This window comes from Sapajus apella, unplaced genomic scaffold (genome assembly GCF_009761245.1).
Source record: "Sapajus apella isolate SASKATOON/1434 unplaced genomic scaffold, GSC_monkey_1.0 scaffold12, whole genome shotgun sequence".
Classification (NCBI taxonomy): domain Eukaryota; kingdom Metazoa; phylum Chordata; class Mammalia; order Primates; family Cebidae; genus Sapajus; species Sapajus apella.
The window spans coordinates 3,541,703-3,612,297 of NW_022436952.1; the positions used below are offsets into that span (position 1 = coordinate 3,541,703).

Sequence of the window (70,595 nt, forward strand, 5' to 3'; positions counted from 1 at the left end):
CATTATCTCAGTTAACCCTCACAGTACTTCTACAAGGGAGCTATTTTAAAGTCCCTGTTTTATAGATGAGAAAACTGAGGCTTAGAAAGGTTAAGTAACTTGGCCAAAGTAACCCAAGTAATAAACTGCATTCTGACTGGAACCAGAGTGCCCCACCACTGACTGTGAGCTTGGTACATGTCTGATATCCTCCCCAGACTATTGTCACTGGGAAGATCGGAGTGGAAGAAAGATCGCACCTTTCCCTCCTGCAGAAACAAGAGTCTGATCTGCACTAGATTTTTTGTTTTGCTTTGTTTTGTTTTTTCGAGATGGAGTCTCACTCTGTCACCCAGGCTGGAGTGCCATGGCACGATCTTGACTCACTGCAAACTCCACCTCCCAGATTCAGGCGATTCTCCTGCCTCAGCTTCCCGAGTAGCCTGGATTACAGGCATCTGCCCCTGTGCTAACTAATTTTTGTATTTTTGGTAGAGATGGAACCATGTATTTTTAGTAGAGACATGGTGAACCATGTTGACCAGGCTGGTCTTGAACTCCTGACCTTAAGTGATCCACCCGCCTTAGCCTCCCAAAGTGCTGGGATTACAGGCATGAGCCACACCACACTAGATATTTTGTAATATCATTACTTTTCAGCTCTCATTTTCCGAGAGCCTGCTAGGTCCTACAGAGAGACAGTGGAGGGGGGGCACTTCACATACAGCAACTGCAATCGTCATGGGAGCCCTGCCAGGTGGGTATGTACTCTGCTGAGCTAGAAGCAGGCTCTGGGAAGCTCAATGACCTCCCCAAAGTGACCTGCCTGAGTGGCCAAGCATAAAAGAAACTGGATCTGCTGGGCTCTCACCTCCCCTCTGCCTCCACACTCCACCCCTCCCTTGTCAGGCCACTCTGATCTAGGAGGCAGCTGGAGGATTCCAGCAGAGCAGGGGTGGGGAATGGAGGGAGAAAGAGAGAGACTCTGTGTGTGTGTGTGTGTGTGTGTGTGTGTGTGTGTGTGTGTGTGTGTATAAGTGTGTTTGCCCTACGTGTGTATATCAATGTTTCACTGCTTCTATCCCTCAGTCTGGTTTTCATTTCTTTAGGGAAGAGGATGCGGCATGAAAGACAAGTGAAAGAAAAGAGAATTCCTCAGGCTGAGGGAATAAAAGGTCAGAAAACATCAAAGTTGATGGAAACTGTGGGTTTCATAGCCAAAACCCTTGGCTTAGTCCAGGAGGAAACGCCAGCCCAAAAAAAAAAAAAAGGATTTGCTCAAGGAGTTGGGGTTAGAGCCTGCACTTCCAAAACCCCACCAATGCTTTTTGTACCAAGCCCTCTGCCCAAAAGCCAGGAGAGGATAGGTCACTCACAGTTCATATCTCAGCTCAGAGGTCACCCCCTCCAGGCAGCCTTCCTCCCCTCTCCACAGCAGCTCTGCCACTCCTCTGTACTCAGTGGTTTACTCACCTGTCTGCCTCCCCCACTGGATTGTGAGAGGTTGGAAACAGATTCTGTCTTGGTCACTGTAGCCTCCCCAGACCTCAGGAGACCTGGCACATAGTAAGTACTCAATAAACAACTGTGGGACTGAATGTCCAAATGAGTGAAAGGATGAACCAAATGGTTCTACGCGCCATTCTACATAACAATGGCCTCGCGTGCGCGCAGGGCTTTCATTTTTCAAATCACATTAATCACATTGTCTCAGTAGGACCCAGTGAGAGGCCCCAGTGACAAGGAGAATGGTATCAAGTGTACACACACTTACACATGCAGCTCCCCTCCGTGTTTATGTACGGGTAAGAGACCATACACCCATCCCTCCCCAGCCAGCAAGAAAGATGCCATGACGTGCTATTTCCTGTTTTGTCTGCAAACACTGAGGCGTCCCACACTTTTTCCCCACCCCGACACACACACACACACACACACACACACACACACTTGTGCAGGGCCGGTTTTCCTTCTTCTTTGAAAGAGAGTAAACGAGAGCCAGCCGTCCACAAGGGGGCATTCAAAGACCATCAAACACAGTGTCTCAACGCCATGACTGCTGCCTAACCGGTCTCAGAGAAAAGAAGATCCCAGGGAAAACTGAAGAGACAGGGTGGGGTCTCCCATGGAAACCCAGAAGAGGGAGTGGTCAGCCACTGGAAAAGCAGGGCTGATGGAGATGGAGGCTCCGTCTGAATAATAGAAACGGTAATAACACTCACTCTTCATAGTCACTAAATATTTACCAAGCGCTAGTGCTTGGTCTGAGCACTTCACATGTCATGACTGGTTTAATCTTCCTCTCACCTCTGCAAGGTTCAATGTTGCTATCATTCCTGCTTTATAGATGAAAAAACAAATGAATCAGAAAAACTGAGTAACTTGCCCAGGGTCCCTCAGTGGTGAAGTGAGAATTCAAACCGAGGATCTGTTGACCATAGGTCATACTGTTAACTGTTCACTCTGCTGCCTCCAGGCTGGACTTTCAGACATCCTACTTCTCAGCCCAGGATTCTCTGTGCTGGACTCCACTTCTCACAGCTCCAGGCCCTTTTGGGTGGTTGTCGAAGGACCTAGAAGCTGATTTCCTAAGAGTGAATAACGGTGCCCTGAAGCTGACCCCTCATCCGCTATAAACTGTTGATGCTGGGTTGGTGTAGTGCCTTTGGAAAGCAATAAAGCAATTATTAGCAAAAGGCCTAAAGCTCTTCCTTCCCCGTTGACCCTATAATCTCATTCCTGGGAAATTCTTCCAAGGAAATTATCCAAACGGAAGCCAAGTGTTATCTGCATACATGCGTGCACTGAAGTCTTTCTTTAAAGGTCAAAAACTGGGAATGACAATAAGGAAGTAGTTTAATACACTGGGGTATCATTACAATGGACAATCCAGCCTGGAAAACCACAGTTGCATTAACTGTCACGGGAATGGGGACACGGAGGATGCGTCTGCCACACAGTGTATCACCACCACACTCCCACCTAACTAGCCAATTCAACAAATCACACTTGTCAAGGAGAGAGAAGTCCCTCTGTTCATGCTCAAAATAAAGTCAGCCTCTGATGCACCAAAGGAACAGAAGAGCTTAAATGCAATAAAAACAACAACGTCAATAATTCTTGGCTTTTGAGTTTCCAAGGCCCCAGTTCCTGATGATGTATGCCATTTTCTGAGAGTGATTTTGATGATTGGTTATTGATGATTTTCACCTTTCACGCTGTTCTTGTGACTAAGCTATCTAATTCTTCATATTAAATTGTGTCAGTGTATCTGGTGTGGTTTCTGGTTTCTGAGCAGACCCTGATACATACATAGATCATGGACCCTAAAGATACTTTTTTCTTTCTTTTCTTTTTTTTTTTTTTTTTTTTTTTTTTGTTGCCCGGGGCTGCCTCAGCCTCCCAAACAGCTGGGATTACAGGCATGTGCCACCACACCTGGCTAATTTTGTATTTTTAGTAGAGACGGGGTTTCTCCGTGTTGGTCAGGTTGGTCTCTAACTCCCAACCTCAGGTGATCTGCCCGCCTCAGCCTCCCAAAGTGCTGGGATTACAGGTGTGAGCCACTGCGCCTGGTGATATGTGATTTTTTTTTTAAAGTGCACAAAATTAGTGCACTCATCATGATTTCAACGTATGCAAATATGTACTTTAGGATGGTACAGGTATGGCTGGTCTTCTCCAAATTATACTTTGTACTAGTTACCTCTTGCTGCGTAATAAAGTACCCTAAAGCTCAGTGTCTGCAAACAACAACTTTTATCACCTCACAGTTTCTGTGGTTATGGATCCAGGTGCAGCTTAGCTGAGCCCTCCACTTCAGCACCTCTGCAAGGCTCAACTGGGGACCCAACACCAAGATCACTGGAGCGGCTGCTGCAGGATTTGGTGGACCCTTGGACTCAAGGCCCCGATGCCCGTCCCTGCCTGTGCCCTCTGTTCCTCAGCACGTTGGCCTTTCCCTGGGGCAGCCCCCAACATGGCAGCTGCTTCATCAGAACAAATAAGAAAGACGTCTTGAAGAGTGCGAGCAGTAGGGGAGTCCCAGTTTTGTAGAGTCTAACCTCAAAAGTGACATTCCTCCACTTTTACCATATTGTGTTCATTAGAAGCAAGTCGCCAGGTCCAGCCTACACTCAGGGGAGGGGATTACACAAAGACACGTGGTAGGCATACCACATACTTGAACGTTTATAGCATCTTCTCAATAACAAAAAGGATTTTCTCAAGTTAATTGTCTGATGTGGAAACTTTCTAAATCTATTGGTGAGTGCGCATGCCCATTTCTCACGAGCAACAGCCCCCTCGTCCCCCACCTCCATCAGGCTTTAGTGGGAAGTCCCTGCTGGGTGAGTGAGTGGCTCTTTGCCAGATTGGAGGTGGGATAGGGGGTGGGATGTGGGCAACAAGGGCCAAACGTCGGGACTCGCCTTTGAAAAAGTTTCAGTTGGTGCCCACCCTGGGACATTACCATTGCTTTAGGCTGAATTCCTTTTTTTTTTTTGAGCTTACTCTGTTGCCCAGGCTGGAGTGCAGTGGCCCGATCTCTGCTCAGTATAACCTCCACCTCCCAGGTTCAAGCAATTCTCCTGCCTCAGCCTCCCGAGTAGCTGGGACTACAGGCGCACGCCACCACACCCAGCTAATTTTTGTATTTTTAGTAGAGATGGAGTTTCACCGTGTTGGCCAGGAGGGTCTCTATCTCTTGACCTCGTGATCCGCCCACCTCGGCCTCCCAAAGTGCTGGGATTGCAGGCGTGAGCCACTGCACCATGTCTTTAGACAATTCTTAACCAGCCCAACAAGGCCTGGCCAGATGTGGCTTCACCTACTTTCTCTAAGATCAACTAGCCTTTCTGTTAGCTCTCCACACTCTAACCACAGTGGCCTCATCTCTGGCCTCAGACAGGCCAGGCTCTTCTTCTCCCATTAAGGCATTTGCTACGCTCTTTCCTGGATCCCCGCCCTGCCCCACAAAGCCTCACTTGCCTGACTCCTGATGAGCCTTCAGACCCCAGCTTGGACAGCACTTCCTTGCAGGGACCTCCCCAGAGCCTACAGACTCAGCCAGGTCCCTGAGCTACAGTGATTCCCTCCCAGGAGATCTCTGATTCCAACCAGGAATAGCATTTCCAACCTGCTCTTAGGCAATTTTTAAAATAGGGCAAGTTTGGGAGGCACTGCTCACTGTCTTCACAAGCTCACATGGTACCCTTCCCTCACCGGTCCCACTCCGCACACCTAGAGCTGATGAGTTGGTTCTGCCCTCTGGAACCCTTGCGGGCCAAGCCTACATCTGTCTTGCCTGAGCCCCATAGGGATGAGTAGACAGCGGGAGAGCAGGCTGGAGGGAGATGAACAGGCACTGCTAGGGCAAAGGCGGGGTGCAGCCAATGAGCACACTGCTGCTGAGATGGGTGGAAGAGAGGCTTGGCTGGGCACTGCTGGGGAGGCAGGTGCTGCAGGACATCCAGGTCCCACCAAGAACACTCAGGATGCTAAGAGATAGTCAGAGATCCAGGACAAGGAGAGACCTTCCGGAGCTCCCACAGTCACCAGGCAGAAAACCAGGCACCTCAGGCTCTTCCTGGGATAGTGTAGGCTGCTCACAGCAACGCTCAGGATTACAGTGGCGGAGACTGGGGTTTAGGGTTGTCAAATTTACCAAAGAAAAATACAGAAGCCCCATTAAACTGGAATTTCAAACAACAAATGATTGTGTAATATAAGCATGTCCCAAATGTGACTCAGGTGTCCTTTATCTTAGCTGGCAACGCTGCCAAAGTTATGAGCTGACGCTAAGGCCCAAAGGCTAGGGTCTGTGATTACTCCAAGGGTTTCCTGGAGACAAGAATAAACTCAGGGCCAGGCACAATGACTCACACCTATAATCCCAGTACTTGGGGAGGCTAAGGTGGAAGGATCACCTGAGGCTAGGAGTTCGAAACCAGCCTGACAACATGGCAAAACCCTGTCTTTACAAGAAAATATATATCTAAATTAGCCAGGCATGCTGGTATGCACGTGTGGTCCTAGTTACTCAGGAGGCTAAGCTGGAAGGAATCCTTGAGCCAGGGAGGTTGAGGCTGCAGTGAGTCCTGATCACACCACTGCACCCAGGCCTGGGCAACAGAGAGAGACCCAGTCTCAAAAAAAAAAAAAAGGTTGGACACAGTGGCTCATGCCTGTAATCCCAGCACTTTGGGAGGCTGGGGCAGGCAGATCACTTGAGGTCATGAATTTATAGACGAGCTGGGCCAACATGGCAAAACCTCATCTCTACTAAACATACAAAAATTAGCCGGGCGTAGTGGCACATGCCTGTTAGTTCCCGCTACTGAGGTGGCTAAGGCCATCTGGGAGGCAGGGGTTGCAGTGAGCCAAGATCATGCCACTGCATTCCAGCCTGGGCAGCCGAGTGAGACCCTTTCTCAAAAGAATAAAAATTCAAAAATTAAATTTAAAAACCTAGGGCTCCCCTCTCCAAACAGTCCACGGAAGCAGTTTTCATTGCTGCGATACCTTAACACCGGAAGCAACTGAAATACACCTGAAGAGGCGGGGCTTCCTTTCCTAGGGTTGCTGTAATAAAGTGCCGCAAACAGGGCTTAAAACAACAGAAGTGGATTGTCTTGCATTCTGGAGGCCACAAGTCCCAAATCAAGGTGTCAGCAGGGTCCTGGTCCCTCCAAGGCTCTGTGGCATGGTGGTTGGCTTCACCCATCAACCTGTCACCTAGGTTTTAAACCCCATATGCATTTGTCCTAATGCTCTCCCTCCCCTTGCCCTTCAACCCCTGTCAGGCCCCGGTGTGTGATGTTCCCCTCTCTGTGTCCACGTGTTCTCATTGTTCAACTTCCACTTATGAGTTGGAACATGCCGTGTTTGGTTTTCTGTACCAAGAAAGTCGAAAGTTCCTGTGTTAGTTTGCTGAGAATGATGGCTTCCGGCTTCATCCACGTCCCTGCAAAGGCCATGAACTCATTCTTTTTTATGGCTGCAATCTCTGTCTCTTTTTATAAGGGCACCAGCCATATTGGATTAGGACCCACACTAATTGAGTATGGCGTCATCTTAACTTGATCACATCTGCAAGTACCCTATTTCCAAATCAGGTCACATTCATAGGTACCAGGGATTAGGATTTTGTTGTTGTTGTTGGAGACAAGATCTTGCTCTCTCGCCAGGCTGGAATTCAGTGGCACGATCTCAGCTTACTGGTTCAAGCAATTCTCCTGCCTCAGCCTCCCGAGTAGTTGGGATTACAGGCATCTACCACCATGCCCAGCTATTTTTTGCATTTTTAGTAGAAATGCAGTTTCACCATGTTGGTCAGGCTGATCTCAAACTCTTGACCTCAGGTGATCCACCTGCCTCAGCCTCCCGGGGTGCTGGGATGACGCACGTGAGCCACCGCACCTGACCCAGGATTAGGACTTCAGTGCAGCTTTTGAGGGTGATACAATTCAACCCATCTTAAGGGGAATGGATAAATTAGGAACCAATACATGAAAAGATTCCATGACAGATTTTTGAGTGAAAAAAAAAAAAAAAACAAGGAAGGTGTAAGAAAAAAACATATGTAGCATGATTCCCTTTTTAATCTTTAAAACAAAACTATCTATGAGCCCTTATGTGTGATTACTATGTGTGTATAACTCAATCAGCAAATATTTCCTGGGCAGCCTCCAGGGATACAGCCATGAGTAATGCAGATGCCATCCCTGCCCTCCTGGAGCCTGCAGTTAAGTATCCAGCTCGATGGAAGGACACACATCTATCCATTATTTCTATTTCCAAGTGAGCTTGGAGGGGACAAGGGAAAGATTCTTTCCTTTCAATATTTTTTTTCTTTATTGCTTAAATTTTTATAACAAACATGTTACTCATTTGTGACTTTTAAAAAAATGCTTAACATTTTTTTAAATCCGAAAGGCCAGCCCTTTGGAAGCCTCTTGGTTGTCTTCCCGAGTGCGATGGCTGGGACACAGCCGCAGGAGTGGCACTGCCATGTGTGACTCTTGGACCCTGCTAGGTTTGCCTTGAGTGTGGATAACTGAGAACAAGTGGGAATCTTCACAATCCAAATGACCACTTATTAACATTTTAGTGGCTAAGCAAGTGAAATACTTGTAACTGTCCACTTACTTGTGGTATGTTTGATGTCTGTCTCTCCTACCAGACTGTAAACCCCAAGACAGCAGGGCCAGGTTTGTTTTGAACATCATGGAGCCAGCCGCAAGCACACACTCAACACATCCTCAATAAAAAGGGGTTGAATGAATGAAAGAACATCGAAGCTTGGGATGGCCCTGATGGATCATCTAGTCTAACCTCCTCATTGTATATCATTGATAACGTTGAAGCCCAGGGAAGTCCAGGCACAGAGTAAGTGATCGGTAGCCAAGACTTGGAAGAGCCTTATCTCTCTCCATCCAGCCTCCAACCTTCAAAAGAAAAGAAAAAAAACCCACATGATACACATTTTGTAGTAAAATCAAAAGACGTACAAACAAGGATAGAGGAGTATTATCTAATAATGACCAGAATTTTGAACCAGTGTTTTCATCTGACTTTGGCTTTTCCCACTGGGGCTAAATAGTCAACAGATGTTGGGGTTTGCGGGTGCTAGTTAACCACATCCCTCACTTCTCTGAGGTCTGATCCAATTGAGAAATAGTCACAGGAGACAAGTAGGGATTAAAATGTCAGCTTTATTGCTAGTCCAGATGGACTGGAGGATGTGGCTAAGACCCAAGGCCCAAATGAGCTTTCTGTGTCTTCTCCCCTGACTTGAACTCACTCACCCACCCTCGGCGGAGCAGCTGGGCTGTTGAAGTCCCCCCAAGCAGGGGTCGGACCCGCCCTGGTGCTCATTGTCTGGAGGAGGCAGCAGCAGAGAGAGAACATGCTGCTTTCGTTCAGGTCAGTCCCAGAGAAAGAACCAGGAACAGGCTGAGCCATGCACACCTGATACCCTTCCCCAACTACACCAACCCAAGGGGTCCCTCCTCCTCTCACAGAGAGGAACCCGTGATGATTGTACCAAGAAAGTCGAAAAGTTTCTTCCCAGTTCATCCAAGAGGCTGTCCGTTCCTGTTTTATGGGCTGATAGGAGAATGGGGAGGGGAGAGAGTCGCCCCCTTAATAGACCCTTCAATTCACTCAATACCTTTTCAGAATCGGAAAACTTCTGTGTTATAGAAAGCAGCTCTAAGATGAAAGATTGTAGCAATTGGAAGCGAATTTGCTGCAAATAACAGAAACTTGAGATCAGTAAGTTAAACTAAAAACGGACATAGTTTTCTAATGCAACAGGAAATTCAGAGGGGAGCCGATCTGGGCTGGGTCATGCTCCATGATGGCGCAAGGGAGCACGACTCCTGCCTTTCTGCTCCACCGTCCTTAGAAAGTGGCTTTTGTCTTCACTCTTATAAGATTTCTCCTCCGCATCTAGGCATCCTGTCTACATTCCAGACAAGGCAGGGAGGGCAAAGGAACAGCTAAGTCTGTCCCATTTTATCAGGAAAAGGATAGCTTTTCCAGTAACTCTATTCAGTAAATGTGTGTTTTCATCTCATGGGCCAAAACTGTGTCACTTGCCCCCCTCTCTGAAAAAGAGTCCATGAAATTCAATTTTGAACTTGGCAAAACTGGATTCTTTTCAATAAAGGAAGAAGAATGAACATTGGGTAGCAGAATGATCTGCCACAAAGGGCATAAAATGATGAAAGAAAATAGAAAATATTGCCCAAAAAGTACTTTTTTAAAAAGATGTAGACGATCTCCTAAAGAAGGCAATTATTCCCTGTGCAAACGCTTTCAGAGAATAAAAAGGTGGAAAACTTAGTTCATCTTACAAAGCTAGCATAACCCTGATACCTAAATCTAATAAGAGAAAAGACACAAACACACACTAAATAATTAATTTAAACTACATATCAAGCTAATTTATAAGCTGACAAAAATCCCATATTTTTCTCATTCTTGGCTTCTCCTTTGTTTTGCTGCTGAATATTCTCTATTCCTGTTTTATTCCAGCAGCACTACTATAAGAAGTCTATAGGAAGTAAACTTTCTTAGTCCTCAGGTGTCTTAAAGTGTCTTTGATTTGCCCTCTTAACCAATAGACAGTTTAGCTGGGTATTGAATTCTAAGTTGAAAATCAGTCTCTCTCAGAACTTGGAAGAGATTGCGCCATTGTCTTTTGGCATCCAGTGCTGCTGGTGAGAAGTCTGGTACCTTTCTGATTTTCATTCCTTTATAGGTGACTTTTTTCTTACTGGAAACTTTTAGCATCTTTTTGTCTTCCTAAGTATTCTGAAATTTTTCAAAATCTTGTGTGTTCTTTATGCTGGGGGCTTGCTGAGCCCTGTTATTCTGAAGACTGGAGTGTTTTGTGTCTAAAAAATTCTGTTCAGTCATTTACTTGAAAATTCTCTCCCTTGATTTCTCTTTTCTCTCTGAAATCCTTATAAATCAAACATGGACCTCCCTGTATTGATTTTTTAATGTCTCATATATTCTCTAATAAAATTCTGTTTCTTTACCCTTTTGCTTTATTTTCTGAGAGATTACCTTGACCTTAACTTTTAACATTTCCAATGAATTTTCGTTACATTTTTCTATGTCTGGGGCTTTTGTGTCCTCTCATTGTTTCTTTTTTCATATCACTAGTCATGTTTTATAGATTCAGTGTCTTCTTGAATTCTTTTTTTAAGTTCTGTTCTACGTATGAATTGTCTTTGTTTCTCAGAGGTCTTATTTTCACTTTGTTTATCTTAGTCTTTCTATTTCATATTTCAGCCTTCCTCAAATAGCTTCTGGATTATGGTTGTCCATTCATATTTAAGAATGAAGCAGTAGAAAAGTCTCCTGGAAGCTCTGTGTACATGGATAAGAGGAGATGAATGGCAGGCTTTGTTTCCGAGTATAACTAATCTTTATGCCTTGAGATTTCTAAATGTCAGCCTACAATGTGCTTTGCTCTCAGATGCCACATTAAAACCCAGCTTCCTCAGGCAGTTTAATTTCTTCAAAGAAGAAATTAGGGGAAGGAGCAAAATGGGAGACAGAGCAAACATCTGCTGGCTGAACAGTGTGCATGCAAGGGTCAGGGAAGTTAATTGTTCCATTTATAGACTTCCAATTAAGCTCCCCGTTTTCAGCCACACATCCCTTTCCCACCCTCCATTGCACCTAGCACATCCAAGTCCTGAGCTTCTCTGGGCTTCTGCAGGTGGGTCAGCTCCCTCTTTGGCTGCAAACCCAGCCATGTGCATTCCAGGCTGCAGCTTCCTCTGCCCTGCTTACTCAGTCATCATTCCCGATTAAACCACTCCTCCAGAAATTTTTTGAGACTTCTCTTGTCCACAGGTGCCCCCTCCCAATTCAAATTCTCCTTTGGAAGCATTGACATATTTATTATTTATTACTAAGACATTTCTGGAAGAGGTAAAGATAAGGCCATGTGCATTTAGTTAACCCTCTTGGATTGGAAGTCCCACCGACCTTGTAATGAAGGCTGGTGGGCATGTGTGTGTGCTTTGACATGGACAGACCTGGGCAGACTGTGTAGTCCTTTTAATCAATGACACATTTACAAGAAACTCAAAAATATGCACAGAGATGGAAGGAAAGCTTTTTTTGTTACATAACACATTTCAGTGTCTGTTGATTATGATATATTTTAAATATGAAACTAAAATTATATATGTCCCTAAAGCACCTCCTCAGAACCCTAAAAATTTTGTAGAATATACTGGGAAAACCACTGGCATGGTATAAAAAAAAAAAAAAAGAGCATGGAGTCTGGAGTCAAACAAACCTGATTCAAATTCTGGTTCAACCATCTGTTCTCTCCAAATGTTAGTTCCCTCATCAGTACCTACCTTCTCAGATTGCTGTGAGGATAAAATGAGATAATATATAGGCAGAGCACCTAGCACAGAACCCAGCGATTAGTAGGTGCTCAATCCATGCTCATTGCTGTTGTTCCTTCCCACTCCATACTGGACTACTGGACTACTCACCATGCTCCACCTCATTCGTGCTATTTCCACCTCCCCTCTTCTGTACCTCTTGAGTTTCTACTTATTCTTTAAGGTTCAGATCAAACATCCCCACGTTCACAAAGTTTTCTCCAACCTTCCAGAAGATGAACTGTTCTGTCTTCTGCATCCCCCTGATACCTGTTCACACCTCTATTGTAGTTCCAATCTCTCTGCAACAAAGAGAGCTGTGCACACACCTGTCCCTCCGGTAGGGAGGGGTTCCTTAAAGGCAGTGTCCTGATCTGATTCCTCATATTTCCCCTGCGCCCAGTCCTACAGCTAGCACACAGTGGGCAATCAATACGTGATTGGAGTCTAACTGAGCTGCAGCAAACTGAACTGGATTATGAAGAGCCCAAACCCACTGCCAGGCTGATACATGAAAGTCAAGCTATAACGGCCCAGCACAGTGGCTCACGCCTGTAATCCCAGCACTCTTGGAGGTTGAGGCAGGTGGAGGTCAGGAGTTCAAGACCAGCCTGGGCAACGTGGTGAAACCCCAACTCTACTAAAAATACAAAAATTAGCTGGGTATGATGGCGTGTACCTGTAAATCCCAGCTACTAAGGAGGCTGAGGCAGGAGAATCACCTGAGCCCAGGAAGGGGAGGTTGCAATGAGCCAAGATTGCACCACTGCACTCCAGCCTGGGTGACAGAGTAAGACCCTGTCTCAAAAAAAAAAGAGAAAGAGAAGGAAAGAGGGAGGGAGGGAAGGAAGGAAGGAAGGAAGGAAGGAAGGAAGGAGGGAGGGAGGGAGGGAGGGAGGGATGGAGGGAAGGAAGGAGGGAAGGAAGGAAGAGGAAGGGAAGGAAGGAGGGAAGGAAGGAAAAGGGAGGAAGGGAGGAAGCCAAGCTATGACCCAAACAGACAGATTCTAACTTGTCCATAAGGCAAACACTTTGTTTCTTTCTTGCAGGAGCTTCTGAGCTGTTGTCATGACCTCCGTAGCCAACCCTTCCACTTTGCCAAACACAAGTAAACACGTTCCACTCCACGAGACAGATCCTTGGTTTGGCTTGGCCCTTGTCCCACCCCATGAGGCAGAGTCAGAGGAAGAAAGGCAGTTAGACCAGACAGATCTCACCTGGAATTCTGAGAACCCACTGGGTGGGGATGGAATTTTCCATTCTCTAGAATGACACGCTTCGCTCTGGGGCAGGGAGGTGGCTGGATGCTTTCTCTGTTCCTCTCTACCGCCTTGGGCAGCACATGTCAGAAGAAAACACCTTAGGCCTTGAGCTTTCCCTTCTTCCTCCCTCTACCTTTGCCTCCCACCCAGGCAGAGTTAGGCCCATTAGTCAGACAAACACGGAGCTAAGACACAATCTGTGAGTAGGATCCCGTTCTCGAGCCTCGGCCAGAGGCAAAGGGAGGAAGGGCACCACCCACACTGGGAGTCGCAGGTCTAAGGAAGAATGCAAAGGCCCCGTCCTCAAGGGACCTCTCATCTAATATGGCAGGGAGTGGGGCAGGGAAACAAACTAGAGTCCCAGCCTCAAGTCGCTCCCAGGCTGATGTGATCCCACCCACACTCAGGAAACACCCAGTCCAATATGGGAGACAGTACGTGTGCACACAGCATCATCCAAATGGAGAGGATACAGCACAGCACCAGTTACTGTGCCTTACCGGTCCCTACTGTGTGCTAAGCATGCTATGTAGGTATCACTTATAAGGCCGTCATGCACGTGGTCCAGTCGCAAAGCTGTATTATCATCAAGGATGGCAACCAGGCTGGGTGCAGTAGCTCATGCCTGTAATCCCAGCACTTTGGGAAGCTAAGGCAGGAGGATCACTTGAGGCCATGAGTTTGAGACCACCCCGGCCAATATAACAAGATCTTTTCGCTACAAAAAAATTTTTTTTAATTAGCTGGTTGTGGTGGTTACATGTCTGTAGTCCCAGCTACCCAGGAGGCTGAGGCTGGAAGATCTGAAGATGACTTGAGCCCAGGAGTTTGAGGCTGCAACAAGCTACGATCTTACCACGGCATCACTCCAGCCTAGGCGACAGAGCAAGATCCTATCTCTAAAAGAGAGAGAGAGAGAGAACAGCAACAAAAAATCATAATTCACAATAACTCTGTTTACTTGAGTTTCTTAAGCTTGACTACCGAGATTCATGGATCACAGCGATGCGTCTCGAACCTCCTTTCCCCCATCCACTCTCTTCCCTCACCCACCACAGCTGCTCAAACCTCCCTCCTCCCTCAGTCTTGCTCCTGATCCTTCTTCCCTCTGTCTCTCTCCTCCTGGTTCTACATCTCCTATGCTTAAAGACTATTCCAATAAATCAGCACAGAGGGCAAGAGAGGTGCACACACGCGCGCGCGCGCACACACACACACACACACACACACACACAATCAAATAAGCCAAGCCAGGATTTTCTCTGATGAGCAGAGAGAAGGGAGAGACTGGGATGGACATTCACCCCTCATGGCTTCCTCCTGCCACACACACCTTATCTCATTTGACCCTCACAACCACCATATAAGGTCGATGCTATTGTCCCTATTCTACCTATGATAAAACTGAAATCAGCAAGTAACGCTTGACCCAGGCCATGCCATTAGCTAGCAGTGGAACAGGGGCTTGAACTCATGTCTGCCAAAAGGACAAATAACCTTGCCCCTAGCAGGGTGTCCAGAGTGAAGGAGTTGGGTGAGTCAGGGCTTGGAGGGAGTGCTTTGTGGAAAGCAATCTTGGGGTGTGGTGAATTCTTCTTCAGTACCTCAGGATATGTATGTGCTTGTGTCTGTGGGCGTCTGGGGACGGGGGTGACCTGGCCACAGGGAGCTCCTCTCAGCCATGCTGCACTTCCTACAGAGCGGGAGGACATTCCCTGTGGGGCCACTCATCCTGAGGCGGCTGAGGGAGGACAGCGACGGCACCCGCCACACGGGGGAGGACGCCTGGGATCCTCCCTGGGGATCAGAGTGGAGCAGGGAGACTCTGGGAGCCCTAAGGGAGGAGACTGCTGAGGGCCAGGCGGAGAGTATGATTCACTCGTGGCATCTTGTTACAGAACAGGAAGCTTCTGTCTCCTTAGAGCCTCCCTTCGGCAACGCAAAGCTGGAAGGGCAGAGAGTGGCCCCATTTTCCAAGTGAGAAAACTGAGGCCCAAAGCAGTTCCTCCACTATAGAGGAGACAGGGCTAGGGACTTCTCTCTTCCCCTAAACTCTACTGCCGGCTTTAAAGCTCTACAGTTCCATGCTACACCATCTAAAGTCCGAGAGTGCTGGGTGCAGGGGGCAGGTGGTGGGAGCAGACGTCCTATTCTCCCAAGCACCCGTGATGGGATCTGAGAGGTTGGGTGGACACCAAAGTGTAGTGAGATCAGAGCAAAGAAGGGCGCCTGCTTCAGGCCCCAGCTCACACTGGAGAGGGTCCTCCCCTTGGCGGGAAGGCAGGGGGCTGGATCAGGTGACTTTGAGTTCCCAGCCCTGGGGACCAACCACGGGGCTGCCCCAGATGCCCTGGTGCTGGTCAGCAGAGTCTCTTTCCGTCTGACTTCTGCTGGCTAGAAGGCAGCTCTTACCCTCTGTGTGCTACTGGTCTATAAAGTGGACCCAGGAGGCCAGGTAGGGGGCAGAGGAGGGAGCCAGATGCCAGGGAGTAGGCACCGCTGTCAGCGCCCCGAGGTGCCAGGAAAGCCAGGCTAGAGAGCACAGGCTGACCTCCACGGGCCCCCAGCAGCCTCTTAAAGCCCGGCCCCATGTCCAGTCACAGCAGGGATCGCGCCCTGGGTCTCCTTGGATGAAACGGACAGAGTGGGCTCTGATGGGGAAGCACCCTCAGGGGCTGTCTGTGCTCCCCACAGCCGGGGTGGGAAGCCCTCTAGACAGTCTTCAGCAGCAGGAAAATAGGTGGGGAGGCAGCTGGAGTGCCGAAAACCCACCCCACAACCTGCCACTCCATGTAACAGGAGGATCCCTCAGAGTGCTTTGAGGGGCAGAGGGGTGGTGGGAAGGTGGCCGGCAACATGCCTGTGGGTGAGAAACCCTCCTCAAGGCCTTGTAGGAGCCCCAGTTGCCAAGCAAAGAAATCCCTGCCCTGCCCTCAGGGAGATCCCACTCCAACGGGAAGACCCAGGCCCTACTTGGGGATGGGGATGGGGTGGGGGTGCAGGCTTGCTCACTGAGACACCTGAGGGAAGGGTGCAGGCCTGATGGGGAGGGTGGAGACTCCATGAGTAAGCAGGTTTACACAGGAATGTACTTCCAAGGAAAATGAGTCAGAGGCAGGAAGAGGAGAGTGAGAATCCAGTCTGCGCCCTCACTTGACCTACAGGCTCGGCTGCCCCAGGGACTTGGGAAGAACCCTGTTCCCTCTCTCTCAGCCCTTCTGCAGACCCCAGTGGAATGCAGGGAAGATCCTTGTAGCCAAAAGTCCTATAAATGATGATGGGGAGTCACAGAGGAGACCCTGATGAATCCCCTCCCGGGTCCCCGTTTCCTCTCCTGCCTGGAACTCAAACAGTATTTGCAGGAAAGCACCCGCGGAAGGTGCTCCTTCTTCCTCTGGGCGTGCGCTCAGGACACGTGCTTGCTGTCTGAAGCTCCCTGAGAACTTTGCACTTTCAGCCTGGCCAATCCACCTCCAACTTGTACTCCCAGAAAGACTGAGAGCTGCCTCAAGGCAGAGCCCAGTCTGGCTCTCGGCCCTTACAGTCATGGTGTTTAAAAGTGTTGAATGTCAGCCGGGTGTGGTGGCACATGCCTGTAATCCCAGCTACCCGGGAGGCAGGAGAATCACTTGAACCTGGGAGGCGGAGGTTTTGGTGAGCATTGCACTCCAGCCTGGGCAACAAGAGTGAAACTCCATCTCAAAAATAAATAAATAAATAAATAATAAAAGTGTTGGATGGACCAATTCAGCCCAACTGTACTGTACCTACTGAGTACCGTATTTCTCAAAGCCAGTCATGTGCCTGTATCTCTGCCACCACCACCGTAGACTCCTGCCCTCCAGACCCTTTAGCCATAACACAGCCAAAGGATCTTTCAAAACACAGTGTCTTGGCAGGATTGCTCAAGCCCAGGAGGTCGAAGCTGCAGTGAGCGATGATGGCGCCCCTGCACTCCACTCCAGCCTGGGCAACAGAGCAAGACCTTGTCTCAAAAATATACCAAAACAAACAAACAACAGCAAACAGAATGTCATCACACTTCTAGAAATGTTCTGTTGCTTCCCACCGTTCTCGAGATAAATCCAAAACCCCTAAGCCAGTGCCCTGGCACTGGCCCCAGCTGCCTCTCCGTCCTCCTTGTTGTAAGTCCTTCCTTCTTGGTCCACCAGCTGTGCTGAGTTTTCTTCAGTTCCTCAAGAGGACGGCTCTCACTCACTCCTACCCCAGGACCTTTGCACCTGCAGTCTCTTCCAGCTGCAAGTTCTTTCTCTCTCCTTTGCCCTCTTTGCCTGGCTAACTTCGATGGTATTCAATCTCGTATTAACTGGGGAAGCTCTCCCTGGTCCCCTACAAGCTTGTCCCTTGTTATACCTTCTCAAGGCAACCTTGACTTTTCCTTCATAGCCTCCTTCACGGTCCGTAATTGGACATTTGCATGGTTATTTCATCAATGTCTACCCTCCATCCTCACCCCCGTCCTGTCCCAAAGACCATCAGCAGGATGTGGACCAATGCCCAGGCCCAGTCCTAGCACCTGCCCCCCAGGAGGCTGGAGCCAGAAGGACACACCTGACCCAGAAAGTCCCCACACCCCAGGAGTCCGAGATCTGGGAAGTACTTGACCCAAAAGGGCAGCCCCACCCTGTGTCGCCAAAGTTGCAAGAGGAAGAACTGGGGACGCTGGGTATACTCACCTGAAAAGTGAAAGCTGAAAGCTAACGAATGCTTGGAGAGAGCGATAAGACGGCCAGAAGGCAGGAAATGAGCTGCAGATAGCTGTTGGCTGGGTCAGGGCAGTTTAGAATTAAGGCTGCAGATCAAAGCCACAGGAAGTGGGCTGGTATTTTTCAGTAACAGAAAAATCTGATCGAAGCCACACTTTCCTGTCTGGGTGGGGCAGGCAATTCATTCACTCATTCATACGTATTTGTTCCTATCATACAGTCATTCAACAAATATTGATTGGGCACCTTTCTAGGTGCCAGGCACTGTGCTGTGCCCTGGGGGACAGCAGTGAGTACAAGTGAATTAAGTCCCTACTCTCCTAAGTTTGCAGGCATGTACCTTGTTGTCTAGACCTTTTTTCCGACTGCCAGCCTATAGACCATTTAGTGAGTCACAGCCCGCATGTTTTCAAATGCAAAACAGAATGGAACAGAAAACATCAGTGTAGCTCATGCAATAAGGATAAGCATTCAGTTGTACATGTATTATGTGAGCTGGGTCCTGGCATCAAATGTATTTCTTCCTGTGGTTCATAATCGGAAAAGTTTGAGAAACATCAGTTTAAGCATTATTTAAATAATTCCAAGGCGGGGCCTGGTGGCTCATGCCTGTAATCCCAGCACTTTAGGAAGCTGAGACGGGTGGATCACCTGAGATCAGGAGTTCAAGACAAGCCTGGTCAACAGGGTGAAACCCTGTCTCTACTAAAAATACACAAAAAATTAGCCGGGCGTGGTGGCGGGTGCCTGTAATCCCAGCTACTTGGGAGACTGAGGCAGGAGAATCGCTTGAACCCGGGAGGCGGAGGCTGCAGTGAGCTGAGATTGCACCACCACACTCCAGCCTGGGCAACAAGAGTGGAACTCTGTCTCAGAAAAAGAAAAAAAAAATCATAACCAAAGTAATGATAGGGAGCATGAAGAAATACACAGAGTGCTATGGGAGGTTAGAACAGTAGGACCCCATCGGGTCCGGGCTGGAGAGGGTGGTCAGGGACATCTTTCCTGGGGAGAGGATGCCTGAGCGGAAGCAGGTAGGGAGGGGGAAATGGAGGAGTGCAAAGGGAGGGATGGGGGAGGACGTGTGAACTAGTCCTGTGTCAGGAGGCTGGCTTGGAGAAGGAGTGGGCAGGCAGAGACTGGCATGGGCCTCACGCGCCATCGAGGAGGGAAGCACATGGAAAATTTCAGAGGAAGAGGAGGAGAGGCCTGAGTGACTGCAGTTCAGAGGGTAGAGGGAAGGCTGGCGTGATGTGGGGGTGGAGAGGTGGGAAGGAGCCTTGTGGAGCTTATTGAACAGTTGGGTTTCGATCCTAAAAGCAGTAAGAAGCTTCTGGTGGGTTTATTCATTCATATATCCAACAGCTGCCTGCTGAGGAATCCCTTCCCCTGGAATCCTGGTGCTGCAGACACAGAGATAAAAACACCCTGAAGCCACTTCCAGGCCAGTTGAGAGTCAAGACTTGCTTGAAGCATGCAGGAGCAATCCAGACAGGAAGCAGTCAAGGCAGACGCTCACCTACCTACTGAAGGAAACCAGAGTTTTGAATGGGCTCCCCAGAAGCAGACTCTGAGACAAGGCTGAGCATGTGATTCATTGACTTGGCAGGTGGTCCCAGGAAGCACTATAGGGAAATGGAACAGTGACACAGAAAAGGGGAGGAAGCCAGTGGAGGAGGACTGACAGGCACCTGTGGGCAGCTGGGGACTTAAACGCAATCCCTCTGGCAGCCTCTGGGAGACTGCTGAACACATAGAGGGGAAGACGGAGTTTCATCATCCACTTCTCATCTGTCACTGGCTGAAGGCTGTTCCTGGGGTCGTCAAGTCCACGGCACTCCTAGCCTGTCCCTACACAGGACAGACAGTCTGCTGCTGCTCCTGCTGCAGAGAAGGCCCCTGACAGAGCTGCAGGGTTGCAGGCAGAAGCTTCAGTATGTAGGAAAATGGCAAAGGCCAACAGTGGATGCACGGGGTGCACCAGAGTCATCCTGTGCAGCTTCCCTTAACTCATCTGCATTCGATGGAGGGTGATGACACCCAGCACTCCAGCTCTAACTTTTTTTCTGGCCTCCAGATCTTTATATCAACCAACTGTCACCCAGACATCTCACTTTGGATGTCCCATGAACACCTTGAATCATCAGGTCCCCAAGTTTAATGCATATGAATCTCCATCCTCACCGTTAAACCGACACACCTCCCATTTTCCTGTTGGGATGGATGGTGCTCCAATTACTCAGTCACTCAAGCCAAAAACCAACTCCCTTCGCCCCAGGCCCCCGCACCAGCTAAGCACAATCCCTCAATCCTGTTAATTCTCTCACTGCCCAGCCTTAGGGTGCCTCCACTACCCCACCCCATCTCACCCAGATCATGGATCAGCTTTCTGGCTGTCCTCCCCACCCCTGTCATGCCCTCCCTGGGGCAGTCCAAGAAGGCTTTCCAAAACACAGATCTGACTGTGTCCATCCCCTGCTTGAAATCCTTCATGTCTCCCAACACCTCTGAGGATGAAATGCAAACACCTGTGCATGGTGCATAAAGACTTTCACATCCGGCATCGCTCCCTCGCCAGCCTAACACTCCTGCACCATCATTGCCACCATGCCGCTTTCTATTATCCAACATTTCCAAGTTATTCCACATTTCCCTGCCACATGTTCATTCATTTGCACTTGCTGAGTCTGCTGTTGTTTGTTTGTTTGTTTCTTTTTTGAGACAGAATCTAGCTCTGTCACCAGGCTGGAGTGCAAGGGTGCAATTTTGGCTCACTGCCACCTCTGTCTCCCGGGTTCAAGCAATTCTCCTGCCTCAGCCTCCTGAGTAGCTGGGACTACAGGCACGCACCACCACATCCAGCTAATTTTTGTTTTTTAGTAGAGACGAGGTTTCACCATGTTGGTCAGGCTGGTCTTGAACTCCTGACCTCGTGATCCACCCCCTCAGCCTCCCAAAGTGCTGGGATTACAGGTGTGAGCCACCGCGCCCGGCCTGTTTGTTTGTTGTTTTTTGAGACAGGGTCTCACTCTGTCACCCAGGCTTGAGTGCAGTAGCACCATCATAGCTCATTGCAGCTTCAAACTCCTGGGCTCAAGCAGTCCTCCTGCCTCAGCCTCCCAAGTAGCTAGGACTACAGATGTGCACCACCGCATCCAACCTGAACCCACTTTCTAAACTCGATGACACCTGCTTTTGTCCATCTGGCAAATAACCTTTCGCATTGTGTCTCAGCCCTGCCTCCTGTAGCAAACCAGTCCTGATTCCCTCCGAGCTCCCACTGTGCTGCTCACCCCTTCCTCTGCAGAGCAAGGACATCATGAAATAGTCACCATTAAACTGCAGATCTGCCTTCTCCACTAGTCTGTGAGCTCCTTGAGAACAGGGGCATTATTTTATTTTTGTTTCCCCAGCACCTTAGCACAAAGCCTGCTCCCAGGAAACCCTCCATGTATGAAGTGACTAGGCTGGCCAGGCACAGTGGCTCATGCCTATAATCCCAGCACTTTGGGAGGCCAAGGCAGGTGGACCATGAGATCAAGAGATCGAGACCATCCTGGCCAGTATGGTGAAACCCTGCCTCTACTAAAAATGCAAAATTTAGGTGGACGTGGTGGCACACGCCTATAGTCCCAACTACTCAGGAGGCTGAGATGGGAGAATCACTTGAACCCAGGAGGAGGAGGTTGCAGTGAGCCGAGATCACACCATTGTACTCCAGCCTGGGCAACAGAGTGAGACTTCATCTCTAAAAAATAAAAAATTTAAAAATTAGAAAATGAAATAACTAGGCTAAGGTGACCCCACTGGACAGTGTCTGAACCACGATGGCACTCATTCCCACCTTCTCTCCTTCTGCTGGATAGAGCCACACAATACAGGTGACAAATGCCTGTTAAGATGAGAGAGAAAATAGAGCAGTGTTTCATCTACCAACATGGCACTCCTGAACCCTGCCAGCAGGGTTAATAGTGGGACAGGGCACACCAAACCATCAGCGATCTCTCAGGTCGGAGGCAGGATCATACCAGCAGACAGGCGTGGGAACCGGGGCAGAGCAAGGAGATTCTGTCCCACTGGGCACTAAGGACAGCCTTGGCCTCAGGGACCCTGGACTCTACTCATGGTGGCCAAATGGCCAGAGAGCATCTGGAGCTAGATCTGCCATCTTCCTGGGTGCTAAAAGCCAGGGAGACCTTCTAGATCTTCATTTGCAGAGCCTATTTGCCAGGGCAATTTAATTCCACATTGCTTGTTCTCTGATCTGCAGACACGTCGAAGTTCTGCGCCAGGAACCGAGCTGAGAGACTCAGCTGAGGAAACCACAGGAATCTCATCTGAAGATTCAAATGGAAAAGTGGCTTCTCTTCTCTCAGCCTCAGTTTCCCCATTTGTAAAATGGCAACTTGTACCCAAGTCCATTCCAGCTCAAAAAGACTATGATTCGTTTCTTAAGAAGGAAGAGTTAAGGGGAAGAAAGCTGTTATTTCACTGTGATCCCACTGAGGAAGAGGTCTGCGGACTGAGTTGGGGGCCAGTGGCATGGTGTAGAGCTCCCAGCATTCTGGGATGGCCACCCTCTGCCCTGGTGCCTGCTACTCTAGGGGAGTCCCCTTCTCCTTCCTTGGTTTCCTTGTCTGTAAAAGAGAATGATGCCAGCCACATCAGACGACCACCGTAAGGAGAAATGCAGCGTTTTCTACAAAGTGCCTGGAGCAGTGCTTGACCCATAGTTGATGTCATGATCGACGCAGTTTCCTTTCCCTGGGTAGCAAGTGCTGGGTGCCTCCCCAGCTCAGCCTGCAGAGCCTGGAGACCAGAACATTCTACTCTCCCTCACTGCCTCCATCCACCCCCGTCTGTGGCTTCCCTCCCCGTCAAGCTCAGCTCCTTGCCCGAGGTGGGGCAGAGGCCAGAGTAACCAGGTAAGCATGGTTAGCCACGGACGTGGCTACCCAAGGTCCTATGGCCAGAGTGGCAAGCCTGAATCCACACCAAGGCCTGGGGACCATGTCCAGTGCTCTTGTCACAAAACAGTGGACCCCATGTGATGCAGACCCAAGGGCTTGCTGCCCACCCGCCGTCCACCATCTCCCTGTGTCCCCAGGTGACCCCACTGCAGTCCTGTGGTTTAGGGTTTGCCGTTGTTGTGGCAGCGACTGAAGTCTTGGCACCCTCCCACCAGTGAGTGGGTAGGGGGCTCCAGGGGCCAAATTCCTCTTCAAATGAGATTCCCGTGGTTTCCTTAGCTGAGTTCCTCAGCTCGGTTCCTGGCACAGAACTCCGAGGCTTCTGCAGAGCAAAGAACAAACAATGTGGAATTAAATTTCCCTGGAAAAAAAGGCTCCACAAGTGAAGCGTCTCTTGGGGCGTGGGTCTGACTGCTCCCCACCCCGTGCCAGGTTGGACTCCCTCTGCCCTCCAGGCACGGCGGTTGAGCAAGCCCAACTCCTTCCCCCCACCTACTGCCTCTCCCCACTGTGGGGCCTCAGAGCTGTCACCAGACATGGACTTTGGCTTTTCCCAGACTCTGCTGGGGCACTCTGACCGGAGACAGCTGGGAGCCCCGAAATAGGAGCGTCCTCCTGGGATGGGGTCACACCAGCTCCAGCTCCATCTGATGTTGCCGCCACCACCGGACAGGATTCAGGATCAGGTTGCAAAGACAAGAGGACATGGGGAGACAGGCTGTCTCCCCGGATCCCCAAGCCTCAGCGGCATATTCTAAAGTGATAATCCCCAAGAGGCATGGAGGAGAAAAGGAGAAAGAGGCAAAGTCACCAACTGACCTCCCCCAAGCCCCAGCCCAATACCATCTTAGATCCTGGCAGGGAAGGCCCCTGGACATGTGGTTTATCCTCGCAATGGAATGTTATCTGGCCATAAAAAGGAATGGAGCTATTGAAATGCGCTCCAGCATGGAGGAACCTGAAATCATTATACTAAGTGAAAAAAGCCAGACACAAAAGGCTGCATCGTGTATGATTCCATTTATATCAAATATCCAGAATAGGTAAAGCCATAAAGACAGAATGCAGATTAGTGGTTGCCAGGGCCTGGAGGAGAAGGAGATGGGAGTGGCTGCTTAGTGGGTGTAGAGTTTCCTTTCGGGGTTATAAAAATGTTCTGGATGGAAAGAGAGGTGGTGGTTGCACAACACTGTGAATGTATTAAATTCACAATGGTGAATTTGTTGTCATACGTATTTTACCACAATAAAAGGACGAAATGTAAGGCCCCTGGCCTGGGTCCCCGGCTGTAGAGGAATCCTGCTCTGGCCACCCCCATGTTGGTCCAAGTGGATGTGCCCACCAGAACCACAGCCTCCCTTCTAGACCACGTGTTGCACATGGAGAACCATGCATTGTACATGGTATTCCTGCCTGCACAGCCCTGAAACTCTTCTCCAGGTTAATTTCCCCAAGGCAAGTCACACCCTGGGCCCAAGGGAGAGCTGTTTGAAGGAGAGTGGTTAGAATTTGGCTTCTCAGGCTCTTCTATCCCCTACTTCTGGTGTAGGATGGAGCCAGGAATTAGAAGATAAGAAGGACCAGGGCCGGGTGAGGTGGCTCAAGCCTGTAATCCCATACTTTGGGAGTCCAAGATGGGCGGATCAAGAAGTCAGGAGTTCGAGACCAGCCTGGCCAATATGGTGACACCCCCGTCTCTATTAAAAATATAAAAATTAGCCGGGCGTGGTGGCGCTCACCTGTAGTCCCAGCTACTCAGGAGGCTGAGGCAGAAGAATCGCTTGAACTAGGGAGGCAGAGGTTGCAGTGAGCCAAGATTGTGCCACTGCACCCCAGCCTGGGCGACAGCGTGAGACTCTGTCTCAAAAAAAAAAAAAAAAAAAAGAAGGACCAGACCATCAGGGACTGGGATCCAGGGGCTAGTCCTACCAGGCAGCTAACTCCTGGTACATAACTCCTAGTTGTCAGAGAATTATGAATTTGACCCTGGCCTTCACGGTCATTATAAATATATACATATATATATATATATATATAAATAATTTATATATATACATAAATATATATATATGTGAGGTAAATGGATTGAACATATTTTATTAACAGTTTGTAAGCTTGACTTATGACTTTTGAATATTTAGACTTATGGTATGTATTCATCTTCTACTTCTATGTAAAAAATGGCCACAGATTTAGTGACTTAAAACCACACCCATTTAAGGCCGGGCGTGGTGGCTCACGCCTATAACCCCAGCACTGTGGGAGGCCAAGGTGGGCAGATCATGAGGTCAAGAGATCGAGACCATCCTGGCCACCATGGTGAAACCCCACCTCTACCAAAAAATATAAAAATTAGCTGGGCATGGTGGCGCGTGCCTGTAGTCCCAGCTACTCAGAGGGCTGAGGCAGGAGAATCACTTGAACCCAGGAGGCAGAGGTTGCAGTAAGCCGAGATCGCACCACTGCACTCCAGCCTGGTGACAGAGTGAGACTTTGTCTCAAAAAAAAAAAACCACCCAATTATGAACTCACAGTTAACACATGGCTCTGAGGATGTCGTGTGTAAAGAGCTGCCCCATGCCGTCACTGACAACAAACCAAGCCCCAGAAGGGAAGACAAGGGTGGGCATGCCACGGAGGGCCAGAGAGGTGTACGAGCACAGCATGTCCTCTTACTCAGCCACCAGGCTCAGCAGGAGGCATTACTCATCCTATGAGCTCACCTTGGGCCTAGGCCCAGGCAGGATCGCACACGAGCTGGCCAGGGATGCCCTTCTCCTGGCCAGTGCCTGGACAGGTGGTCCAGCAACTTGGGTCATTGCTGCACAGGTACTGATGCCTCCAAGAGCAGCCCCTCCCCTCCTCCAACGACAGTCAGTGAGAGGTCCAGAAGGGCAGCCCAAGGATAGCAGTGCCCAGCCCCCAGCCTCTCTGTTTTTGGACACAGATGGCTGATTTTCTTTTCAGAACTAACGGAGGTGTAAAAATCAGCAAATTATGTCCCAAAACCAAGTACAAATTCCTTGGTTCTGAGAGGCCCACACAACTTACCCCTGGTCACGGTGCTCTAGACTTGGTCTGAGAGGCCTGGCCCTGACATGAGGAAGGAAGGAAAAGGGAAAGGAAAGGGGCATTCTCATCAGAAGCATGTCCACAGCTGCTCTCGTGCTCATCCGGGGCTGCTCCCCAGAGATCACAGAGCAGGGCAGATGTTGAGGTTCTGGCCCTGAGTCCAGGGTGACAGGTATTCCTAGGGCCATGGGACCCTATGCAGGGGTGGGGCTTGCACAGGCTACCCTGCATCACCTCCACATCCACACTGCCAGGGTCCAGAGAGGATTGTGGAAGGCAAGGATCTGAGCTTCAGTCCAGCATTATCACCCCTCTGGCAATGGGGCCCGTGGGCAACCCCACACTAAGCCTCAGCTCACCCGTCAGTCCAGTGAGCTTGCACATACCCCAAAGGTAGCCTGGAATATGGGAAGGACATTTAAGAATTCGCATACATGTATTTTTATCTAAAAGTAACAAACAGACCAGGTGCAGTGGCTTATGCCTGTGATTCCAACACATTGGGAGGCCAAGGCAGGAGGATTGCTTGAGTCCAGGAGTTCAAGACCAGCCTGGGTAACATAGTGAGACCCACGTCTCTACAAAAAAATAAAAGTAATAAAAAATTTTTTAAAGAAAGAGGCCAGGCATGGTGGTTCATGCCTGTAATCTCAGCACTTTGGAAGACCAAGGCGGGCAGATCACCTAAGGTCAGGAAGTCAAGACCAGGCTGACCAATGTGGCAAAACCCTATCTCTACTAAAAAATAAAAAAATCAGCCAGATGTGGTAGCGGGTACCTGTAATCCCAGCTACTGGGGAAGCTGAGGCAGGGAGAATTGCTTGAACCCAGGAGGCAGAGGTTGCAGTGAGCTGAGATTGTGCCACTGCACTCCAGCCTGGGCAACAGAGAGAGACTCTGTCTCAAAAAAGAAAGAGAGAGGGAAGGAAGGAGGGAGGGAGGGAGAGAGGGAGGGAAGGAAGGAAGGAAGGAAAAAAGGAAGGAAGAGACAGAGAAATTCAGATCAACTAATATTTAACATACAGATTGACCCAGGCACCCTCACTGGGTCTGTCTGTCAGCCACTTGTGTCCCCGGAATTAGCGACTCTGTCAGGTAGAGAACTTGACAATGTATTGTGACATATTGATGTCTGCATGTGCCCAGTGTATACTGTCTGATCCAAACTAACTTAGCCCTCCTTTAAAAAAAAAAAAAAAAAAAGATAAATAGCCTAAAAAGATTTCTGCAAAGAAACAGCAAGAAAATAGCAGAAGATCGCCTCATCTGCCATATCACAAAGGAAGAACAAGTGTTGCCTATTGAGTGCCCAGGAGAGATTTCCAAAAATGAAATCTCTTTTTATCAGGATAAAGGTGAAGTTCAGCCAAGTTATCAAGGAAGCAACTGTGGGGGACGGAAGAGAATATGATAGAGCACTTGAAAATCGGGTTTAAAAGCGTTCCCATTGTTACATGATTTTGTGGCTGAAAACCTCATGTGTTCCCAAGATCTTTCATATCTGCCCTTCAAACAACGAACTAAAAAAGAAATGTTTAATTTGCTTAAAAATCTTCTAAATGAAGAGTTTGAGTGGGTTTAAAATCCATTTGCTGAAAGTATTAAAATGCAACATATTCCAATTTCTTTGCAAGAGCAACTGATTGACATGAGAGAAGATGGAAATTTGCAAGCCAATTTTGAACAAAACCTTTGCATAATTGGTGGATGGAATTGAAAATTGAAAATTAATGTCACGATTTAATGAGCTAAGCCCCACAATGCACCTCGTCCATCTGGATCTAGGTATCTTCATGAGGCCTTCTTTTCAGCTATGACAACCATTAAAACTGAATATTGAAATCAACTGAATTTGGAATGAGACACGCAAATCACTGTTCCACAGAGTGTTTTCAGACTTCACAAACCAGGATTTTCAAAAATAAACAAGCATATTCAATCACGTTGCTCTGACTGTGAGAACAAAAGGGCTTTTATTAAATGAAATGCCATAAAATGGCTTTTAAATATATCATTTAAAACGATTCAGTGTATTTTTTCTTCATTTTTATTTATAATTTTAGAATGTATATAATGGATATAGCTTATAAATACATGTATAATGAGCATACCTTCTTTTATATGTGTATATATTTTTATAATGTAAATACTAATATATTTATGTTTGTAGTTCATGTATATAATTTGTAAAGTTCTATATACGTAATTTTGGTTGTTTTTGGTTTTGTTTTGGTTTGGGGTTTTTTTTTTGAGATGGAGTCTCGCTCTGTTATCCAGGCTGGAGTGCAATGGTGCTATCTCAGCTCACTGCAACCTCCACCACCTGGGTTCAACAGATCCTCCCACCTCGGCCTTCCCAAGTAGCTGGGATTACAAGCAGGCACAACGACATCCGGCTAATTTTTATATTTTTAGTAGACATGGAGTTTCACCATATTGGCCGGGCTGATCTTGAACTCCTGACCTCAAGTCACCTGCTCGCCTCAGCCTCCTAAAGTGCTGGGATTACAGGCACGAGCCACCACCCCTGGCCTATGTCTGTAATTTATAAACAAATAGTTATTAAGGTGCCTGCTCTACATTTTTTACCGATGGGATACGTGAACAACCGAGTTTGAGTCTGAGGATGCGGCAGTGCCTGAGGGGCCCTCCAGTCCAGGATTGGAGAACGCGTGGGGCCACCCTGACCTGGATGTGAGCCTTCATAATAAACATGTTCCTGAATTGGGTCTCACCTGCCCTGCAGAGGCAAAGCATTGACTGGAGCTTCAGGTGTGTGCATGTTGTTGTTGTGTTATTATTTTATTATTATTATTTTGAGATAGGGTCTCACTCTGTGACCCAGGCTGGAATGTAGTGGCACCCACATGGCTCACTGCAGCCTCAACCTCCCTAGGCTCAGGTGATCCTCTCACCTCAGCCTCCCAAGTAACTAGGACTATAGGCAGGCACCACCACTCCCAGCTATTTTTGTACTTTTTTTTAAAAGAGATACGAGGGGGGACAGACAAGATGACACACACCTGTAATCCCAGCACTTGGGGAAGCCGAGGCAGGTGAATCATGAGGTCAAGAAATTGAAACAATCCTGGCCAACATGGTGAAACTCTGTCTCTACTAAAAATACAAAAATTAGCCAAGCATGATGGTGGGCACCTGTAATCCCAGCTACTCGGGAGGCTGAGGCAGGAGAATCGCTTGAACCCAGGGAACAGAGGTTGCAGTGAGCCGAGATGGCACCAGTGTACTCCAGCCTGGGCAACAGAGAAAGATTCCATCTTAAAAAAAAACGAAAAAAGAGATAACAAGGGTTTCACCATGTTGCCCAGATTGGTCTCGAACTGCTGAGGCTCAAGAGATCCATCTGCCTCGGCCTCCCCAAGTATTGGGATTACAGGCATGAGCCACCATGCCCAGCCAGGTACATACATTTTATAGCTCGGGGGTCAGAGATCCCAAAGAGCAAGACCCGAGAGCAGCCCCACGGGAAAGACCATCATCTCCTCCCCTGGAAAAAGAAGGACCTCTCTCTCCACTACTCCTCACCTCTCCCACTCAACAGGAGAAGGAAAACCTTCCTCCCACTCAGAGGGACTTCAGAGGCCCCAAAAGGGTAACTCTCTTTCCTGGAGCATCACAGCACATTGGCAATGGAGACCAAGTGTGAACTCAGACACCCTGGGCACCAGTGCTGAGCTTTTACCTGCTCTGTTCTGTCTTGACCTCTATCTTGATGCGGAGCCTGGTTATTGGTTACCTAAATTTTTGCTGTCCTCTCTACTGGAAAGTCCTCCCTGCTGTTCATTTTAGATTTGTGTGTTGCAAATAAAGTCTAGAATATTCAGGAGTCTAAACACTCAAAGTCAATTCTCTGCCCCACTGAGGCAAAGAACATCTCTTTCCAATCTTTTGGGTCTGTCTTAACGCCAAAGAAGAGGGACTTCCAGAGAAAAGTGAAGTCTGCACCTCTGCTGCCTTCTCAGGGGGCTCAGCACCTCCCTGAAGCAACAGGACCTCCCTAAGTCACTCATATGTTCATACGATTCATGTCATTCCCTCCCTGTGCTTGCCCTGCTTAAAGGCTCCTCCTGTATCTCCACTGCCCACCACAGAAAATTCCCACTGCTCAGGCCAATCTATACCCTGGTCCCACTCATTTGCATCAGTCACCTGCAGGAAACAGAAGCCACATTAGCTAGTGTAAGCAGAGAGGAATTTCATGCAGTATTCTGTCCTTAGAAAATGACCAAGAGAGCTAGAGGAGCAAGCTGCACTGCAGGAATAGCTCCCAGGACACAGGGGCCGAACAACCCACCTGGGAGTCTCGCCCTCTGCTACCGTCAGGAGATAAGGAATCAGGAGTAGCCGGGCACGCCTGTAATCCCAGCACTTTGGGAGGTCGAGGCAGGCAGATCACTTGAGGTCAGAAGTTCAAGACCAGCCTGGTAACATGGCGAAACCCTGTCTCTACTAAAAATACAGAAAAAAAAAAAAAAATTAGCCGGGTGTGGTGGCGCACACCTGTAGTCCCAGCTACTTGGGAGGCAGAGGCAGGAGAATTGCTTGAACCCAGGAGGTGGAGGTTGCAGTGAGCTGAGATTGTGCCACCGCACTCCAACCTGGGTGACAGAGTGAGATTCCATCTCAAAAAATAAAAATAAAAATAATTACCAAGCCAGGCACGGTGGCTCATGCCTGTAATCCCAGCCCTCTGAGAGGCTGAGGTGGGAGAATCACTTGACGCCAGGAGTTTGAGACCAGCCTGTGCAACACGGTGTGACCACATTTCTTAAAAAAAAAAAAAAAAAATCTTCAATTACTATTGAGATATTTCATATTAGTTTTCATACTGAATCTTTAAAATCTGAATTGTATTTTGCACCAACAATTTGCACATCTTTATTTAGCCACAGTTCAAGTGCTCGGTATCCACACGGGACTAACACTGACAGCAGATGGCTCAGCTCTGGCCTTCTGGAGGCCTCTTGGTTCACCAGGCCGAGATTTGGGGGCCTTTTTTGTCTATGAGTCATGCTCCCCCATGAACAATGTGCCCCTTGGGGGCAGGAGCCTTGTCCTATTCATCTCTATATCCCACGCCTGAATGCAGGGGCAATCAATAAATGTTTTGTTTTGTTTTTTTGAAATAGAGTTTTGCTCTGTCACCCCGGCTAAGTGCAGTGGCGCGATCTCGGCTCATTGCAACCTCCATCTCCCAGGTTTAGGTGATTCTCCTGCCACAGCCTCCCAAGTAGCTGGGATCACAGGCACCCACCACCACGCCTGGCTAATTTTTATAGTTTTAGTAGAAACAGGATTTCACCATGTTGGCAAGGCTGGTCTCGAACCCCTGACCTCAGGCAATCCTCCCACCTCGGCCTCCGAAAGTGCTGGGATTACAGGCACGAGCCACCACACCTGGCCAAATAAATGTATTTTGAATGAATAAGTAATGTGGGTTCTCTACAAGAAAAAAACTCAGTCAGAAATTATATTTATTAGTTTGTTTAACTGATTTTCCCTCTCCTTTAGTGAGAGACAGCAGAATACATCAAAGTTCAGGCTAAGGTTTTTTGTTGTTTTTTTTTAATGTACTTGGACTCTCTTCTCTCAGAAGACTAGATGTTGGACAAGTGCCCCTCTCAACTAGGGAAATCGTGTATTTTGAGGCTCCCTCACTTTAGACCAGCGCCCCCAGACCAGGTTCTGCCATCAGTGTCCTCCCCCTACCATGGCTGAACACCCCCTTACAACATTCTGCGACCTCTGGCCCTTCTAGAACACGGAGAAGGTTGGAGCCGTGAAGAAGGAGCAACCAGACTTCTGGGCTTCCTGACATCACCCTCCAGTGCCTCCCCTCAGGGAACTCCCACCCTGGGGCACAGACCAGACGAGGGACAGAGATAGCCCATGAGTGAAGGAACAGCTATAAGCCCCTTCTCAAAGCCCTCCAGACACTTCAGCCTTTTTTCCTTGAGTGAGCGCCCCATCCCAGGCTAGAGTCATTACTGTGAAAGCAGAGGAAGAAGAAAAGACAAACTCGTACCTAGCCTTGCTTCCAATGGGCCCGTACCTGCGCCTGTCCCAGGGTGACCCAGCACAAAGGGGGCTGCAGAAGGTCTCCTGCCCACTGGCCTCCTGCTTTGTCAAGGCCCTCACTCTCTGCCAGCTCTGCCAACCCCTGTCCTCTGACCCAGCCAACACCTGAGGGATGCCCGCTGCATACCTTGATCCTAGCAATGCCCTGTCCAACCAAGGACTCCCTGACCATGTGGTGCCACAAGAAGGCCAAGCAGGAACTCGGGAGCCCGTCACACACACCTGGCCCCAAAACCTGCCACCCAGCGCTTCCCTTCCTGCTGCCTGTGCCAGCCCCACCTGAGCTCACTGGACCCAGCAGGGGTGGGGCCTGCCACGGTGCAGACCCCGCCCAGAGGGGAGGGGAAAGGGCGGGCAAGCTGCTTTTAAGGCAGGTCTGGAGGTGAGCTGGCGCCTCTCCGGACTCCTCACCTGCACTGTGAGTCGTCGTGATCCAGTAGTGAATGCAACAGCCTGCCCACCTGTGGACGCCAGGTAGGTGCCTTTATTCTTTAAGAACGGGAACACTGAGCACCTTTGCTGGCCCTGACTCATTTAACCATTTAATTTTTTTTTTTTTTTTTTGAAACAGAGCCTTGCTCTGTGGCACAGGCTGGAGTGCAGTGACACGATCTCAGCTCACCGCAACTTCCACCTCCCGGGTGCAAACAATTCTCCTGCCTCAGCCTCCTGAGTAGCTGGGATTGCAGGCATGCACCACCACGCCTGCCTAATTTTTGTATGTTAAGTAGAGACAGGGTTTCACCATGTTGGCCAGGCTGGTCTTGAACTCCTGACCTCAGGTGATCCCTCACCTTGGCCTCCCAAAGTGCTGGAATTACAGGCGTGAGCCACTGCACCTGGCCTCATTAAACCTTTTGTCCTTAGCTTCTCCACTTCTCAGGGCTCAGTGTGAAGGTGGGAGAAATGGGGTAGAGGATGCGGATGAGACAGAGATGGTCTCAGGATCGCAGACTGCAGGGTTCAGCACTTTAAGGGAACTAAACCTGTGCCCCTCGGTGAAGAGATGGGAGAGCTGAGGGCAAGGAGGAGAAGAGGCTTGCCTGAGGTCATGGAAAGGGACTGGATGCGGAACCCAGGCCTCCTGCCTCCCAGTGCTCCAGGAGCTCTCTGGGCCCTTCAGAAGCAGGCAGGAATGGGAGGTGGGTGGCTGGCCTTCACTGTTCCTACAGGTCCCTGCCTGTTATCCACGTCCTGTGTCACCGGGTCTGGGTGGGACGGATGGGAAGATCAGGAGCCAGTTTTCAAAAATAGGGAGTGCAGTGGGGATTGGGCTAATGAAGCAAAGTGCTTTTGGGGAGACTCAGGCTTCACCCTTGCCCCACCCTCTCCCTTCACCAACCTGGGCTCATAGGGAGAGAGTAAGGAGAAGAGGTTGGCAATGACAGGGAAGAGGGAATTTACCAAGGTACCAGGACTCCCCAGAGCCCTCGGGGACTAAGAGATCTGCGTCAGAATCGGAAGCTGGAGCAGGTGGGGGGCACCTATAAACGGGGCAGAAGAAGCTGGAGCCCTCCTTACCACCCCCCCTCCTCCCCATGCATCCCAACCACACAGAGCCCTGGGCCCAGAGACTCTCCCCACCACTTACAACAAAAAAGAGCAAGTTACAGAAGGGGACGGCGTTCAGGAATACAGGAGTAAGACCTAGCCCTGCTCTGGGACATCCAAGGGCCAGGCAGAGCCTTAAAAGTGAAAGAAGGCTAAAGAGGAGTGTAGGAGCTGCCTGTTCCTGCTTTGCTCAGCTCCAGGTCTGTCCTTCTTGGTTCCAGAATCCCAGAAGGGGCAGCGGTGGACAGGGGTCTTAAATCTGTGAAGCAGCCACGGAGGCTAAAAGTGTGGGACCGTGGAGCCGGACGACCTGGGTTCAAACCCCAATTCACATTCGGGTTGCATGACCTTGGGCAGATTCCTCCACCTCTCCAGCCCTGTGGCAATAGTACCCTCCTCAGAGAACTGTTGAGAGCCTTCGAGGTGTTCAGTATCATATCCCCATCATACAGATGGGACAACTGAGGTCTGCCCAGAGAGGAAAGGACGCTTGCCCAGGGTGGCACAAAAGCTGTGTCCAAATTAGTAAGCAGGTATCCTGGGTCCTGGTCATAAGGGGACAAGAGCCCTCCTTGAGATCTGCAAAGTCAGCAGCCCCTGCCTCCTCTGCAGGGCACAGCCAGAACACCCTGCAGGGAGCGCCCAGATCCTGTCCCAACAAACCCAGGCCACTTGGAGCCTGTGTGGGAAAAGCTGAGGTTCCGGCTCTGTGTCCTCAGCTGTCCCGGGAAGGAGGGAGCACAGAGGCCGGCTCCTTTCCACTGCCATTTATAGACAACTTCCCATGCCTGGAATGCCCTGCCCCCTGCAGGACCTGGCCAAGGCAAAGTCTGGCATCAGACCTACCAGAGCCGCAGGGGTGAGGGGAGGCAGGAGAGGGGAAGGGGGCCTGGCTTTCCTCAGGAAACCTGTGTGACCTTCAGTCAATCATGCTGCAGCTCTAGACCTCAGGAGTCCCTCTGCACTTGAATTCCATGTGGCATAAGGAAATAAGATTCCAAAATCCCACACCTGGGTTTGAATCCCAGCTCCACCATTTTTCTTGATGTGAAGCATATTTCTTCACCTCTCTGAGTCTCAGCATCTTCATCTGTAAAATGGACTGACAACTCAAAATAAATAAGTCCGGGCACAGTGGCTCACACCTGTAATTCTATCACTTTGGGAGGCTGAGGAAGGAGGATCACTCGAGTCCAGGAGCTCAAGACCAGCCCAGGCAACAAAGTGGGACCCTGTTTCTACAAAAAATTCGCCGGGGGTGGTGGCACAGGCCTGTAGTCCCAGCTATTTGGGAGGGTGAGCTGGGAGAATCACTTGAGCCCCAGGAGGTCAAGGCTGCAGTGAGCCCTGACTGTGCCATGCACTCTAGCCTGCGCAACAGAGCAAGACCCTGTCTCAAGAAAAAAAAAAAAAAAGGACTGACAATAGGGGTGCAGCATCTCCTAGAGCTGCAAGGGGGTTGCGTTACCAAGTGTAACTCATGTGTAAACCATCTAGCACATGGTCAGTGCCCGATAAATGGAAGCTACTATTATGAGAGCGTTATACTCCTTAAGTCCTTATTTCTAAGGACTATTTAGAATTGCCTAACTACCTTCACAAGGAGCACCTCACTAGCTCCGTAACACTCTCCGGGCGGGTGCAGGGCAGGAATCCTCAATCCCATCTCACAGATGAGGAAACTCAGGGTCAGAGTCACACCATAAGGAGCTATTTCAGCTGCAAGTCAAACCTAAATCTTCAGCTCCCAGAGTCTGCTTTCTCTTCTCCCAGACTAGTCTCAGATTCCTTTTCCAGGGCTAAGGTCTGACTCCAAAGCAGGATGTAACGGAGGCCTCTGGGCCATGAGGAGAAAGAGTTGGGGAGTGTTGCTGGGGCTGGGGGCAGGCAGCAAAGCTCAGAGCACGCAATGGGATGCAACCAGCACGTCCCAGCTCTGTCCAGTTTTCTTGGCCGCCTCATTCCCAGAACCTCTTACCTCCTGCCAAGCCCCACCTGCAAGAAACTAGAATGTGGCATTAAGGCTAGACAATGGAAAGCACTTTTCACAGGAAGGAAAATGAGGAGGTTGAGAGCCCCAAGGACATGAATAACATCTGATGATGTCACTCCCCAGCTCAAAACTTTTCAGAGGCTCCCTGTTACCCTAGGGTTGAGCTGGCAGTCCTGAGCCCAGCCTGCAAGGCTCTGCCGGGTCTGGCCAGCCTGCCTCCCCCGCCCCATCTCCTCCATCCATCCCAGGTGCTCTGTTACTCAGGTGCTCAATAATGTCTTGTGAGCTTCCTTGCTGGCCAGAATCTTGCACAGATGGTCCCCTCTACTTATTTGTTTGTTTGTGTGGAGGCAGAGTCTCACTCTGTTGCCCAGGCTCGAGTGCATTGGCTCAATCTCAGCTCACTGTAACCTCTGCCTCCCAGGTTCAAGCAATTCTCCCGCCCCAGACTCCTGAGTAGCTGGAATTACAGGCATGCACCACCACGCCAGCTGATTTTATATTTTTGGTTGGGATGGGGTTTCACCTTGTTGGCCAGGCTGGTCTTGAATTCCTGACCTCAAGGGATCTGCCCACCTTGACCACCCAAAGTGCTGAGATTACAGGTGTGAGCTACCACACCTGGCCCACCTCCTCTATTTTAAACCTTCCCCTGCCTCCTCATCCCTTCTTATCTCCCTTTGCATGTCGCTTCCTCCAGGAAGGCCTCCCTAACCTCCCCACTAAACGAGGAAAGCCTACTGCCCCTCTCCTCCTCCCTCGTGACACTCCTTACAGTTGTTCACCCACTTACTTGTCTGTTTCACCAACAGGCTTAAGTGCAGGTGCTCGGACTTCAGGCAGCCTGGGGCCCAGTCCTTCTAAGACATTTGTTGGCAGTGTGACTCTTGGGCAAGTTACCTACCACTCTGTGCCTCGATTCTCTCACTGTAAAATGGGATAATAATATCTACCTTATACAGTTGTTAGGAGGATTTTTAAAGGCTTTATGTAAAAGTACCAGCGCTTATGTGCTTCATAATTACTCAGCAAACATTAGGTAGTAGTTACTTAATAAACACACCTGGGATGTAGTAGGTACTCAATACACATCTACTGAGGTTATTTTATTTAATGATCCCTTACATAATTCTTATGTGCCAGGCACTGTTCTAAGCACATTACAAATATTAACTTGTTTTATAGACAAGGCAACTGAGGCACAGAGAAGTCAATTGACTTGCCCAAGGTTAAACAGCTAGTAGGTGGAGGAACCAGGCGCAAACCCAAGTGGTCCGGCTCCAGCATTCATGCTTTTTTAATTTTCTTTTTTTTTTTTTTTTTTCTGAGACAGAGTTTTGCTCTTGTTGCCCAGTCCAGAGTATAATGACACAATCTCAGCTTCTGGCTCCTGGGTTCAAGTGATTCTCCTGCCTCAGCCTCCCAAGTAGCTGGGATTACAGGCATGTTGCCACCACACCCGGCGAATTTTGTATTTTTTATAGATATGGGGTTGCTCCATGTTGGTCAGGCTGGTCTCGATCTCCCAACCTCAGGTGATCCACCCGCCTCAGGCTCCCAAAGTGCTGGGATTACAGACGTGAGCCACCACACCCAGCCACATCCATGCTTTTAAATGAATGAATAAATTGGCCCTTGTATGGAGGGTGGGGAGGCAGAGGCTTCACCTACAGAAGTTACTCCGTTCCCACTCTTGGACTCTTGCAGATCCTGGGAGCTTCTGGCTGGCAAATGCGATCTATGGGATGTCAGTGAGGCTGGCTGAAAACCAGAGGTAAACACAGAGGTCACCGTCCCCACCATGTCCCAGGTGATGTCCAGCCCACTGCTGGCAGGAAGCCACACTGTCAGCTTGACACCTCATGGTGAGCCCAGGAGGTCCCTGCACCCAGCACCCAGCCCCAGCCTGCCGCCCCAGTGCTCTTACTACACCACAGAAGGCTGGAGAGCCCAGGCCCTGATGGCCCCCATGCCCTGCATGGGGCCCCCTGGCAGACTCCAGCAAGCCCCACAGGTGGAGGCCAAAGCCACCTGCTTCCTGCCCTCCCCTGGTGAGCAAGCCTTGGGGACCCCGGAGGACCTTGACTCCTACATTGACTTCTCACTGGAGAGCCTCAATCAGATGATCCTGGAACTGGACCCCACCTTCCAACTGCTTCCCCCAGGGACTGGGGGCCCCCAGGCTGAGCCGACCCAGAGCACCACGTCAATGAGAAAGGAGGAACCTGAAGCCTTGGGTAAGGATTTGAGGTGCAGTACCAGGAGGGGGGCTTGGCGCCAGACCTCAGGAGGAAGAAGGACTTTCCTATGTACCGAGAAGGGGACAATGTCCTGTTGGGAAATGCCATGCAAATCTAACCACGTTACCAACCCCTCTGTTTTCTGTGCTACACAAAAGGGATAAATACATGTTTCTCTCACTAGCCCATTCTATTTGGTTGCTGAGTTTGGAAAGTGATAGATCCCTATTTTGTATGATTTTATGAGTACTTAAGCTACTGTAGAAAGTGTTTTGTGCAGGCCAGGCACAGTGGCTCACACCTGCAATCCCAGCACTTTGGGAGGCTGAGGCTGGTGGATCACAAGGTCAGGAGTTCGAGACCAGCCTGGCCAAGATGGTGAATCCCCGTCTCTACCAAAAATACAAAAATTACCCAGGCACTGTGGCAGGTGCCTGTAATCCCAGCTATTTGGGAGGCTGAGGCAGGAGAAGTGCTTGAACCCAGGAGACGGAGGTTACAGTGAGCCAAGATCGTGCCACTGCACTCTAGCCTGGGCAACAGAGCAAGACTCCATCTCAAAAAAAAAAAAAAAAAAAAAAAGAAAGTGTTTTGTATAGCGCCATTCCCATAAGGAAGAGCTCAGTAAATGTGGATCCCTGACCCCCACCGCCCTAGGGTGTCTCACTTCAGAGCCTAACCTGGGTCCCCCTGAAATTTTATAGGATCACTATCCGGACCTCTGTCCTTGTTTAGGGGAGTATCTCTTTGGAGAGGCCACACTGGAAATGGTAGGATTGGGTAAGGACCTGATAGTGTTCAAGCGGTGGTACACTGGTGAATGTTTACCTGGCTCCCTGGTTGGGGAGCGGGGGCAGAGGGAGCTGATTTGAAGTTTCTGCCCGTTTCCACGGTATAAATTCTCCCACCATGGCCTGTTTCAAGGTACCAACACGATGTCACTGAATGAGGAGCTAGAGACACATGCAGTAGCAGGCTATGACACAGCATTGCCACCGCACCGACACAACAGACATAGAGAACCCCCAGAGCGCAGATAATAGTACCCTGTAGTAAAATAATTGGGATGTGATGAACCTTCAGTATTTACTACCTTTGTGTTTAATGTAAGTTACTTCATTGTAAGTGCATGTAATAATTCATAATGGCTGAGTTTAGTAACCAGCTGGACAAAATCCCGAAAATTTAACAACCAGCTCTTAACCAGCTGATGCAAGCCAATTCCAGTGCACCACCAAGTCCAAAGGAACCTGGAAATTCCCACATCTGGCTTCAGTTTCCTGAACAAAGACTTTCAAGTATTCGCCGAGGATGAGGGTCAAGGAGCTGCCCCATTAGACAGATTGGAAGACTGAGGACTCCAAGGCTTTAAACTATCAGCAATGGTGATGGGGTGCATGATTAGGATAGAGATAGGAGCCATAAGATCTTCCATTTATTGGACACATGTTATATATCAGCCAGTGTACCAAGCACTTTGTGTAGAATCTTCAATCCTCTCAATCCACTCCCTAAGTTAAATTTTTTTTTTTTTTTTTTTGCAACAGAGTCTCCCTCTGTCGCCCAGGCTGGAGTACACCAGCACAATCTCAGCTCACAGCAACCTCTCCCTCCCGGGTTCAAGAGATTCTCCTGCCTCAGCCTCCCTAGTAGCTGAGATTACAGGCTCCTGCCACCACACCCAACTAATTTTTGTGTTTTTAGTAGAGACGGTCTAGGCTGGTCTCAAACTCCTAGGCTCAAGTGATCCACCTGCCTTGGCCTCCCAAAGTGCTGGGACTACAGACATGAGCCACTGTGCCCAGCTGAATATTTTACCTCCATTTTGCACATGAGAAAGCTGGGGCTGCCGGGGTTGAGTAAGGAGGCAGTCTAGCCTAATGGTTGGCGTCGGGCAGAGCGTTCACAAGCTCCTTGCTTCACTGCTTTGCATTGCAGATTCCTCATCTGAGACATGGAGGTAATGAGGGTTCTTACCTCAAAGGTGTTATGGGGATTGAAAGAAATTACATTTGTTGGCTGCTTATCACAAATCCTGGCACACTACAGGCCATGATAAATGGTAGCTGTTTTTATTAAACATTAGGGGTTGCACGTCGGGCCAGCCCCAGGGTAGGTTTAGGCTCGGGTGGAGGCCAGCTCAGCACCCAGGCCCTCTGGCACCCTAGGTTCCTGGGCTCCTGGGCTCCTGCCTGCTCTGCCCCTCCCGCCAAGTACTGCCTGCCAGGCCTGTTAAAGAAACTGTCTCTCAAGGGTCTTCCTGTTTCTCAAGGCCAGTCATGGGCACGTCACTGCAGGAAAGGAGTCTTGGGCTTAATCACTGCTGGCAGGAGCAAGCCCAGGGTTTTACCGTTCATGGCCCAAGGCAGGCTTTCCACATGTCCAAGGCCGGCTGGGCCAAAACCAGTCCCTGCAGAACATCCACACACATTGGATGGGGGTTGGTGACAACAGGGCCCTTCCTCCACAGAAGGGGTTCATGATCAGCTTGGGGCTGATGGCGTGGGTCCACATCCACAGATGCCCTGGGCACCACATGCCACTGTGGACACGTGTCCACATAACTCTGGGGAACAGGGAATACAAGGCAGGCCCTGGCCAGAGGGTCCTGAGGAAGCCGCCTTGCTGTGCCCTGGCCCCTTCTGATGGAGAAAAAAAAACCCTTCCTTTAACCTCTGCCTGGACACCTCCAATGCCTGGGAGCTCACTACCCCCTAAGACGGCCCAGCCAGGTCAGCTCCCCATTGGGAAGTTCTCCACCATCACTAAGAATAACAGGTACCTGCACCCAAAATCCTCCCCGCAGACCCTGCTACTGGTGACCAAGCTCTCACTGGCCCATGGCAGTGCAATAACTCTGAGCATCGTGGTGAGTTCTCTTACCTCTAAATGTATTCAGAGTGGAGGACACCCTGCCATTTTATAATCTCGTCCTTCCTACGATTGGGCGATTGGGCTATTTATTCAAGGAAAGACATTCTGACATTAATGTGCTAGGACATGTTTACTCTTCCTCTTCGTCCTAACTTGGCAAAATTTAAAAATTAAACATTGGCAATTCTATATTATTGACTTTTCCCCTAAATATATATAGATTTTTTTTTCTGAGACAGGGTCTTGTTGTGTTGCCCAGGCTGGAGTACAGTGGTGTGATCACAGCTCACTGTAGCCTTGAACGCCTAGGCTCAAGCAATCCTCCCACCTCAGCGTCCCCAGTAGCTGGGACTACAGGCACATGTCACCACTCCTGGTTAATTTCTTTCTTTTTTTTTTTTTTTTTCTGGTGGGTGACAGAGTCATCAGGTTCAAGCGATTCTCATACCTCAGCCTCCTGAGTAGCTGGGATTACAGGTACCCGCCACCATGCCCAGCTAATTTTTTTGTATTTTTAGCAGAGACGGGGGTTTCACCATGTTGGCCATGCTGGTCTTGAACTCCTGACCTCAAGTGATTCACCTGGTTCAGCCTCCCAAAGCGCTGGGATTACAGGCACGAGCCACCACACCTGGCCAACCCGGCTAATTTTTAAACTTTTTGTAGAGATGGAGTCTCGCCATGTTGCCCAGGCTACCTCAAGTGATTCTCCTTCCTCAGCCTCCCAAAGTTCTGGGATTACAGACAGTGAGCCACATCGCCCAGCCCAGACTTAAAAACACAAAACAACACAAAAAAAAATAGTCCATGTACCAGCCTGGCCAACATGGCGAAAACCCAAACCTACCAAAAATACAAAAATTAATTTGGGTATGATGGCACACACCTCTACACACCTGTAGTCCCAGCTATTTGGGAGGCTGAGGTGGGCGAATCACTTGAGGTGGAGTCTGCAATGAGCCGAGACCCCACCACTGCAATCCAGCCTAGGCAACAGAGTGAGACCCTGAGTCAAAAAAAAAAAAAAAGCAAAAGAGAGTTCATGTAATATATGATCCCAGTGTATGCCTTTGAAGGGAATAGTGGAAACCTCCTTTGACAGATGAGGAAACTGAGACTCAGGGTGGGTATGTGGTGGCTCACAGTCACACAGCCAGAGAGAGATAGGTCAGGCCCCAAATCCCAACCTACTGGGCTCCATAGGAACTCTTTCTCTCTTTCTAAAGTCTAGTCTTCTGCCCGCTGGGGCATCACGGAATCCATCCATTTGGAGGCAGCCCACAGGCTCCTCTTCTGAGACCCGACCTCCTGGGCACTTCACAAACCTTCCCCAGGTTCCCTGTCCCTGCCTTCTTTTAAACTTGCCCTGGGGGTCCCCACCCCACAGGGAACGTGGTTCCTGGAAGCAAACACCATATCCATTTCTTTATCCTCTCCACCGCCCCACCCCATCTTTGGAACAGGCCCACACTTTCATTTTCCAGCAATTTCTGCCAGGCAAGGCTGTTTACCAGCCCCGAGTGAAGGGCATTTAATAACTATCTCTCCACCCCCCACCCACATGCCCTCCCTCCACCCACCCGCCCACCTGGGGCTGGCGCCGGCACCCACCCAGCACTGCTCAGACTTGCCCCACAGGCCAGTAAACAGCCACTGCACCCCCGCAAAGGGTGGAGGGCCCCAACCCCGCCCCCCAGCCACACCCACCTCGAGACAGCAGGGGGAGCTGAGTACCGGGCTCCTCCCTCCCCTCCTGCTCTCCTTACTCTGCGCCCCCAGCAAGGTCCCTGGTGGAAGTTTAGATGACCCAGTGAGTAGGGAGCCCAGAGCTTCACCAGGCCAAGAGAACCTCCCCAAAGCAGCCAAGCACCTTCTCACAGGGCAAGGCCTTAGAACGGGGTCCCAAGGAGCCCCTCCTCATCCTGGAAGAAGCAGTCCCCAAACGGAGCACAGCAACACTCCCTGGCTGTGCAGCATCAGATAACTCACTTCACCTCTCTGAGCCTTGATTTCCCATCCGTTATATGGGCGTAGGAATATGATAATATTCCCCACTTCAATAGCGTTGTCATGAGGGTTAAAGGAGCTAATACAAGCAACGTGTTCATAGTGGTCCTGGCACACAGCACTCAATACTAGCCTTTATGAAACATGGTTGTACAGGAAGTGTTAGCTCCGCCCCTACTCTTTTCCAAGCCTCAGTTTCCTCCTCTGTAAAAAGTAATACGTGCCCTGCCCGAGGGCTGTTATGAGGTTCAGAGGAGATTATGGGCGTAAACACTATAAAGTCCTGTAAAAATTGAAGTCGGCTGGGCGCGGTGGCTCACGCCTGTAATCCCAGCACTTTGGGAAGCCGAGGCGGGTGGATTGCCTGAGGTCAGGAGTTTGAGACCAGTCTGGTCAACACGGTGAAACCCCGTCTCTACTAAAAATACAAAAAATTAGCTGGACATGGTAGTGGGCGCCTGTAATCCCAGCTACTCGGGAGGCTGAGGCAGGAGACTTGATTAAACCCAGGTGGCGGAGGTTGCAGTGAGCTGATGTGCCATTGCACTCCAGCCTGGGCAACAAGAGTGAGACTCCATCTCAAAAAGAGAGGAAAAAAATATATATATTCAAGTTGTGCTTTCCAGCCTTCCAGAAGAATCCAACCCATTCTCCATTTGGCCAATACTGCCCCCTAAAAGCAGGCAGGTAAGAAATGCTCCTTTCTCAAGGCTCACCACGGGCTAGGCTCCAGGCTGTTGTATTTCATCCTCATCACAACCTTGCAAGACTGGTTTCAGATCCTCACTTTTCAGATAAGGAAACTGAGGCTCAGAGAGGTTAGGAAAGTTACACAGTGCCCTTGGCTGAAAAGCCGCAAAGCCAGGACTCACCCCAGGTTTGTCCGGCTACAAAGCCAGGCTCTTCCTCCACCTGCTAAGCAGCTGCCAGCCCTTGCTCATCTGATGTAATCCCCCACCCGCACCGTGGCCCAAGCAGGCTCAGACAGAGGCAGTCACCATGAGCAGGGCCAGATGGCCCTACCCGGGAGCAGGCTGGGGCAGGCTGGGGCTCCACAGTCGTAATGGGGAGGAACAGTCCATGTGCCAGGGCGCCAGGCAGGTGGGAGCTGAGGGTGCACGTTCTCCCCAATTTCCCCAGCCTCCATCCCAGGAAGCCAGAGGCAACACTCACACTCTCAAGGAGGGAGCAGCTCCTTAACCCCTACTTTCCTCCAGCGTTGCTGGAACAGCACCAAGGACAATTCCCCTCCCCCAGGTCAGGAGGATGGGTGTCCATTGAGCAGGGCGGCCCACTCCAAGGCTGACCTCGGGAGAGGAAGAAGGCCTCAGAATCCCGAGAGTCCTGGGTGCCCCCAATGGGGAGTGGAAAGCGCTGGAGCGAGTCAGCAGCCTGGGGTGAGTCGCTTGACCCCTGTGCACCAGGTAGAAGCCCCGGGAGACCCGCAGCTCAAGAATGTGGCAAGCCCTGTGCTCTGGGAGTGCCTGCTCCAAAGCAGAATTCTCAAACTCTGCTGCGTAGTCACATGCCCTGGGTGGCCGTCCTAAAGAGCAGATTCTATTTCTGTAGGGGTGGAGCACGGGTAATATGGTCCTGCTGGGCCATTCATGGTCTAATGGACACACCTGAAAAACTGGAAAACAAACAGAACTGAGGCCTGGTTTCACCCCCTGGAGAGTCTGATCCAATTGGCATGAGGTGCAGCCTGGGGTGATTCCAGTGTGTAACCAAGCTTGAGAATCCCTGCTTTCATTGTAGGTACAGGAAACAACCACCACTTTCTTTGTATTTATTTATTTATTTTTTTGGAGGTGGAGTTTCGCTCTTGTCACCCAGGCTGGAGTACAGTGGTGCAATCTCGGCTCACTGCAACCTCTGCCTCCCAGGTTCAGCAATTCTCGTGCGTCAGCCTCCCAGATAGCTTGGATTACAGGCTCCAGCCCGGCTAGTTTTTATATTTTTGGTAGAGATGGGGTTTCGCCATGTTGGCCAGGCTGGTCTCCAACTCCCGACCTCAGGTGACCCACCCACCTCAGCCTCCCAAAGTGCTGGGATTACAGGTGTGAGCCACCTCGCCTGGCCTCAGAAAAACCACTTTCACTCACCCTGAGTAGCAGAGGCATCAGAAAGTGTCACTGGTACAGCCCATCAAGTGGTCATTTCAACCTAGAAACAGGGCACAGACAAGGGAGGGGGTTGCCCTGTTTTTAAGCACCTGCACTGTGCCGGGAACAGTGCTGCCTCTGTGAGTTCCACGTCATCCTTTCTGTAACACCAAGAGGCTGGATGCAGTTGTCCCGCTTTACAGTTGTGGAACTGAGGCCCTGAGTGGTGAAGTCTTTTGGCCAAACTCTCAGAGAATAAGTGGCAGAGCCAGATCTGAAGCCTGGGTCTGTCTGATTCTGAGGCCTGGGTTCTCTACTGCATCTCCTTACCCAAGGTAAGTTGTCACAGGGAGGGTGACTTTGGAACTGGGTCCTGAGGTGGAGTTGGGCTCTCCTCTCTGGGCCTCAGTTTCCTCATCACTATAAAAGAGGAGGGACAGGATGACCTTGAGGACACTTACAGTGTTTCTGTTCTGAGTCTGGGCTCCTGGGTTTCACCAGTGCTCTGCTTTTCCTCCCAAAGATATAAAGTACATCGAGGTGACCTCCGCCAGATCCAGGTGCCACGATGGCCCCCAGCGCTGCTCCAGCCCCACTGTCACCCCACCCTTCGGCTCCCCTCGCAGCGGTGGCCTCCTCCTTTCCAGAGATGTCCCCCGAGAGACCCGAAGCAGCAGTGAGAGCCTCATCTTCTCTGGGAACCAGGGCAGGGAGCACCAGCGCCCTCTGCCCCCCTCAGAGGGTCTCTCTCCTCAACCCCCACATTCCCCCAGCATCTCCATCCCTTACATGGGGGGCAAGGCCTCAGGCTCCCATGGCTGGGGCTCCCTGCTGGTGGCTTCTCCAAGATTGGAGAAGAGGCTGGGAGGCCTGGCCCCACAGCAGGGCAGCAGGGTCTCCATGCTGTCAGCCAGCCCATTGTCTGATGTCAGCTATACGTTTGGAAGGTAGGTTCTGTAGCTTCTAACACGGCACACACACAACACACACACACACACACACACACAGGCACAGGCACATACGCACACACACAGGCACATGTGCACACACTCCCTAAAATCATTGAAAGGCACCCTGCTCTGTCTGAGCAAAATCTGGGCATGCACCAAAAGCAAAATCGAATGTTCGCTTTCACAGCCATTCAGATCTCAAGCTGTCCTCAGGTATTGAGAATACAATTCAATATAGAAAGCCTTGACTTATATCTCCCTGTTGGGAAAAGAGCTGTTGCTTTAATGAGGCTCATCGTCTATATCCTTTCCAGCCCTCAGACAACCCGTCTCAGGGAAGGGTTTTTCCAAACCCCAAAACACAAAGCTATAAACAGAATCGGGGGGCCTGAGATGAACCATTTAGGAATAAAAAGGCTCCTTCCTCTTTGTTGCTGGCAAAACCTAGCAAAGGAGGGAGGCAGCCTTGCCTGGGCATTACTTACAATCCCAGTTGAGTTCTCTATAGACCTCACAGCAGAACTTCATGCACGTGCACACCCATCCTGCCCCAGGAAGACAGAATCCCAGGACTCTGTCTCCCATTCCACCGCCAAAGCCACTGGCCAAGGCAGTCCCTGGCACCGAGGCTGGGGATTCCATAGCCATACCCATTGGCACGGGCCTCTGAACTCAGGGAGAAGTCTAGCTGGATGTGAAGCTGACCTCCTTCTGCAGCTGGGGAGTTTCCTCTGCATCAGCTGCTGTGTATTCCAGCATCACTCCAGCCCATCTGCAGGGCTCCTGGGAGTCATGGGGGCCTGGGAGGTCCTGATGCAACAGCTCAGTCAGGACAGCCTGGCTGGGAAGGCAGAGGGAGTGTGGGCCAGCCTATGCCCAAGGCCTGCAGGGGTCAGCTCACTGGCTACTTTAAGTGACCCAAGACCCTGCCATCCAGGCACATTTCTGTATCCTTACCATCCCTTGAGGATCACAGAGGTGTGCACTTTGCTCTGGGCTGTGGGGGGTGGGGTAGGCAGTGTTCTATTTGGCCAAAGCCACAGGAACCCAAATCACTAGATCCAGAGCCTGGCCCTAGCCCCTGAGCCACGCTGCGCTAACACCCTGTCTGACTCTCTCCCCGCTGCAGCAGCCAGTCCCTCCAGCACTCCAGCATCTCCAGCCATCAGTCATCTTCCAGATCCTTGGAAAGTCCTGCCAGCTCTTCCTCCAGCCTCCACAGCCTTGGCTCAGTGTCTCTTTGTACGAGACCCAGTGACTTCCAGGCTCCCAGAAACCCCACCCTAACCATGGGCCAACCCAGATCACCCCACTCTCCACCACTGGCCAAAGAACATGCCAGCAGTTGCCCCCCATCCATCACCAACTCCATGGTGGACATACCCATTGTGCTGATCAACGGCTACCCAGAACCAGGGTCTTCTCCACCCCAGCGGATCCCAGGACACCAGGGCTCTGTCCAACCTGGAGCAGCTTCTCCCAGGAACCCCTGTCCAGCCACCAGGAGTCACAGCCAGACCCTGTCAGACGACCCCTTCACCACGTGCCCAGAGGGTACGTCATAAGCCAATATTTCAAGCAATGTAAGGTTTGGGTTGGGGGAACAGACAAAGTGCCAGTGGGTTTCTGCAACAGCCAGACAACATGTTTATTCAGCAACTACTATGTGTCCAGCACTATGCCAGGTAGTGAGGACACACACACAGAGGGGCACGGTCTAGAAAGAGAGACAAAAACAAATCACAGTCGGGTAGGATAAATGCGGAGGTAAAGAGATATTCTCATTCACACGGGCCAGAGCGGAAGGAGTGATTCTTTCAGTCTGGAGAACAGAGGAGGTAACATCCAAGCTGGATCTGGGAAGTGGATCAGAAGTTTGTGGCCAGAGAAGGAGAGGAAAGGCATTCCCAGCAGAGAGAGCAGTGGGCCCACAGTCACGAAGGTGTGGAAGCACATGGCATGTTTAGGAAATGCCAGTATGTTGGGTGCGAGTTCAGGTCATTGAGAGTAATTTGAAACCAGATTGTGAAAGGCCTTAAATGCCAAGCTAAAAAAAAAAAAAGGAATTTGCCTTTTAAGCAATGGGGAACCATCAGAGAGCCTCCTGCAGGAAAGTGCTGGGGTCAGGGGTGCAAGCTCAATGGATCACCCTGGCCGTTGCGTGGCAGATGGATAGCAGGGGCCCGAACCGGGGTGGGGCAGCGGGGGTGGAGGAGAGAGGACAGAACCAGGCGACTCTCAGGATGTGCTTGATGACTAACCCAGGGAAAGCGAGAGGGCGAGTCGGTTCTGACTGACGTTCGTGGATGACGAGAACACAGAGGGGGTGGCTGGGGTAATAGAGACAATGCATTCCAGTTCAGACAGCTGAAAACCGCAAAAAGCAAACACCCTCCTTCCCGGCATCTGAGACCACAGGTGTCCAAGGAGAAAAAATCAACCAGAATTTACAGCAGTAAACACAGAAGCTAAGCTCTAGCACCCTCAGGATGCCTCTCCCATGAGCAGAGTCCTCTCCCAACCCCCTGTTCGCTCTCCCTTGGCCATCCGGGGCTTCTCAGCCCCCACTTGGCCATGACACTCACAGGCATCAAGGTGACTCCAGGGGGATGTGAAATGTTTACTGTAGCCCCCTGCTCACTCCCACTCAGGAAGCCATGTGGATGCAAGCAGAGAAAATGACACTTCCGGCATGCCTTTGCATCTGCCCTGATGGCTTTCCTAGGACAGATCATTTGCAGATTTTAGCATTTTTTTAAATGAGTTACTTAGTAACTGGTCACAACAATCATTTTTTGTTTTTTGGGTTTTTTTATTTTTTATTTTATTTTATTTTATTTTATATTTTGAGATGGAGTCTTGCTCTGTCACCCAGGCTGCAGTGCAGTGGTGCGACCTCAGCTCACTGCAACCTCCGCCTCCTGGGTTCAAGAAATTCTCCCATCTCAGCCTCCTGAGTAGCTAGTACTACAGGTACGTGCCACCATGCCTGGCTAATTTTTGTATTTTTAGTAGAGATGGGGTTTGGCCATGTTGATCAGGCTGGTCTCAAACTCCTGACCTGTAGATCTGCCCATCTTGGACTCCCAAAGTGCTGGGATTACAGGTGCGAGCCACCGCGCCTAGCTAACTGCAACACTCCTTTTCAAGATGCCAAGGTTGACAGTCACTGCCCTCTGCCTTAGGGACCCAGGGAAATGGGCATTTTGGCATCTCAAAGAGCACATTTACTTAGCCTAGTGATATTGCCATCCTGCTTTGGTGATGTCCCATAGTATCACTAACTGTACCCCCAGATCTATCAAATTCTGTAAAATATTCTCAGAACAAAATTTATGTTAATTTCACAGGCACTGGAACGTTAAAGACCCTCCGAGGTGGTTTAGTCCACCTGGTCCCCTCTGGGCTTCAGTTGTCCCAGATCAGAGTCAAGACCCAAGCCCCCGACTGCCAGGGGCATGCTTTTCTGCCCAGATCTGCTGTTTTCCTCCTTCATGGTTTCTTCCATTTTCTTTTCCAAGCTGAATACACCCCTGAGGAATTCTTAGGATTATGAAGCCAGAGGAGAATGTGTTATCAAACCTGATGCATCTGAGAATTCCTTGTTTATCCTATTTCAGTTCTCACCAAGGAACTCAGCACTAGATTTGAGAAACCATTTTTCCTTAAACTGAGGTTGTATCTATTCATTTTTTACTCATTACCAAGGAAATGAGGGTGCTTCTGAGTTCCAGATGCACCAAACCCTGGCATCCTTCTGTTTGATTTTCCCTCTCATAGGCAGTTTGGAGATACAATGGGGTTAGGGTCTGGGATGGTGGTTGAATGAGACCTTGGAGCACAAGAGTAGGGAAGGGTCTCCAGGCTTCTCTGGTGCAGATCCCTCAGATCCCCTCTGTACAGCCTACAGCATCCCCCTTCTCTGTCTGTCTCCAGGTCCCATCAGGGACATGCAGCCTACCATGAAGTTTGTGATGGACACATCTAAATACTGGTTTAAGCCAAACATCACCCGAGAGCAAGGTAAAAGGAAGCATGAGTGACTCCAGAATCGGGTCTGGGTCTTGCACTTTGCATCAGGCAGAGCCCTGGGTCACAGTTAAGGAAAGGCAAATAGTGGGTCCAGGGAAGCAAGCAGGGGGTGGGGGTCCACTGACCTCATGACCTCCCGAGGAAGTAGGAACCACAGCAAGAATGGTGGAGATATGGCAGTAGAAAGAACTTCCTGGGGACAAAAGGTGACTCTGCCACATCTGCTCTGTGAAGACCCTACGGGGCTAGGGACAGACGGTGTCCAGGTGGGGCAGTGTCCATCTCTGACTCAAAGATTGTTCCAGCAATCGAGCTGCTGAGGAAGGAGAAGCCAGGGGCTTTTGTCATAAGGGACAGCTCTTCATACCGAGGCTCCTTCGGCCTGGCCCTGAAGGTGCAGGAGGCCCCCGAATCTGCCCAGAACCGACCAGGTACGCATCTGTCTCTGTGCTCACTCAAGGCCTCATTGAGGCAGCGGGCTATTCTAGGTTCCAGTCCTGGCTCTGCCACTAGCTTTCAGGGTGAGCTGGCGCCAGTCTTATACCAGCTCCTGGGAGAAGCGTCCACCCCGGTATTCCCCCGGACGCCCTCCAGCCCCGAGGCACCCTGAAAAACGCCTTTCACAGCAAGCCTGAGTGCTTCTGCCTTCCCGAGCCCCGCCCCCCGCCACTAGTTTTCCCTGCTTTTTCCTTCTCATGGTGGGAGAGAAGGAGGGGGTCCCAACCCCCTCTAAGCTGCTGTCTTTGGAGTCAAACCGGATTCATTTCCAGGGAACCTAATGTATGATTACACAGGTGTGTGCTAACTCATCTCATGGGTGATAGGTCATCACGTGTGTGTACTAGCTCAGCACACGTGTGTGTGCTCCCTTCTCATATGCTTTCCCGTGGTCTCCCATGCTCATTTGATCACTCAGCAAATGTCTATGGGGCATCCACCACACACCAGGCCCTGTATGAGGCGGCAGGGATACAGAGGAATCAGACGCAGACGTCACCTCACTAGGGAGACAGACGAAAACAGATGATTACGGTAGCAGGTACCTGGGTCATAGGCCTCACTCAAACCCCAGGATCGAACCCTCTTATTTAATGGATGAGGTAACAGAGGCTCCCGGAGTTACTTAATGACCCCAGAGCGATTAAGTGATAAAGGGAAGATGATGCACCCAGTCTTGTGTTCTTGTCAGTGTGCCTCACTGTCACAATTAGAAAGTGACGTCTGGGGAGGGCGTTGCTTATAAAGGACCACTTGCAAGAGGCAGTGAGCCCAGACTGAGGAGGATGCTGTGGGCTGGTGGAAAGGAGTCAGAAGATCACTGTTTGCCCCCCTTCCCCTTGGGGGCCAGCCTGGCTCCAGCAGAGATGACCTGGTGGGCAGGGGGAGACAGAAGCCAGACCAAAGGGTCGATTTTTAGATAAACAATAATTAAGAAGTCTCCCTGCGGGGCACAGTGGCTCACGCCTGTAACCCCAACACTTTGGGAGTCCGAGGCAAGAGGATCATTGAGCCCAGAAGTCTGAGATCAGCTTGAGCAACATGGCAAAACCCCTTCTCTACGAAAACTACACAAATTAACCTGGTGTGGTGGAGCACACCTGTAGTCCCAGCTACTTGGGAGGCTGAGACAGGAGAGTTGCTTGAACCCAGGAGGTTGTTGAGGCGGTAGTGAGCCATGATCACACCACTGCACTCCTGCCTGGACCACAGAATAAGACCCTGTCTCAAAAAAAAAAAAAAAAAAAAAAAATACCTAGGCCTCTTGATGTCTCACACCTGTAATCCCAGCATTTTGAGAGGCTGAAGCAGGAGAAACGCCTGAGCTCAGGAGTTCAAGACCAGCCTAAGCAATATAGTGAGAACTTGTCTCTACAAAAAAATAAGCCAGACATGGTGGGGCACACCTGCAGTCCCAGCTACTCAGGAAGCTGAGGTGGGAGGATTCCTTGAGCCCAGGAGATTGAAGCTGCAGTGAGCTGGGATTGTGCCACTGCAGTCCAGCTTAAGAGACAGAGCGAGACCCTGTCTAAAAAAAAAAAAGAAAAGAAAAAAAACGTGGTAACTTTTGACCAAGAGAAAGATTTCCCCACCCCACCCCCAAAAAAAAGAGAAGAAAAAGGTTTCCTGAAATGGGGGAGGCTGAACCCAGGAGCCTTTGAGCAGACGTGTTGGTACCTCTTCTGTGGGAGAGAGAGGCAAGGGATGGACAGGTGGAATTTCTTTTTTTTGGGGGTGGTGTTAAGACCAAGTCTCACTCTGTCACCCAGGCTAAGTAAGCTAGAACTACAGGCATGTGCCGCCATGCCCGGCTTTTTTTTTTTTTTTTTCTGTTTTTTTAGTAGAGACAGGGTTTTACCATGTCAGTCAGGCTGGCCTCAGATTCCTGACCTCAAGTGATCCTCCTGCCTTAGCCTCGCAAAGTGCTGTGAGTGACCGAGCCTGGCCGCAAGGTGGAAGTTCTTTTCTTTTCTTTTTCTGAGATAGAGTTTTGCCCTGGAGTGCAATGGTGTGATCTTGGCCCACCACAACCTCTGCCTCCTGGGTTCAAGCGATGCTCCTGCCTCAGCCTCTTGAGTAGCTGGGATTACAGGCATGTGCCACCACACCTGGCTAATTTTATATTTTTAGTAAAGACGAGGTTTCTCCATGTTGACCAGGCTGGTCTTGAACTCCCGACCTCAGGTGACCCGCCCACCTCTGACCCAATTCTCTGCCTCAGCCTCCCAGAGTGCTGGGATTACAGACATGAGCCACAGCACCCCGCCACAAGGTGGAATTTCTATCCGAATGCACTCTCTTCTTTCTCTGTCCAGGAGAGGACAGCAATGACCTTATCCGACACTTCCTCATCGAGTCTTCCGCCAAAGGAGTGCATCTCAAAGGAGCAGATGAGGAGCCCTATTTTGGTGAGACTCCCCAGCCTGCAGGCTCCCTGAGGGCAGGGGGCCAGGGAAGTCTCCGTCCTGCGCTGTGCAGTTGGGCCAGGGGAGCCCGACTCATGCAGGGCTGCCTTCTTCCCTTCAGGGAGCCTCTCTGCCTTCGTGTGCCAGCATTCCATCATGGCCCTGGCCCTGCCCTGCAAACTCGCCATCCCGCAGAAAGGTGGGTCTGGACCCTAAAGAGGCAACGCCAAGGTGGGGGACATGTTCGTTCTCACTAGGAACGGTCTCTACTTCTACCTTGTTTGTGGGTTGTTTTAGTGTCACATGCATGGGCCAGGCACGGTGGCTCACGCCTCTAATCTCAGCACTTTGGGAGGCTGAGGTGGGTGGATCACAAAGGTTAGGAGTTCAAGACCAGCCTGGCCAAGATGGTGAAACGCCAAAAATCAGCCAGGCATGGTGGCAGGCACCTGTAATCCCAGCTACTCGGGAGGCTGAGGCAGAGAATTGCTTGAACCCAGGAGGCAGAGGTTGCAGTGAGCTGAGATCACACCACTGCACTCCAGCTTGGGCGACAGAGCGAGACTCCATCTCAAAAAAACAAAAAAAAACTGTAGGCACTGGAGTCACTCAACATCTCCACTTCCTAACTGTGAAAATGTGAGAATGTTGACCTCTCTGAGCCTCAGTTTCCTCATCTATAAAATGGGGGCAATCATCATCCTACCTACTTACAGAATTGCTGTGCAGACTAAATGGGATCGCTTGAGCAAGGCCCTTAGCACAATGCCTGGCATAAAATGGATGTTGGATAATCGCAGCCTGCTTTGAGAGGATGGAAGGGCTTCAATCAAACAGTTTGGAGAGCTTTTGTCTTTCCAGGGTAGAAATTTGTTGAGCGCTCACTCACCCATTCATGCTTCACTACAACCTTGTGAAGTAGACTTTGCTGTTATCACTGACATGGTGAAACCCTGCCTCTACTAAAACTCCAAAAAATTAGTCGGGCGTGGTGGTGAGCGCCTATAATCCCAGCTACTCTGGAGGCCGAGGCAGGAGAATCAGCCTCCTGAGTACCTGGGATTATAGGCGCTCACCACCATGCCCGGCTAATTTTTTGTATTTTTGGTAGAGACGGGGTTTCACCATGACAGCTCCTGCCGTATGCCCTGAGCCCAGGAGGCGGAGGTTGCAGTGAGTCAAGATCACGCCACTGCACTCCAGGCTGGGTGACAGAGCGAGACTACGTGTCAAAAAAAAAAAAAAAAAGAAAGGAAAGGAAAATGAGGGTTCTAGATGTTAAGTAACTTGCCCAAAGGCCCTCAGAGTCAGACCTTGAACTGAGATCAGCATGCCCTATCCAGAACATGCTGCCGGTGGGCAGCTCGGACGGAACAGCTCATCTTAGAGGTGCGCAGTTTCTGGGAAGGGCATCGGGGCAGGCGAGCCCCAGAGGACTGATGGCGAGGACCTCCTCGTTTTCTGTGGACAGGCCAGGGGTTGGGACAGGGTCCAAAAGAAGTGAGGAGGTCAGACGACAAGGTCACAGCAGCCATCTAGGAGGTGGGAGGCGAGGAGGAGAAGGAGAGATAAAAGTCTTGCAAACTAAGCATTTAGGGAGCCCAAGGTGGCCCGTTTGCCTAATTCTGGTAATCACACCTGGTTTAGAGTCACTTCCTGGAGGTGGGGGCAGAGGCGAGAGACCTTCAAAGGGATTAACAGGCCTGTTCCTGTGAGAGGGTCCATTCACTCCACCCCTGCCCTCTTGGGGGCCTGTTGCTTTGTCTTGGCTCAGAACTGGGAGGTGCAGACGCGGCCTCGGACTCTGCAGACAGCCCAGCCTCCTGCCAGAAGAAATCTGTGGGTAAGTGGTATAGGCCGGTAGGCACCAAGCTTGGCTGTGCCCGGAGAGGGCACCTCCCAACCCTTCACACACGCACGCACGCACACACGCACAGGCCCACACATGTTTCCCATCTCAGCTTTGTTTCTGCATCTTTAACAAGGTGCCACACCCCACCCCCTCCCCCCTCACCCCTGTATAACAGAAGATGAGAGGCTGCAGGCACCGGGCCAGCAGGGAAGTGGAGCAGGGTGGGGGGGGTGACAGAACTTGCACTCCCTCCTGCACACACACAGGCACGTGCAGATGTGCTAGGGTCTCTCTGTGTCTGCAGAACCTACCCTGGAGGTGGTCTCTGGCCTGGGATCCTCTGTGGGTGTGGGTCTGAGTCCTGGAGCCTTCACCCTGGGAAAGGTCCGGGCCCACACTCCCAGAGGTCAGCACAGATCAGCACTCGTCTCAGTGACAGCTCCTGCCCTATGCCCTGAGCACAAACTGTTCACCTCCCCATCCTTGTCTTCTGTCCCCACGGTTGTCACTGAACCAAGACCTCCAGGGTAGAGGTGTGGGGAGGAGGGCAGCCGTTAAGTGTGGACAGAAGGACATTTTCCTGGGCACTCCTACACACAGGGCAACTTCCACTCCCCTGCCCCATGCTGGAGGGCCAAGGACCAGGGTGATGCAAAGCCACCAAAGATCCCAACGTCCTCTGGGGTTGGCCTCAAACTGTGGTCACGCACGCACCCACTTCCTGTTGGGTGGCCCTAAGAGGAGCTGCACTAGATTCCTGAAGAGAGACTCAGCCCCTCCCCAGCTCTGGACAGAGGGAGGATCTGGGCCTGAATCAGTGGCCCCAGCATGGTATCTGCCTTCCACAGACTGCCACACCCTGTACCTGAGCTCGGTGAGCGTGGAGACCCTGACTGGAGCCCTGGCTGTGCAGAAGGCCATCTCCACCACCTTTGAGAGGGATATCCTCCCCACACCCACCGTGGTCCACTTCAAAGTTACAGAGCAGGGCATCACCCTGACCGATGTCCAGAGGAAGTAAGAGCCTTCCATTGCCCTGGGGCTGTGGGGCTGGCGGAGTAGAGCTAGAGGGGATAGCTGAGACAGCCGTGAATCAGGGATGAAGGTGGAGTTCAAGGTCCTGGTGACCCAGTAGGGCCAGTGATGTGCTGAGTGACTCCAGGTAACTTCCCTGCCTTCTCCAGGCCTCGATCCACTGCCAAAGCCCCTGTTCATCGTGACTGATGAAAATGGAGTTAACTAATATTCATGGGCGCTGATTATGCCTGCACCCATTGCTGGAACATCTTCCCTAGGCCAGACTCAGGCTGACCACGGGACCCAGAGAGGAATGAGATTTTTCCTTCCCTGGGCTCGGGCTTGCACAGTCTAACAGGAGCCTGATCCAGGGCTGGGCACTTTACAGGGAGAAACAAGAGATGACCAAGACATAATTCATGTCCTCAAAAAGTTAGGGGCCAAAAGAAAATTAAATGGTGTGTTAGGGGTGTGATAGAAAAGCCCAGAGTGTGAGACAGGAGAGGAGAGAGGCAGGAGCGGGGCGCCCGGGCCCCACGGTGGCAAAGGCCATCGTGGCCCTCGAGGTCTAACTCAGAGACTTCTTGGAGGACAGGGTACCTGAGCTTGGGGGGACAAGAGCTGACGGAGACAGGGTGACACTGAGACAGGCTCTCACCACTTCCCTTCTCTCCCCGCCTCCTCGCAGGGTGTTTTTCCGGCGACATTACCCACTCACCACCCTCCGCTTCTGTGGTATGGACCCTGAGCAACGGAAGTAAGTTCAAGGCTGAGCTAAACTCAGAAGACCGTCCAGGGCCCAGCTGCCCACCAAGGTCTCCTGCCAACTCCGGGACTGGGATCCCAGAGACAGCCTGTGAACCTCAAGGGGTCAGGGCGACAGAATGAGGGCCGGGTGGGGCATGGTGCGGCGTGGTGGGGCAAGGACGCAGCTGGCCAGTTCCTCCTGCGGCTCCTCCCACGTCCTGTGGCATGGAGCGAAGCCTTATTACTCCGTATCATGTTCTTTTCCCACAGGTGGCAGAAGTACTGCAAGCCCTCCTGGTAAGACCCTCCTGTCTACTCTGTCACCAAAGACAGGTCCTTGTCTCAGGGCCCCGACCCCAACATGGGGAGGGAATTAGAGTAGGAAAGAGGCCCCATTCTGACTTTAATAGTCCAAGGTGTTGATGAGGGCACAGTCCCTGGTCCACCAGGAGCGCCCATCTGATGGGAGAGACTTTGCCCTCAGAGCACCTCTGGGCTGATGGGGTCCACATGAGCCTGGGAGCCCTCAATCTTCTGCAAGAGGTACAGGCTCCAACTTCAGGGAGCCTCAATCTAATGAAATGCCACAGTCTGATGATCAAGATGCATCCTTGCCCTCAGGAATCTTCCACTCTAACGGGGAATGCACAAGTCTTGTTCTCAAGGTGCCCCCATTCAAAACAAAGGAAACCCAGAGCTTGAACTCAGAAATCTCCCAGTCTGGCAGGAGAGGCACCTCCTTCCTCAGGGAGCCCCATCATAAGGAGGTGCTAGAGCAAACTGGCTGAGGGAGGGGTAAAGAGGAATGAGATGCAGGCTGAGGGCCCCCACCATCCCCTTCCCATCAGCCTGATGCCTCCCTGGGTCCCACCCCTCACTCAGAATGCCCTCCCCCACCAGGATCTTTGGGTTTGTGGCCAAAAGCCAGACAGAGCCTCAGGAGAATGTGTGCCACCTCTTTGCGGAGTATGACACAGTCCAGCCAGCCTCGAAGGTCATCAGCCTGGTGACTGCTCTGCTGCAGGATGCAGAAAGGATGTAGGGGAGGGACTGCCTGTGCACCTGCCCAAAGCCTCCAGGGGCTCGCTCAGGGGCCCTCCTTTACCCCCTGAATGGGCATGGCTTGTGGCCATATTGGATTGGCATCAATTCAATTGGGATTGGCAACAAGTTGACACCCTGGAACCTGCTGTGACCTTCAGCAGTCACCATCATCCAACCCCCCGGGCCTCAGTTTCCTCAACCATAGAAGGAGACCAATAGACAAAATCAGCTGTTCTCAGATGCTGGCAGGCATCCTGATGAATGAGCACGCTGAGAGTTCGTCGTGATGAACATGCTCCTCTGTGATTCTGAAGCATGCCCACGTCTGAGGACCCCGCCATGAAAATAACCTCTGAGAGCCCTCTGACCCCATCAACCTGGGCTCTGTGGACACAACAGTCTGAGCGAGAGACCTGTGGCCCCTGTTTCATGGCAGACAGCAGGTGCCTGGCGGTGACCCACGGGGCTCCAGGCCTGCAGCTGGTGACGGTCAAGGATTGACCACAAAACGGGAATGGATAGACTCTATTTCCTTCCACATCTGTTCCTTTCCCAACTTTCTGGATGGCGTTTTGGATCCACCCGGCCAGGATGCTGCAGGCCAAGCTGGGTGTGGTATTTAGGGCAGCTCAGCTGGGGAACGTGCCCCCATGATCAGAGGAGATACAGCTGTCCTGCACCCCCTTGCAGATGAGTATCACCCCATCTTTTTTTTCCATTTTTTTTTTAGATGGAGTCTTGCTCTGTTGCCCAGGCTGGAGTGCAGTGGCGCGATCTCAGCTCACTGCAACCTCCGCCTCCCAGGTTCAAGCGATTCTCATGCCTCAACCTCCCAAGTAGCTGGGATTATAGGCAGTGCCACCACACCTGGCTAATTTTGTATTTTAAGTAGAGACAGGGTTTCACCATGTTGGCCAGGCTGGTCTTAAACTCCTGACCTCAGATGATCCACCCACCTCGGCCTCCCAAAGTGCTGGGATTACAGGCATGAGCCACTGAATCTGGCCTTTTTCCGTTTTTTAATAGGTGAATATTCCAAATCAGGTGTCATAAAGGCCATCTTTCTGTGGTTCTGCCTCAGCTCCAGTCTTGCTGAGCCCTCCACACACACACACACACACACACACACACACACACACACACACACACCCCTCTACTGCTATGTGGTGTCAACCAGCCTCACAGCCACATGGGGACAGCAGAGAGTCAAGAATGCAAACAGGCCACCTCCCTAAGAGGCTTGGAAAGGCTGGGCTGTTTCCCCCCCCCACCCCCCCCCCCCCCAGCCTCCAGAAGCTGGAACCATTTCTCTCGCAGGCCTGAGTTCCTAAAGAAACCACACTACCGGAGTGGAAGGCAGAGTCAGGGAAGAAGCCCACTCCTGCTCTATGAGGAGCAAGTGTGGGCCCCCTCCCAGCGGCCAGCCCTGCCAAAGCTGCATTATCTTTGGCCAAGGTTGGGCCTGAGATTATGATTTCAGCCCTGGGCCTGTTGGGGAGGCTGAGCCCAGCCCACCCAGCCTGTGGTCGGGCACTGCCTGGCCACCAAAGTCTGCAGAACGTGAGATGAGGTTCTCAAGGTCACAGCACCCAGTCCCAGCCTGGGGGCTGGCAGAGGCCCCCGTATACTCCTGTACTGCTCCTATCATGAAAAATAAAGTGTTAGTCTTTGCAAAACAGTAGGTTCTGAGGCAGCCGGGCCTGTGGCCTGGGAGATGGAGACCTGAACAGAGATGGGGTCCCAACTTGGGAGGGCATGGCTGCGTCTTAGGGGTGACCGGGTGTGCCACACTCCCTGCCACACGCCTGGGCATGCCACTCCAGGCTCAGCACACTTCCACTTCTAAACCATTGCTCAGCCACTCCGTGTCCCCCACACAACACGCTGGTTCTTCTTTCTTCATCACTCCTTTCCTGCCACTCTGCCAGGGAAACAGAAGGCTTGTGATTATCCAGGGCCTAAGTGAGTGTGTATGGTGCCCCTGATGGACTCCAAGGTCTCACTCAGCCTCCACGGAGAGGCAAGGAGAGGCGGCAAAACATGAACCCCTCAAGAGGAGTCCAGAAGAGTCCCCGAACCCAGATGGCCCCAGAGCTACCAGCTCAGCCCTGGAGAACTGGGCTGTGGTCGGGCACGGTGGCCCACGCCTGTAAAACCAGCACTTTGAGAGGCCAAATAAGGAGGATGGATTGAGCCCAGGAGTTCGAGACCAGCCTGAGCAACGTAGGGAGATCCTGTCTCTACAAAAAATACAAAAAGTTAGCCAGGCGTGGTGGCATGTACCTGGAGTCCCAGCTACTCAGAAGGCTGAGGTGGGAGGATCACTTGAGCCTGGGAGGTCAAGGCTGCAGTGACCTGTGGTTGTGCCACTGCACTCCAGCCTGGGTGACAGAGTGAGACCCTACCTCAAAAAAAAAAAAAAAAAAAAAGAATTGGTCCCTGGCCTGTTGTTCCTGCCCTGGGTCTGGGGAGTTCTACCCCCAGCTTCTTCCAGTGGCAGTCCGCCCCTCAACCCCGAATCCCAGAGGAATGTCCCCTCCCAGACCTGCTCCAGACTTCACTGCGATGAGGTTGCCAAGGCTGGCACGCCCTGAGAAGGCCTCAGCAAGGATGCCAGAGAGGCTGCGGCCCCTTTGCACTCCTGCAGGGCTTTGGGAATGGAGAGCCCCTCCTTCCGTCGGGGCTGAGCCATGTGACCCAGTGGCAGGGGCAGGGCCCAGGGCCCATGAAGAGAACTTCCCAATGGCCTTGAACCACTGCCGAGTAGCCCCTGCCTCCCGTTCCACTGCCCCAGTGCCGTTCCAGATGGAGACTCCTCTCCGTTCCTTGCCCTGGCCCCAGTTGGCCCAGCCTCAAACAGAGTTCCTGGAAGGCGATCATTTCTGCTGCATTTGCCATAGCTCATGTTTCCCCTGAGAAGATTTAGCAGAAAACTTAGGACTTTTGCTGAGGGCCAAGCAGCTGGCCGGCAGGGGTGGGAGGGCTGGAGGGGAGAGAGGAGGAAGGATAGCCAATGAGCCAGGAGTCAGGAGGGGCGGAGCTACCATATCCACACAGGGACACCAGTGTTCTCTCCAGGGGGATCCAGGCCCAGTAGCCCTGGTCTTACTCCTGCCTCAGCGCCCCCTCCAGTGTCTCTCTCCCCAGTCTCTCCACCCTCCCCATCCCTTTCTTGATCTCCACACATGGCACACCACCCACCCTCCCTCCCTCTCTCCTCCTCCCATTTCCCCTCTCCTTTCTCACCCTCTCTCCTCAGCATGCCTTGTCTACCTGATCACCCCTTTACAGAGAAACCGTTCCTCCTTCTTGCTCTTTTCCGCTTGAATTTCCTTGGCCCTTTGTCCCAGGTGGCTGGACACACAGCAGAGGCCAGTTGCTGCTGGAGTTCATGAGAAGGGAGCCCGGGAGCCTCCTGCACTGCCAATCATTTCTCAAAACCAGGTTCCAGTTTGAGGCCAGCCTGGCCAACATGGTGAAACCCTGTCTCTACAAAAAAATTCAAAAATTAGCATGGTAGCATACCTGTGGTCCCAGCTACTTGGGAGATTGAGGCATGAGAATCGCTTGAAACCTGGGAGTTGGAAGTTGCAGTGAGCCGTGATCATTCCACTGCACTCCAGCCTGGTTAACAGAGAAGATGCTGTCTCCAAAAAAAAACAAAAACAAAAAACAATTCAGGTTCCCACACCCGCTAAACCCTGCCTCCTCTCAAACTACAGAGACCTTTCCAGGAGGCTGAATTGCCCTTACCCTAACCATCTGACCAGCCACCGCCCCATGCCCAGGCCCCACCGAGGGCTGAGGCCACTCACTGCTCTGTTTCATCTTTGGTCTATGATCCTTCACTCTCTTTTCTTTTTTTTTCCCCGAGAACGGAGTTTTGCTCTCGTTGCCCAGGCTGGTGTACAATGGCACAAAATCAGCGCACCGCAACCTCCGCCTCCTGTGTTCAAGCAATTCTCCTGCTCAGCCTCCCGAGTAGCTGGGATTACAGGCACGCACCACCACATCCGGCTAATTTTGTATTTTTAGTAGAGCCGGGGTTTCTCCATGTTGGTCAGGCTGGTCTCGAACTCCCGACCTCAGGAGATCCACCCGCCTCAGCCTCCCAAAGTGCTGGGATTACAGGTGTGAGCCACCGCCCCCAGCCTTGTTCCTTCACTTTTGTGCCATGCGACGGTCCAAGGGCTTAGACCCAGGGCAGGGGTGGGGTTAAGGACTTTCAACCCAAGGGACAATGCCTTGATTCATGCAACAAGTGTTCTCCAGCTGTGTGCTTTATTCGTGTGAACCAGGAAAACAGAAAGCCATGACAGTGTTTATAAGTGCCATGCAGGGCTGGCCAAAGGAGTAGAAATGGAAAGATAAACTTTACCCACTTGAAGGGAAAGAGGGCAGTGTTACCAGGAAGGTAATATTTGAGTTGGGTCTTCAAGGATGAATAGGAGTTTAGCATGCAAAATGGGGTAGAAACCAACTTTTAGGAGGAGGAGGGACTCTTATGTGCTAAACATAATCTGAGGCACATTGCATATGCCTGATACCATTTTACGGATTAGAAAACGGGCTCAGAGGGTTAACTTGGCCACATTCACCTAAATGTAAATGGCAGAGAAACAACATTTCAAGTCTATGCCCATCCTGTTGCCCCAACAGTCACAGAAGGCAAATGGAGACATTAGCGTTTGAAGTACACAGGTATGAAGAGGTGTACCACGTTTGGTGTGGCTCAAGTACCTGGGACCTAAGGGAGCAGGTGAGAGAGAAGGCAGAAGAAAGAGGCAGGAACAGGACCCTCAAGACCCTTGGGTGCCAGCTGAGAATGTCCGGAGATTGAACACTCGCTGAATGAATGAGATGAGACTCAGCACTGCTGTGTATGAATGTGTGGGCTATGCAGTACACGGTCATACATGGCACCTTGCTGAGGCTTTATCCTGTAGGTAATGAGGATGAGGTAGAAAATGGAACTGGACTCCAGAGGCACAGCTGGACACAGGTTGTACTCAGGACTACCTAAAACAGGGATGGGTGGGAGGAGCTTTCCCTAAGACACACCCACCAGTGTGTCATGTCAGTTTACCATTGCCGTGGCAACACCCAGAAGTTACCACCCCTTTCCATGGCAACAACAAGCTGATGACCCAGAAGTTACCACCCTTTTTCTACAGATCTCAGCATGATCTGCCCCTTAACTTGCATGCGTTTAAAAGTGGGTACAAATGAGTGCAGAAGCTATTGAGCTGCGACTCTCAGCACACTGTGGTTAACCCTGCTCTGCAGAAGCAGTCATGGGGCTGTGATCCTCCACCTCTATAAAGCTGCTTTCTTCTACCACCGCCTGCTCTCTAATTATTCCCTGAGCAAAGCCAAGAACCCTCCTGGGCTAAGCCCCTATTTGGGGCTCACCTGCCCTGCATCAGGGAGACGTTTCAGCTGAGGAGTAATTGATCAGATTTTAAGCGTGCTCTAGAAATATGCCAGTAGAAGCGGGAGATGGTATCTGAGGCCCAGGCTGAGGAGAAGGGAACTGGGATGAGAGCCAAAGAAAAGGAGCTGTCACCCTGAGACAGGCTAGGGCAGGAGCCGGCTCACTTCAGGCCTGGGTCCCTGGTTCTCTCTGAGCTTGGGAGGACTATGTGAGACAGAGCAGGACTGAGGGCCCGCATCCCTCATTGTATTATTCATCTTCTCGGGCTGCCATAACAAAATACCATAGACTGGGTGGCTTACACAACAGAAATTTATTTTCTCACAGTTCTGGGGGCTGGAAGTCCAGGATCAGGGTGCCATGATGGCCAGGTTCTGGTAAGGACTTTCTTCCTGACTTGCAGATGGCTGCCTTCTCCCTCTGTGTCGCAGGGTCTCTCCTCAGTGTGTGAGCATGGAAAAGGAGATCTCTCTCCCTCCCTTCCTCTTCTTATAAAGCCACCATCCTATCTGATTAGAATCTCATGTTTATGGCCTCACTGAACCTTAATTACCTCAGAAAAGCCTTATCTCCAAATATCATCACATTGGGAGTGAGAGCTTCAGCACACGAATTTGATAGGACAAAGCTCAATCCATAGCACCCATCCAGGCAGAGTCCTGCCCAGTCATGCTCCCCATCCCTGCCAAGCCCCAGTCCTGGCCAGGCTGGAGCCCTCATCTCCAGGAAAGGAGACCCTCCTCTTCCCAGGCTCCGAGGGCCAGCCAGGTTTTGTAACTGTTTCCTGGAAGGCTTTTCAGCGTTCTCCTTTCCCCAGCTTGACCAGCCAAGAAAAGCAAGTAGAGCTTGGCTGGGAATGGGCCTGGGGATCAGGGAGACACGCCAAGAAGGAGGGAACCAGAGGGAAAGAATGAGGAGGTGGGTAGGAGGGCGAGGAACACACACTCGTTCATTCACGCATTCGAAAAATAGGCGCTGTGCTCCTACGTGAACCACGCAAGCAGAGCCAGGCGGACCAGGTTGGCCAGGAGGTGGGGGAGGGGCCTACATGTGCCCCAGGAATCAATGTTCTCTTCTCCAAGAATTCAGATTTGACACCCTGTGAACATGGACATGGGACATATCCTTAGATCCCCCCCACTCCCATCTATGCATGCATACACACACACACACACCTCTTCTGCATCAAGAACTGGAAGCTGGAAGGGTGCGGTGGCTCACACCTGTAATCCCTGCACTTTGGGAAGCTGAGGCGGGCAGATCGCTTGAGTTCAGGGGTTTGAGACCAGCCTAGGCAACATGGGGAAACCTCGTCTCCACTAAAAATATAAAAATTAGCCATGTATGGTGGTGCATGCCTGTAATCCCAGCTACTTGGGAGGCTGAGGCAGGAGAATCGCTTGAACCCAGAAGGCAGAGGCTGCAGTGAGCCGAGATCATGCCACTGCCCTCCAGCCTGGGCAACAGAGTGAGACTCCATCTCAAAACAAAACAAAACAAAAGAACTGGAAACCTGGGTGGTCTGGCAGATCTGGTGGCAGGTCCCTTTTGCCACTGGTTAGCTGCATGGTTTGGGACAAGTCAATTCTCTGGGCATTAAGCTTCAATTTCCCCAACTGTAATACCCACCTCACAAAATTAAGGTTGTGGGAAGTTTTATAAATGCACCAGCCATGAATGCACTTCGGAGCCTCTGGAGTGCTGTACAAATGCTCCTTATGGGAGGGACAGCACATCTGCAGCTCTCTCGCTGAGCACTCAATATGTGCTGAGTGCTGGGCCACGAGAAAGAGCTCCATGAGGAAAGAGACTCCTCTAGTTCGCCACTGACTCCCTAGCATCTAGAACAGTGCCTGGCACAAGCTGGGTCTGCAGTATCTGTTAGAAGCTTGGCCATATGTTAGCTCATTTAATCTTGACAACAACACTACATAAGTACTATTATTTATCCTCATTTGATGGATATGGAACTGTGGATTAGAAAATTAGGTAAATTTCCCAAGGCTCAGTCATAAGTGGCAGAGTGAGATTCGAACCCAGGCAATCTGGTCCCGTGGCTGCTGATGATAATGATGACGATGGTGATGGAGGTGAAAGCAGGTATTTGAAGCTTATCGAGCCCAAGGTCAAAAAATCCAATCCCCTGCCTTCAGGCACACCGGGACAAGGTTGGCTGTCCCTCTTTCTGGTGTCTCTGCCAAACCCCTCTTATTCCACTGGGGGTTAGGTTCCCCCTCCCACCTTGATCCCTAACCCCAGGCTACTCAGGAAATTGAAAAGGTCACATCTCTTTTTCTTTCTGCCTGGAAACCAGCACATCTCCACTGCAATCTCCCACCCAGAATCTTCCATCAGGACCAAGGATCCAAACCAAATGCTCCAAGCAAATCTACCCTCTCCGGCAGTGCTTGCAGCCCTCTCCTGCCAGAACAGTCTCCTTCGTGGACTCCCCACATGAGACCCAAGGATCCTGGCTGGGAAAGACACAGACCCCTAGGAAACCACCCCACCCCCAGCTACTTGTGAGTAGATGGGATGGGAAGAAGGGAGGGAAGACAAGCAGAGAGAGAGGGAGACAAAAATAAAAGACAGGGCCAGGAGTGGCAGCTCATGCCTGTAATCCCAGCTCGCACATTGCGAGGCCAGCGGGGGTGGATCACCTGAGATCAGGAATTCGAGACCAGCCTGGCCAACGCGGTGAAACCCTATCTCTACAAAAATACAAAAATTAGCCAGGCATGGTGGTGGGTACCTGTAGTCCCAGCTACTCAGGAGGCTGAGGCAGGAGAATCATCTGAACCAGGGAGACAGAGGTTGCAGTGAGCCAAGATCGTGCCACTGCACTCCAGGCTGGGCAACAGAGAGACACTCGCTTTCAAGAAAATAAAAGACAGGAAAAAAGAGAAATGGAGAAACAAAAAAAGAAAAAAAAATGAGGGATAGGCCAGGAATGGTAGCTCACGCCTGTAATCCCAGCACTTTGGGAGGCCGAGGCGGGCAGATCATGAGGTCAGGAGTTTGAGACCAGCCTAGCCAACATGGTGAAACCCCATCTCTACGAAAAAAACAAAAATTAGCCAGGTGTGGTGGCACGTGCCTGTAGTCCCAGCTTCTCAGGAGGCTGAAGCCGGAGAATTGCTTGAACTCGGGAGGCGGAAGTTGCAGTGAGCCAAGATCACACTATTACACTCCAGCCTGGCGACAGAGCGAGACTTTGTCTAAAAAAAAAAAAAAAAAGGAGGTGAGGGATAGCCAGGTGCAGTGGTTCACACCTGTAATCCCAGCACTTTGGGAGGCCAAGGTGGGTGGATCACAAGAGATCAGGAGTTCAAGACCAGCCTGGCCAAAATGGTGAAACCCCGTCTCTACTAAAAATACAAAAATTAGCCGGGCATGGATGGTGGCACACACCAGTAATCCCAACTACTCAGGAGGCTGAAGCAGGAGAATTGCTTGAACCCAGGAAGTGGAGATTGCAGTGAGCCAAGATCACACCACTGCACTCCAGCCTGGGCAACAGAGCAAGACTCTGAAAAAAAAAAATGGGATTAATAAGCTGAGAATGGCTGTGGAGTAAGCAAGGGAAGCAATGTTGGAAGCTATGTGTAGGACCTGGATGGAGGCAGAACATCAGGGATAGAGCGAAAAGATACTGAGAATTAAAATCCACAGGACTTGGAGATGGAACAGGAGTGAGGAGTGGAGGACAGGGGTTATCTAGAAGAACTCTCAGGATTCCAGCTTACAGGAATGATGGTGGAAACCTCTCCTGAAATGGGGAGGGCCAGGAGGATCCAGCTTAGGATCGGGATGAAAACCTGAGTTCTGAGTCAGACCCCCGCCCCACCCCTCCCATCAGCTGGGCAGGACTCTCAGATACCCTCATGCAGACCATCCTCCCAGACAGGGGAGCCAATCATTCTCCCAAATTGCTGAGATGGAAACCAATGCATGGTGGAGAAGAGGAAGATGAACAGAAAACCACCCACTTTTGCCCTGCTTGAAGGGTGGGGGCCACCTGAGCCCTCAGACAATGTGCTTGGGAGCAGGGGTTTGGAGAAATCCCTGGCACCTCACTCTCACTTTCTTTATCTACTGCCCCTCCCAAAAGCTGGGCAGCCTTGGCGATATAACAGAGCCCTTCCTACATGGCAGAGGGTCTGTGGTAGTGGCGTGAGCCACCATGCCTGGCCTACATGATCATTCTTAATAGGCAACTCGTATTCCATATTTATTATTTTAACCTAATTGTGTTACCAGATGTCCTCTACTGTTGGACATTTAGGCTACTTTCTATTTTATGATTGCAGAAATTTCAATAAACATCTTTGCATGGGGTTTGTTTTGGGATAATTGTAGATTCACATGCAGTTTTAAGAAATGGATCAGGCCGGTTGTGGTGGCTCATGCCTATAATCTCAGCACTTTGGGAAGCCAAGGCAGGTGGATCACGAGGTCAGGAGTTCGAGACCAGCCTGGCCAATATGATGAAACCCCATCTCTACTAAAAAATACAAAAATTAGCCAGGCATGCTAGTACATGCCTCTAGTCCCAGCTACTGGGGAGGCTGAGACAGGAGAATCGCTTGAACCCGGGAGGCAGAGGTTGCAGTGAGCCAAGATCTTGCCACTGCCTCCAGCCTGGGTGATGGAATGAGACCTCATCTCAAAAAAAATTTAAAAAAAAAAAAAAAAGATAGTGGGAAAGGGAGATACAGAGGGAGAAAAGGGATAGGGGCACAGGACAGCAAGACACAGAAAATGGAAAGATAAGAACCAAATAAGAGAACTGGGACCAGAGCCAAAGGAACCCACAGAAAGACAGAGGCGTAGATAGAAGGACGCCTGGGTGGCAGGGGAGGCTCACGCCTGTAATCCCAACACTTTGGGACGCTGAGGAGGGAGGATGACTTGTCTCCAGCCGTGGTGACAGAGCAAGATAAGATCCTGTCTCAAAACAAAAACTAAAAAAGAAGGATGTCCAAGTGTCAGCTTTCTTGTCACACTGAGCTCCCCTGTCCCAGGAAGGCTTCTGTCACCAGGACTGTCCTCAGGGACCCCACAGGGCTAGGGCAGGAAGAGTGATGAGAAGCAGAACTGAGCAGTGACCCTGGTGCCTTTACAAGAAGCCTTCAGCCCCGCGGCCACCCAGGACTGCTTCCTGTTTCCTTTTTTATTCACTTCTTCATTCAATAAGCATTCGCTGAGCACCTACTGTGCACCTGGCTCTGGAGATTCCAGTGTAATTAAATAAGATGGAAATGAACAATTGTGAAAAACATCATGTAGGAAATAAACAAGATAGTAGAAAGTAAAGTTAAAGGAGATCCTTTATCTAGGATGGTCAGGGAAGGACTCTCACCCGGGGCCACGTTTGGCTGAAGGCTGGAGGTGGAGGAGCCAGCCTTGTGAAGCGCAGGGGTGAGAGTGAGCAGAGGGAACAGCACGTGCAAACGCTCTGAGACTGGCAGCGTCATGCTAAAGGGGCTGGAGAAACTCGGAGAGAGCCCTACAGGCCAAGGAAGACATTCGACAGGGGGCCTCTGGAGGGTGTCACACAGGGTCCCAACCCAATGCCCCTCCACTACCTTCCTCCACCCCTGAGCTCAGGTAAGGCCACCACATAGGTGTGTTGTCCCCAGCAGGACTTCACACACATCCATCCCCCACATGTAGGATCATGGCTCTTCTGTCCAGAAACTGCACCCCCTTCCTTCCTCCCAAATGATAGCCCTGGCTTAGCTTCACCTGTCTGGTGCCCGAAGTGCCCCTTCCTATTTAGGTACCCCTTTTAATCCCACCAGGAAACACTGGGGAAAAGAATACTGTCCTGAGTTGTGATGTGTTGTGTTGTTTTGTTTTGAGACGGAGTTTCACTCCTGTTGCCCAGGCTGGAGTGCAGTGGCACGATCTCGGCTCAACACAACCTCCGCCTCCCGGGTGCAAGCAATTCTCCTGCCTCAGCCTCCTGAGTAGCTGGGATTACAGGCATGTGCCACCATGCCAGGCTAATTTTGTATTTTAAGTAGAGACGGAGTTTCTCCATGTTGGTCAGGTTGATCTCGAACTCCTGGCCTCAGGTGATCCGCCTGTCTCAGCCTCTCAAAGTACTGGGGTTACAGGTATGAGCCACCGCGCCCGGCTGCCCTGAGTTCTAATTTGCTTCTGTCACTTTCCTACAAGCCAGTTACAGGCCCATCTAGGCCCCTGTTTCCCATCTTCATAATGGACCTGCTAGAGAGGAACATGCTGGTCCCAACCCTGGTCTTTTTGGGGATGACCTTTCTCAGCCACAAGATATGGCCATCCCTTCCCTTCCCCCGACCACATGCGCGCGCGCGCACGCACACACACACACACACACACACACACACACACCCCCTGCTGTCTCTTCTCCAGTTGTGACCCTGCCCTGCTATCCCCAAAGCCTCCTGTGTGGTCTGCCCCTCTCCCACCTCCCACCCCAGAAACTTGAGATCTGCCTCCTGGCAGCCTCTGCTCTTCCCCCTTTTCCCCACTCCCTGCCTACCCTCCACTTAGGATTGCATTGACCCTCCCATCCTCTCCCAGTGCCCCAGTCCCCTACAGGGCTGCTGTCTGCAGACAGTACAGCTGGAGGCTGGCCCTTCCCTGGGCCCTTCCCCACTCCCTGGAGCCCTAAGAACCTCCCCGTGGAGGGTTTACAAGGCTCATTGCATTCTTAAGGAAAGCTCCACTTCTCCCCACTCCCTCTAAAAATAAGAAACTTTCTCAGAGTTATGAAGGCCCCAGTTTACACTGTAACACAAACCCCTCTGGGCCTGGGCCCGGGCTTTAGGAATCGCCCGTTCCTAAACTCTCCTCTCACACACACAGCCAGGTTTGTTTCCACCGCAGCCTCTCCCTCGGTGTGAGGCGCTGGGGCTGCCCAGAGAGGCTCCTGCAGGCCTTGTCTCCAGAACAGACCTTGGAGGGCTTTCAGGAGTGGGGGTGGTCACAGATCCTGGGAGCTCGAGTTCCGGCATCCCACTGGGTCAGGGTCACAGAGCAGTCACATGTCACTTTGAATGAGTTTTGAACTGCACCTGAGAAATGGAGTTGGGAAACAGTCAAAGGCAATTGGACTTTTTTTTTTTTTTTAATGCTTTTTGGAGGAAAAAAAAAATCCTCTGTTGTTCAGTTAGCCTTCCATGATGTTAGAAAATTGCATTTATTTCCTGGACGGTCTGGTCTAGTTTCCCCTGGGTGGGGTGGAGGCTGAGCTCCCCTCCCTGCTGCTCCAACTTAGAAGTTTCTGGTTCTGCTCAGAGACCGGAACCCAGAAGGGAAGCAGAGACCCTGAGCCTCGGCCCTGCCAGGTTGCCCTCTCTCCCCACCATCCTGCCTCAGGAAGCCCCCAGCCCAACCCTCGAAAGTTGGGGAAGTTTTTTCAAGAACTGGGAGATTTCTCTGCCAGCAGCCAGGGTTTGCTGGGTGGCTGTCTGGGCCTGTTCCCACCCACCCTGGCTCTCTACTTGTGCCCTCCGTGTCTCCCAGACTCCCCACTTCTGTCTCAAGGCTCTTGGGGCAAGCCGACCAAGGGACAGCTGCAAAATATTTGTGCTGGGGAGCCATTTGCAGCCGGGTAGCTGCCAGGCCTGACTTGATGGGAACCCTGGGCCCTAGCCCAGCCCCAGCCCTTCCGCTGGAGCCCCAGTGGAGGAACCCCTCTTCCTGCAAGACCAAGAAGGCTAAGGTGAAGGAAATGACCTTGAGGCGCCTCCAGGAGACCAGGGGTCAGGCATGGTCAGCCCTCACTTGACAACCTACAGCTGAGCTGTGAGGATGGAGGGGTGGG

General features: G+C 51.0%; 1 protein-coding gene and 1 long non-coding RNA gene across 5 annotated transcripts in view; both read left to right on the plus strand.

Annotated features, from left to right (window-relative positions):
• Window positions 1-3,249, plus strand: part of LOC116552861 — a 4,958-nt gene extending 1,709 nt beyond the window's left edge. The window contains exon 2 of the long non-coding RNA XR_004269534.1: window positions 1,089-3,249. This is a non-coding gene — a long non-coding RNA (uncharacterized LOC116552861). The remainder of the gene's footprint in view (window positions 1-1,088) is intronic.
• Window positions 3,250-32,364: 29,115 nt separating this feature from the next.
• TNS4 (tensin 4) lies at window positions 32,365-57,883 on the plus strand. Of its 4 annotated transcripts, none has more exons than XM_032279742.1 (13): window positions 32,365-32,504; window positions 37,282-37,811; window positions 45,324-45,747; window positions 46,880-47,304; window positions 49,687-49,773; window positions 50,088-50,213; window positions 52,596-52,688; window positions 52,807-52,884; window positions 54,460-54,528; window positions 55,386-55,554; window positions 56,243-56,311; window positions 56,572-56,598; window positions 57,202-57,883. In XM_032279742.1, exons 2-13 carry the CDS (start codon window positions 37,376-37,378, stop codon window positions 57,341-57,343), a joined length of 2,145 nt encoding a protein of 714 aa, XP_032135633.1. In that variant the 5' UTR covers window positions 32,365-32,504; window positions 37,282-37,375; the 3' UTR covers window positions 57,344-57,883. The 4 variants fall into 4 exon arrangements, with proteins under 4 accessions (XP_032135633.1, XP_032135636.1, XP_032135637.1 ...); XM_032279745.1 differs by having other exon boundaries at window positions 46,883-47,304; XM_032279743.1 differs by lacking the exon at window positions 32,365-32,504 and adding an exon at window positions 37,126-37,153.
• The last annotated feature ends 12,712 nt before the right edge of the window (window positions 57,884-70,595 follow it).

Bases quoted from the DNA above. Each gene is read 5' to 3' on its own strand.
- TNS4 (XM_032279742.1), top strand. From the start codon at position 37,376: ATGTCCCAGGTGATGTCCAGCCCACTGCTGGCAGGAAGCCACACTGTC. The intron at 52,689-52,806 runs GTGAGACTCCCC...TCTTCCCTTCAG, and splicing joins AGATGAGGAGCCCTATTTTG to GGAGCCTCTCTGCCTTCGTG. The intron at 55,555-56,242 runs GTAAGAGCCTTC...GCCTCCTCGCAG, and splicing joins CTGACCGATGTCCAGAGGAA to GGTGTTTTTCCGGCGACATT.